Below are 72,089 nucleotides of genomic sequence, written 5' to 3'. Positions count from 1 at the left end.
TAGAACAAGGTTATGTAGGAAGGGCCGCCAAAACCATTATCGATCCAACGCCTTTAGCCCCTGAAACCCCTGAATCGTTAAATATTTTACGGAAAAAACACCCCATTGGTAATAAAAACCCGTTTAAAGCGCGTTCCCAACCTTCACCTGGTAATACAATTATAACGGAAAATACCATTAAAACCGCCATTTTATCGATTGGAAGGGAAAAGGCTCCAGGCCTTAGCGGGTGGACTAGACCTTTGTTAGATACAGTTATTAAAACCCCTGAAAAAAGTAACGCAAATAACAACATAAATAACAACAACGGAAACAACAACGAAAACAACGTCCTTTCAGCTTTACGACTTTTAGCGGATATAATTCGTCAAGGGTCAGCCCCGGGCCAGGACCTACTTTGTGCATCACGACTTATAAGCCTTAGTAAGCCAGACGGAGGTATCCGCCCGATTGCTGTTGGAGATTTAATATATAAAGTTGCTTTTAAAGCTATTTTATCAACTTTATATAAACCCGGCTGTTTATTACCTTTCCAACTAGGGGTAAACAGCCCAGGGGGCGTGGAACCGGCTATTTACACCCTCGAAGAAGCTATTATGGGACGTAATAGTAACGATATACAAACAGTTATTTCCCTGGATTTAGAAAACGCTTTTAATAGCGTATCCAGGGCTGCAATAGCCTCTTCAGTAGCCAGATTTGCACCCACTTTTTACCGGTCTACCTGTTGGGCCTACAACCAACCTTCGATTTTAATAACGGAAAACGGATCCATGTTAGCCTCTGCACAAAGTATACGACAGGGGGACCCTTTAGGACCGCTTTTATTTAGCCTCGCTTTCAGGCCGACTTTAGAAACGATCCAGAAAACCATCCCAGACGTATATATAGCGGCTTATTTGGACGACGTATATATTTTATCTAAAACGCCAAATATTTTAGATAAAATTTCCGGTATTATTAAAGATAGCCTTTTTACCCTCAACAACGCCAAATCTACAGAAAAAAGTATCGAAGATTTAAAAATTAACGGGTTGCAAACTTTGGGTTCATTTATTGGACCTACGCATTTACGAAAAGAATTTTTACAAAATAAAGTCGAAAAATTCGAAACGGCCGTCAATTCACTTTACAAATTACCTAAGCAATACGGACTTTTATTATTGCGTAAAAGTACCCAGTTATTGTTACGGCATTTGTTACGCACTTTAAATTCTGAAGATTTATGGGAATTGTGGGAAAAAGTCGATAAATTATTAACGGACTTCGTTATTAATTTAACTGATAAAAGTCGTATTAACGAGTATATTATACCGTTAATTACATTACCTATAAGAGATGGAGGATTTGGTTTACTTCGACACAACGGTATCGCTTCAGATATATACGATGCAGCAAAAATTTCAGCAACAAAAATATGCCGGCAAATTCAACGAATACCCAATTTTGTTCGCATAGACCACGGGCCAACAGCAACGGAAATTTTAGAGCTTTTACATAAAGGTGTATTAGCTGACTGCAAAAACGACCTTTCCACCACCCAACGCAACGCTTTAACGGAAAACGCCAGTTATTTAGGCCGTAAATGGTTAAATGTTTTACCCATTCAAAAATCAAATCGATTAACGGATATAGAAATCGCCGAAGCCGTTCGTATAAGGTTACTAGCACCGGTTAAATCGTTAAATTACCCCTGCGGTTATTGCGGTAATTTAACGAATATTGGCCACGAAGACGTCTGTAAAGGAGCTTTGCGTAAAGAAACAGCCCGCCACGAATATATAAAACACGCATTTATTCGAGCTTTATCCATTAAACCCGAGTTGCACGTCGAAAAGGAGCCAGATTTAAAACACCTCGACCCTAGTATTAACAACGGAATCAACAACGAAATCAACAACGAAATCAACAACGAAATTAACAACGAAATCAACAACGAAACCAATAACAATATTAACCCCGGAGTTAATATTAACGACAACGAAGTTAGCCCTACCCTCGACGGCCCTGTAGCCCCCGGAAGCCTTCCAACAACCCCTATTCGCTCCGGTACACGCAGGGACCCCAACGGGTCCAGGGCAGACTTTGCGGTTATTAACGGAATTTCTAAATATTACTACGACGTACAAATCGTAGCAATAAATAAAGATTCCGCTAATATAGACCCGTTTAAAACACTAACGGATGCAGCCAATAAAAAGCGGCGAAAGTACCATTTTCTGGATCCACATTTTCACCCACTAATTATTAGTGTAGGTGGACTTATGGAAAAACGCACCGCCCAGTCTTATAAACAGCTGCAGAAATTAGTGGGTCCCGTTGCAGCCCATTGGCTAGATACCTCGATTTCGTTAGCTTTACTACGGTTTAGAACAACGGCTGCAGCATCGATAGCCAAAGACCTACCTCGACGAATCTGATTTTTTTTTTTTTTTTTTTTTTTTTTTTTTTTCTTCGGTTTTATTCGCTAAGCAATCCACGTTTACCACCTTTGTTATACACCCTCGTTAAGCACTTTTCCTTTGTTCGTTATTTTTATTTTTATTTTTATTTTTATCTTTACTTTTATTTTCTTTTATATTTATTTTTATCTTTATTTTACTTTTACTTTTACTTTTCTTTTTATTTCCTTTTATATTTTTGCCTTTATTTTTCTCTCGTTTTTACCTTTGCTTTTATTTGGTATTTACCTGGTTTTTCTTACTTAAATGCTCGTTTATTTGTTTGCTTGTTTGGTTTTAATTTCTCGCTCGCTTTTATACCTTAGTTTATTTTTATGCCACCTCTAGATAAAACAACATAGCAAATAGCTTAGAAGTTAAATAAACGCGAATTAAAACCCTAGCCCTACCCTTGACGGCCCTGTAGCCCCCGGAAGCCTTCCAATAACCCCCATTCGCTCCGGTACACGCAGGGACCCCAACGGGTCCAGGGTAGACTTTGCGGTTATTAACGGAATTTTTAAATATTATTACGACGTACAAATCGTAGCAATAAATAAAAATTCCGCTAATATAGACCCGTTTAAAACACTAACGGATGCAGTTAATAAAAAGAGGCGAAAATACCATTTTCTGGATCCACATTTTCACCCACTAATTATTAGTGTAGGTGGATTTATGGAAAAACGCACAACCCAATCTTATAAACAGTTGCAGAAATTAGTGGGTCCCGTTGCAGCCCATTGGCTAGATACCTCGATTTCGTTGGCTTTACTACGGTTTAGAACAACGGCTGCAGCATCGATAGCCAAAGACCTACCTCGACGAATCTGATTTTTTTTTTTTTTTTTTTTTTTTTTTTTTCGGTTTTATTCGCTAAGCAATCCACGTTTACCACCTTTGTTATACACCCTCGTTAAGCACTTTTCCTTTGTTCGTTAATTTTATTTTTATTTTTATTCTTACTTTTACTTTCTCTCATATTTATTTTTATCTTTATTTTACTTTTACTTTTATTTCCTTTTATATTTTGTTTTCTACTTTTTCTTTCGTTTTGCTTCTGCTTTTACTTAGTATTTACCTGACTTTTCTTGCTTAGATGCTCGTTTACTTATTTGCTTGTTTGGTTATTATTTCTCGCTTGCTTTTATACCTTATTTTATTTTTATGCCACCTTTAGATAAAACAACATAGCAAATAGCTTAGAAGTTAAATAAACGCGAATTAAAACCCTAAGCACTTTAAACGCAGAAATAATATTATAATTACTATATGTAATTAAATATCCGAACAAACAGATAAACAAAAATCGTAAAAATATGGGGTAATTTGCGTTGTAGTATTTGATCTTTTTACACTTTTTTAACGCCGAAGCCGTTGATATATCTTCTTGGGTTTTATAAATTTATAAGTATTAAATATATTCTATATTTTTATATTTATTCTATTATATTTAATTTATGATTTAAATTAATAGTATCTGCTAGTGATAGAATATATTTTTATAAAAACGTCTCCGAAATTACCGTAGCGGTAGGAAGTGCATGCAATTATCGCTTAAAATTAACATTATATTCATATTTTTATTTGAATAACTAATGTTTTAAAAAACTTGATAATTAGCCCAATTATTCGTAAAATCGAAAGAAACGTTAATATCGCAAGTGTGTATTATACTGTTATATAGAATTATCATTTAACGTTTTTTTTTACCAAGTTTATTTTCTTAAGTAAAATAAGAAATATAAAAACAATACAATTTTATCATTTTCTTTAATAAAAATATTATTAAAACTAATATTAGCAAATACATCCGATATAGACGCTGATATATATACGCCATCCAATCCTTGAAACTTTGGTTTTATTATCGATAAAATCGGTAAAAATATAAAAGCGCTTCCATTATAATGTTACGACCAGACAAGATGGGTCGGTACCAATGAGGCCAGGCGGGGTCACACCCCTCCTAACGACACTCGCCCAAAGAAATTACCGACAACAGAACATCGATTACCTAAGGGAGAAGTCACGTGACGCCACGTGATCGCCAAAAAGGTGATTTCAATAATCTTTAAAAAATCACAACAAATCAGGCGAAATGATCTCTGCGATCTGTGACAAATTAAGGGAGATTACATTCGGAACATAGTCTATATAAGGCACGCTTATTACCATATAGATAGATTCGATTTTAGGATTGCTTAGCAGCAATTAAACTCTAGTTAACCTCAATATTTACTTGAGAACGATTATAACTTTACCCCAGTTATTGAGAACCCCAGTTACCCAGTCAAAACGCTCAGTTGTTTCAACCCACTGTATTTTACCCTAAGAACAGGTTACCCGATACCTTGATCGTAACATATAAATTATACATAACATTATATATACCTTATCTATCCGCTTATTTAACGGTTTAGGTAATTAGGTATAATTACCAAAACTCGGTATACTGTTATTTGTATATATACCACCCCCCACGTGGAAAAGGTATGAAATTTAGTCAAAAATAAAAAATATTAAAGAAAATCAAGAATCGAAATAAAATCGAAAAAATAGTACCGCCATAAGCGGATCAAGGGCAAGGCCTAACAAGTTCGCCCATTTGTAAATATAGAAATATACATTAAATCGTTGTTATTAGTGATACTAAATACTATTTTTAACGTGCAAACCGTTTAATTTCCTGATTTCTATTTATTGTTATATTCCGGAATATTAATCGCCAAATTGAAGAAAATACCGTCATAAGCGGCGAAAATCGACAAATTATCCTCAGACCTGAACTAGAGCGTTTTTCCGATATCCCCACAAATACATTGCAAAGCCGCAATTGAGCCACGAAGTGGAGCGAAGCGGAACGAAGTGTATTAATTCTGGATCTCTGGGGTTTAGGGATAAGCACTGAGACTAGCTATAAGCGGCGAAATTCGACAAGTTGTCCTCAGATTAGAACGAGCGCGTTCGTTGAGTGGACCTAACCCACATGTATAACCAACGCCGCAATTGAGCCACGAAGTGGAGCGGAGGGAGCGAAATGGATTAATTGCGGAGCCTTCGTTCTAGGATAAGCCCTGAGATTATAAGACAACGCATAAACGAGATAGGAACGAAATAATAAAAAGCGACAAACTTATATGGGTACCTATAAATAAAGCAAATCAAATTAGTTATTAAATTAACAAAAAAAATGCTAAGAATAGTATTTTGAAATTAATAATAAAATAATCATTATGCAACTTTTGCGCATAAATTACGTTTAATTACTTGTATTAACCCGTATAATCTTTTAAGTTTCTACTATATTACTTTGGTAATTTGTATTCATCTTTTCGTATAATAATAGACTTCATATTAATTTAGATTTGAAGTTATTGAAATGCAGGCCGTTCAAATGTGTGGTTAAAGCTTTCGCATAATATATTAATCTATTATGAAAAGGTTTAAAATCTATAAACTCTCTGCTTAATATTAGATTTGGGAAACTTGTCTCTAATTTACAATGCGTATTTAATTAACAGCATAAGAAGTTTAATTAAATATTATATAAGCTTCCTATAAAAAGAAACAGTTAATGCAGTATATAGGCATTATTCTTAGAAATGATCCTTTAATATATGCCGAAATAGTTTTCCGTTTATAATTGCAAATATATTAACATCTCTAACAGCTGCCCAGAAACGAACATCTGCACTTCTCCTTATTCCCTCCTAAGTTCCGAACCATTATATGAATTTATCTACACTTATTTTACTACATTTTCTTATTTTCGCATCCTAGCGACAACCCCTAAATTTGAAATGAAATACTCTACCATCATTTTTACTGCGGCTTTGTACGCTTGTGGCGCTATAGCCGCTCCAACCGCAACTACAGCCCTTGATCCTGGCCATATTGGCGGACTCGAAACACGAAGCACTTCCAAGGATAAAGAAAAGGAAAAGATAAGGAAGGAGCGGCAGGCCCTCGAAGATGAAATACACATTCTAAAAAAAAAAAAGGATAGAGCAAACCGAGCAGCCCAGGAAATTGAAGAAAGGCTTGGGGGACTTAGGATAGATGCTAACAATGCAGAAGATCCTTTGAAGCCTTATTATCCAAAAAAGGGAAAAGGCCAAAAAAAGCAATAAAGTTAGCGTGTAATTAGCCAAAGCTTTCATCTTTGTTGAGACAGGTTATTAAGGTGCTTAACCTTTTAGGTTATATAACTACAGATACTTTAGTCAATTAAAGAGGGGAGGAAAACATAGGTTGAAAATTAATTTAACACTTATTCCTCGATTTATTAAATACTAGTTCTAGTGACAGGATAATATATCCCTATATTTCTTATGCGAGGATTTATATATATAAACTAACGTGTCTTATGGTCACAGTGCTTAGACTAGACCCCCCTGCTCCGCAAAAGGGACCGAACGCTCCATATACCTTTTAGCCACATGGCTTTTCGACTAATTGGATTGGCCGAAAAGATCATGCTCGTTCTAATCTAAGAACAATTTGTCATATTTCGCCGTTTATGGCGGTATTATCTTATTTGCACTATAAACACATGGTATACGTAAAAAGTAATAGTATAGCCACTGTGCACAAGTGAATATTTAATTAAAAAATAATAAGGAGTTTGAAAAAATGGAATGTAACTTATGTTATAACGCTTGTACTTTTGAGCTGTTTAAATCGCAGAAAACTCTATTATATTTATTTTTGTATTTAATATTTAGATATCAAGTGCGATTTGCAATTTGTAACTATACTTAATCAACGTCGGGTACCCCCTACTCGGCTCCCTCCCCCCGTTCGGCACCATGAAAATCTAACAACGAAATACTTACTTTTATAAATTAATTTAAATATAAGACTATCAACGAACAAAAATACAATTGTTTTCAGGCCATTCCGGTTTAGTAACCTTTTCTTCATTGGCTAAAAGCTCCAAATTTTTTATATGGTTTTCCTGCAATCCAATCATATTCTATTTATTAACGAAAAGCTCGTTTAAATCCGAAATTACCCTCCTTTTTTTTACCGGCCGTATTAAATCCAATTGTCTTTCTAATAAATTAACTTTTTGCTGGGGGTTAGCCAAAAATATATTTTGGGTTTCGAAACCTTTTTGGACTTTTGCAAATACAAAATGTGAAAAAACGTTAATTTCATTGGATTGGGAAAATTTTTGCAGTTAAAGTCGAATATTTCGGGTCGTTTTAAAGGTTTTCCAAACAAATAAAAACGGGTCGTTAATTTTTTGGGTTGGGTTTTCCGGTATTTTATCCTTTTGAAAACTGTTATTTTTATTTTTTTTAACGTTGGCGTTACTACCTTTCAATAAAGAATGGTTTAAAAAAGGTTTAGCCAAATTCACCGGTTATAACCCCGTCGTACATTAATCAAATTGGATAATCTTTAATGTAAATATTTTAAGCCGAGTTATATTATAGCAACAGGGAAATCTCGGTTTCGAACAATTATTAAACAGTAGAATTGGCTTACAAATCCGAATTCACGTCGATAAGCCTTTTTAACGGCCCAAAAACTAGTTAATCCAATAATTGAAAAACGTAGGAGAAATAAAGGGGTAAATATAGGAGTTAAACGTTATTTGAAAAGTAAAAAAGCTTAAATTCGTCCGTAACGGGTAATTTATGGCCGTCGAAAACCAATAACCGCTTTTGAGGGGTATTGGATTAAATATACGAATAAACACCTTTTTTTAACCATTTTATAGCCGTTTCGTTATTCGTCGACTCGTTTTCAACTATTTAAAATTACCGACTATTAAGAAGGCCTAAATCCGTCGGAAACTACTATTATTATACGTGTATTTTTAAATATAACGAAGGGAGGTATAGTAACCCTTATAACCGATATATATTTCATTGTATTTATCTAACCCCGCGTTCCGGGTTTCTACCGCTATAATGGCCGGATCCTATTGAACTTTACTACCTGGCCGTTAAGTCTTTTACCCTAAATTATATTAATTTCGTCGATATTCCACCTATTCTCCGGTTTAATATCGTTAATAACGGGGCTAATAATATTAAACCGCTATAATTTAATTATTTCCGTAATTAGCCTATTAACCCGTAATTGTTTTATTGGACGAAGTTTTTTAGCTTTTAAAAATTAAATAACGAGCCGAAAGAACGGGCTATCCAACGTTTTCCAAAACCTTTTATCTTTCCGGCGGTTTACAAATTCATTCGGCAAAGAAACGTAATTTTTAATGCTTTAACGGAAACCTTGAAACTGTTTAAGTAAATACCCAATCAGTCAAATGCTTTTCCCGTTTAGTAAAAAGCTTTTAAAATGGGTTTTGTGCTTTTTAACTAGTTTAAGAGCCTTTAAATCGATTTTGAAGTGTAAAACTAGGTATACCCTATTTTCGGGAGGTTTTTGCATTTGGATCGCTATTATTAATGTCGTTAATTGCAGATATAAACTGGTTTCAATATATTGCTTTATTGGAGAATAGAGTATGGAAGTCAAAAAAGAATAAATCAAAAAGTGAAAAATTGGTCGAAATGTTTATAAAAGAACATGAAGCTAAATATAGCTGTACAGTAGTTTTTGGGTGCCGAACAGGGGGTACCCGACGTTACTGTTTTAAATAAGGGTAAATATTTATATAATGCCAATATATAATAGAATATTAATGTTAGCCCGTGTAACCGAGGAGATATAACGCCATTATCGCATAAAATAAATATTCTACTAATTCTTTTGTATTAATTAATAAACTATTTAAAAATCGAGTAATTCGCCCAATCATTACTCAAAAAATCAAAACTTGAGTATAACTATTTTTTTGAAATATTTTATTAAAGTACAACTTGATTTCTAGTTTATAAACTGTATTAAATTAAGTAAAGCAAAAAGTAGACAATTAATACAGATTTAGCATTCCTTTAAATGAGAGGATAATAAGAGCGGGTATTATAAATCGGATCTCACCTAGACGTTTGTTTATATACGTTTCCCAGTCCATGTAATTCTGGTTCCATTATCGTTCAAATTCATGAAAATATAAAGGCATTTAAATTGCAAACGATATATAAAATTAAATATAGCTTACTATTAATTATACGCGCTATTTCGCATGTAATGAGTCCACTTTTATTTGTATGCAAGCTATAATAAATAGTGCCGAAATGGGGCTGTCGGGGTTATTGGATTTTCCGCTATATTTTATATGTTGCAGGGGTTGCGATTTAACGATTAGCGAGTGGGATTTACCCTGTACCGAGTTTAACACCCACCCTGCACCTACGAATCAGCTACCTTGTCCCGGGTTGAAAATTTCACCAAATTAGCAAATTAATGCGAACCCAGCAATGGTTTATATGGAAACAAGGGTGTTTTTTCCAAAACCCATATAAAATAATTTTTCGGAAAATCGTAGGCGGTCCCGGAACGCTTTTTGGCGTGCGCACACCCATTTCGATGTCTGGAAATATATAAAGGAAATACGGCGAAATCTCCCCCACTAATAAAGCTAAGCTATAAATCGCAAAATTAGTAAACCATTTTAGTAAATAATTCAATATATTAATAATATGGGTTATTAACAGGGGTTTAGGCATGACCCTAGGTGCGGCGTGGTCCTAATTGCGCTATAAAAGCCTGCAATCACAGGGGTTTATAACCTATAATTATAGGCTTTAAATGCATTAAATACCCTAAAGTGGTTCACTAATTCTGGGATTAATAGCTTAAATCCAATGGTGGGGGAAACTTTGCTTTATTTCCCTTACATACTTTCCGACATCGAAATGGGGGTTCGCACTAGTCTCAGTGCTTGTATGAGGCCCCCCTACTTTGCAGTGGGGACCGAGCGCTCCATATACCTTTTAGCCACATAGTTTTTCGACCAATTACATTGGCCGAAAAAATCGCGCTCGTTTTAATTTAAAAACATTTTGTCGCATTTCGCCGTTTATGGCGGTATTACCAATAAGACACCCAATATTGCGATATCGCCAACCATTATTCCCCCCGATACACAAAAAAATAAAAATATTTTATTATTATACTAAATATTTACGCATATTAACTTTTATTCGATATTTTATTAATTTAAATAAAACCCGAATTTAATAATGGAAAATATATTTCCAATAATACCAATGGATATATTTGAAAAAGTATTCCCATCCGCGCAACTTGTAACCGAGTATTTTACGTCCGATTTAACTTAATTATATCCATCGATATCGCAATTATTTTCGTTTTTATCGCTATTGTGATTATTATCGCCCAATTTTATATTCGAAAATAAATGGGAATTAAAACCTTTTTTAATTAATTAAAAGCAATTATCGAGGGAATCCGAATCCGAAACGGAATTTAACCCCGAAACTATATTTATTCGCGATATTACCAAGTTTTAACGTAACCGTTACTAACGCACCAATTTTTTATAATTTATCCACGTTTGGATAATAGCGGCAAACTTTTATAATATTACCCGATTTACCCCATCGCGAATATCTTTTTTTAAAAAAATATTACGAAATTTTTAAATTCGAAAACGGTTACGCGTTAATGGGAGTTAAATACCATTTTAATAATAAGTTTCCTACGCCTATCGAGGACGACCTTTTGCGTAGGGAATTGCAACAATTAATACAATATTTACGTTTTTTTAACCGGTTCGAACCCACAAATTTCCAATTTTCGGGAATAAAAGATTGTTCCGCCAAAATCATAAACGATATAAATTGGTTTAAACAAATATTCGATATATATACCCAGGAAATCCCGTCCAAAACGCCAATATTATATAAATTTATATTTCTACTATTATTGCATTCCCGGGGCCACCGCACGTTTTATCTATCGTTACAAATTTCGAACGTAATATATTTGGAACCAAATATTATTTTAAAAATTATAAACTTTTTATCGTTAAAAAACTAACGCGTTATATTAGTATTAGCGATTTTTACCCACGGATATTGCCCCTTAAAAAGCAATGATTTAGTACGCGTATTCGCATTATAATCTATAAATAATGAAATTCCACGACTTATTGTAAATATGTTATCGGGGTTAAGAATATATTTATTTGATAAAATTATTAAACGGTAAACCCAGTAACTTGTCGCTGTTGCCCAAGTACGTTATTAGTAATATTTATATTTATACTTAGTTTCTAGTTTCTACCGCGAATGGTAATAATAATTTTTAACATATATATATATATATATATATTAATATATAAACAAATTTATAAAGGATCGTTCGTAACCCAATGTTATTTTTCGTATATAATAATCTCAATTTGCTGGATTAGATACGGGACTTTGGATGTGGAAAATATAACCGAATGCAAAATTTAACATCGTATTTCCTTATATTAATACTAGGATTTAAACGATATACGCAATCCCAATGGTACGCCACCGTATTTCTCCGCCAAAAATGGTTGCAAACGCCCGCCTTTTACAATATCCGGACACCTACTACGAAAGCGCCAAATATTATATAATGCACCAAGTTTGTGGTTTTTTATTCCCTAACCGCCCATATACGTTTAAAATAATCCCATAATACCTTATTTTTGCACCCATTACACCAATTTCTTACCTGACTTAAACCCCCGCGATGACCGGAAATAAAGGGAAATGCGCAGGAATTATCCAAATCCACGAAATTCTTCTTAAACGTTTTTTAAACCTGCTACCCGACCATTTTAAATATTTTTCCGTCCTGTTCCTCGTTTATGGGATTAAAAAATAACGTTATATATACGTGCTATTTAGGGAATTTATATTAAATTATCCCACCCTTTTAACAAAACACAATGGATATTACCCGTCCCAGCGTTTTTTATATCGAATTTATTTTTATTGATTAATTATCGTAATATTTCGTCTTTAGTATATTAATAAAGATAAGAGGGTTAAGGATATATAACCAGTTTCTAAAAAATAAAAAGAAGTTTCACCACGTTTTACGGTTTTTTATAAAATGTATTCCGGTCCCGTATTTTATATATTATAAGTGCCGTTTTAATCCAAAACGAATTGTTAGAAAAGGATTAAATCTCTAAAAACGTTTCGAAAAAAGCTTTTACCGATATATTATATATTATATATATCCCCGTTGTAAATCGTGTTTAAAATAATAGATTCGCTGGTTATACCAACATTTTAATGGGTATTGGGTTATGGGATATAAAATTTAAAATTAATATCGCCTTCCGTACGTAGCGCCGTTATTTGCAAATAATTAGTTTTTTATGGATAATAATAAACGCGGTCCATTAAAGAAACTACGGTGTATTGGAAAATTATATTACCGCAATTAATCCTTTTTTTTACGGTTATAAAACAAAAAGTCATAGCCTTAAAATATTATATTTGAATTGGTTATTATAATTAAAAACCATAAATTAACCGTTACGGACCGGGATTCTCAAATTAGCGTTCGTAAAATATACCATGGCCGGGAATGGATTTAAACCGGTAAATTGACCAATTAAATATATTAATAAGGGTTCCGTTATAACTATTAAAAATAACCGCAATTCCACGCATAATTTGCGAAAAATATTCCTAAACTGTGCAGCTATGGGGCCAATCGCAATTACGGTGCGCAAAATACTGGAAAATATCGCCCGTATACGCATTGATAGCAAATATTATATACTATAAACCAATTAAAATATAATCTATTATACGTGTTTATTATTCCAAAATAATTGGGGAAACGAAAAGACCGAAATATTACCCAGTTTAATTTCGACGGCCCCGATTTATTATACTTGGGCTTAAAAAAGCTAATGGGCGATAAATTGGAGGTATTTAATGAAACAATCGTACGCCCTAATAACGTGCTATTTTAAACGGATATTTAAAAAAAAGGGGCAGATTTAAAAAAAGGATATAACCGGATAAACGGAGTAAATGTTAATAGTATAATTAACACCGAAGGAAATTTGCTGGACGGAGTATACAAAAAAGTCCGACGAAAAAGGCGTATAAAATTTAAAATAACACAAGGTAAGTTACGTAAACTAAAACGGGTAAAAGCGAGGATTGTTTTGTTATAAAAAGAAGTTAATGGACGAATAACGATAACTTTACCCGCGAATAGCGGAGGTAAGACAACGTCCGTAAAACCAGTAAATATAAATAAATAAATACCAATTGTAAATTGAGTTTAAAATAAAAAACGAGGTATAATTTCCTCCAAAATCCTCCCTATATATAACCCTTTTTTAATCCATTTTCTTTACCCAAATAAATTATATTTTCCATCCACCGCCAATTATAAATCCAGCAAAACAAATTTTGGTAATAATAGTTATTATAATACTTTATTAACCACGAATAATAAATCCGTTCAACCGGATCCCAATAATAATTATTATTATAATATTATATATATAAAACCCCAAGTTTCCTAGCATTTAACCCCAGAGAAAAAGCAAAACAAAAAACCCAAACCGATTAAAAAAGACGAAAACGTTTAGCAGCGTTAAATTTTTTTAAAAATGGGTTTATCAACGCCACGCCTTTTTTTCCGAAGTGGGGTCGCGGTAAAGAATCCAGGGACCGAATCTCTTATTTTTTTATCTTTTTCCGAAGTGGGTTTGCAGGGTTTTTTTAACGAATCGAATGTAAATTTATCGTAATTAAAGCCAAAATCGATAAATAAAAAAAACGGAATAACGACCGCCAAAAGGTCGGCGTTATTATTGCCAGAGATACCTTTTTCAAACGGTTTATTAATTTCCCCGCGTTTAATAGCCCAGGAGCCAAAATCTTTTATTGGGGCCCCGATAACGCCCGCGGTCGCGGTTTCGTCGTAAAATCTATCGTTATTTTAAATCCATTTTATTAATTTAATGATAAACCCCGAGTTTATAGTACTAAAATCGAAATAAAATAAATTTGTGCAGTTGATATAATTAATAAGCGTACTGCTATTACCATTTTGCTCCTGGTATTGGTAATTAATATGAATTGGACCTAACGTTAAAATAAAAGTTAACGATTTTTCCACCAAATCCTGTTCGTTAAACTATTTAAGGATATTAAATTTTAATATTAAAGCCAGGCGAAAAAAGAATTCGCTTATGCGGCGCGTCCTGTAAGAATAAAAGATATTAAGATGCTGGGGGGGTTTACTATTTAAGCGAAGCAGTTTGAAAGCTAAAAAATATAATTACTATTATTTTATACGCCAGGAATTATTTAATAATTGGAAATCGGATAGTTTTGAGAAACAAATACGCGTAATACACTTTAATAATATTGGTTATACATTAATTACGGCCGGAACAGTAGAAAAAGGGGTATTAGCCTTCCGGAATTTACAATTTTTTACCCAGTCGAAAAAAGTACCTCGAATTTCGAAAATGCGCCAAATAATAGGTGTTTGGTAACTTAACCGAATTAAACGACTATAAATCTGCAATTATATATTAGCGTTCCAGATTTAGAGGGTAATAGTGCTAATATAATAATTGGGGTGCAAATTAAGGCCAACGTTGGAAATATTAATATTTAGGATATAAAGGTTAAAATTGGAGCTGGAATCGGTAAAATCGGAAACGCTTTTATCGCGTTCTGTTTAGGATAAACCTAATCGGATAATAATTATATCGAAACTGGCTTTTTCCAAAATATAGACAATAAAATTAAAAGAAACTAGCAGGTATATTGAGAATTGTAATAATTATTACAAAAATGGAAAAATAACAGCTACTGTAACATTTATTACAATTTAAACGTATTAAAAATTGTAACTGGTATTATAATAGCTATAAGGAAAAAAAGGGATTATAATAACTGCTATTATATAACCAATTCACGTTTAAATCCAAAAATTGGGCGTTATAACGAGGACGCGTTAACCTTTTTTCTCCTCCATATAAATTTCAACCACGCGGGTAATAAATAGCGATTGGTTTAATATAAATTGGACTATTTTAACCCTACCCGACGGAGGTACCGTTTTAAAATTAGTGCAAACTTTCGAGTAAAGCCAATTAAAAGGACCCTCATCGTTATATTAAGTTAAAACGTTTATAATTACCGATCCAAAACGGGTTTTTTTTCCTATAAGTTTTTTTTGAACTTTATCGGACGTTGCGGTGTTTGGTTTTAAAGTCCATTCCCTTTAACGCCAGCATTCTACCCAATTCCGCCGAATTCATATCCCCGGTGTTTTCCTCGGCGTGGATTATTAGTTGAAATAGGTAATTAATTACCAAAAATTGCAATAAACGGATAAAACCCATATTAAAAAAAACCGAGGTTTGGCAGTTACCAGTTGCGGTATCCGTATTAACATAAATTCCTAATGTAACGGGCCTAATATTATTGGTATTTTCGCCCACGAATGCGGTAATAATATTTTTAAAAATTGTTTCGGTGTTCGTTATAACGTTTTTAAAACGATGGCCAAATTGGAGTTTTTTCATAATAATAATATAGGGCGGAATGCGTTTACGGGGATAAATAATTATACAGTTGGGTAAAATAAGCCCGGCATTTATACCCCTCCATACCGTAAATACGCCCGTATATTTAAAGATTATTGACGATTTTTCGTTTGGTATAATAATAAAAATTATAAAGTTGAAAATTCGAAGGTAAAATAGCCATTATTTCCAATTTGTCGATTTGAATTTTTGCAGGGAAGTTTTCGTATTTTTATCGATATTATAAATAGCGAGATAACCATTATCTTCCTAAATATAATCGACCGTAAGCATATTTTCCTAGGATAAATTTTTAAATCGGGCGAAAAGAATCGCATTTTGTTTTAAATTAAGGTATAAAAACCAGTAATATTTTTAATTTTGGTAGTAATTGGCGTGGTAATGGTCATAACCCGATTAATAGAAAAAATAAGGCAAAATGCGTGGTATATTGTTATGGATTCGTGCCTAAGGCACGTATCACGTAATAAAATACAAAAGCGGGTTAGGGATTATATATAAAGGAAAGGACATTACCACGACCTGGACATACACCTTTTCCTCCCTTTTTCCCCCAACGTTAATAATAATACCAATAAAAATATTTAACGGTCGCAAAACCGTTGGTTTACCCTATAATATTTACTAACGTTCGAATTTAAACACGATAATAGCCAACCCAAAACCAAGCCCGGGAAGGGAAATTTACGATTTTTACTAAAACCTAATCGCGAATATCGCGATATTAAAAAAACGTATCGTTTAAATATAATTATATTTTTTAAACGCAGGCGCGATCGCGCAAAAACAACGCCCCAAAAAAAAACTTTTACGTAACCCCCCATTATATAACGGCGCACCGGTTGCGTTTACAATTTGGAAATAAATTATTTCGTATAAATTAATACGCGACGCGAAATTTGTCGGAAATTAGCGCGACCAATTCGAATACGTATAATTTAATTTTATTATAATAATATAGAATCTCGTCCGTTTTTTATATAAAGTAAAAGGTACGGGGAAAAGGTATAACCATAAAAGTTTTATCAAATATTTGGGACGTACGTACGACGATTTTTATAAAAAAACCCAAATTTTCGCCGAATTAAAAACATTCCGAATACGATACGGCGAATCGTTTATATATTTCTTTATTAAATTCGAACGTCTCCTTACTACGGCCGGAAATTTCGAATAATTAAACGAAATACGGGCCAATTATTTGCGTTTCCGGGTCGTTAACCGGATAAAAAAGGTGTCGGTAAAAAGGGGTATCGTTTCCAATTTTTACCACGGATTTATCGCTATATACCGTTATATCGCCTAGGATTTAGACGTTATTGATTTGGATAAACGTTTTCATTAAAAACGGAACGCCCTTTTTCCAAATTTTTTATAAATAAATTTAAAAAATATAATAATAATAGGCGTATTAACGATAAAAAGTAGCCGAAGCCGTTATAACGTTGGGAAAAAACGAAGAAAACGCCAATTGGATGGAAATAAAGGGAAAAATCGGGTTTTATAGGTATCCGTTTAAAAATTCCAACGACGCCGGGAAATAAAGGCCTGTTTCCGTTGCGGGTCCGCCTCCCATTACGCCCAAAATTACTAATTTGCACCGGTTACACGTCCAACGCCAAACGACCCCGAAAAAGGAGAAAGTTAATTTTGGGTTATGATTTTAACCCAAAAAGAACCGACGCGACGGGCCCGGATTACCCTATAATACGTTAATAAATATAAATCGGAAAAGGTAATTAAAAAAATATAAATTATAATATATAAACGACCATTTTGTATCCCGGTTTTAATTAATTTAACTAAGTTTATTATTGGATAAATGGATTTAAGGTACGAATATTACGCGGTTTAAATAAAAATTATACCGAAAAATTAAAAATAATAAAAGTTTTTTTACCATATATCCGCCGGTTAAACACGGTAACGGGACAAATACGAGCCGATAAACGGGAAATAAATAATTGCGACGTAAATATCGACGGCTAATCCGCGCCGATATCCTTTTATATAATCCCGGGATTCACGTAGGACCTATTCCTGGGACTTTTTTTGGATAATCCACCGAAATATAATATTTAACCCAAACCAGGGAAAATTAAAAAGAAAATCCATTAAAAAGTTATTTGTGCAAAAACTGTCCCTGCGTCCGAAAAACAGGAAAATTACGGTAATTTTAAACAACGTATTCCTAACCGCGGCCCGAAAAACAGAAAATAAATACGAACGAATAAATGGAGTTCGCCTTTATTTTATTACGAAATATAACCCGGGTCCTAACTTTATCGGCGGTGAATAAAAACGACGCAAAACCCCCGGCGACGTTACCCGTAAAATTAAAAAATTTTAAAAACCTATTTAACGACGGTAAAATTTCGGTTTTACCCCCGTATAGGGGCGAATTGGATTATTATATCCGGATCCAAAAAATAGCGACGGTAAATCCCCGCCGTTATTATAAGGCCGGTTATACCATATACCGTATAATTAATTATTGGAATTGCGGCGATAAATAATCGATATAATGGATAAAAAATAAATTCGAATAAACGCGTCGTTAACCGCAGCCCCGGTCCTAATAATCCGGAAAATCTTTGGAAAATGGCGTTTATACGTTGATTATAAAATATTAAACGCTATTATAATATAGGACCGGTATTTTTTACTATTAATTAAAAAAATATTCCGCTTTTTATCCGGAATGGAATATTTTATTAAAATAAACCTGCGCGCAATTTTCCATTAATTACGCGTAACCGAAGAGGATAAATATTTTACAGTTTTTCGCACAAAATTCGGATTATTCGAATAATTAATATATTTATTCGGATTAACGGGCGCCCCGGCCACGTTCCAGCGATATATTAACGGCGTTTTCGGGAATATATTAGACAATTATATATTAATATTGTTAAACGATATTTTAATTTATACGTCCGGCTCCAAAACGGATTATTGGCGGAAAATTACCCACATTTTGGGAAAATTCGAAAAAGCGGGTTTAAATTTAAATTTCGATAAAAACGCGTTGGCGATTATTTCCGTTAAATATTTGGGGTTTATTACATACGTTAATATAAACGTGGAAACTAATCCGGAAAAATTACGCGCGATCCGGGAATGGGAAAACCCGACGAAATTACGAGGATTGCGCGGTTTTTTAAAATTCGCAAATTTTTCCCGGGATTTTATAAACGGGTATTCGGGTTTAACGGCGCCCCTATTTCGATTTATTAAAAAAGGAATACCGTTTAAATGGACGTTAAAAAAGGACGTTTTTTTAAAATATTTAAATAAATATATTTATAAACGCCAATATTGGCTCAATAAAACGACGAAACGGAAACGAAAACAAAATCGGACTATTCCGGCGTAATTATCGGGGGGGTATTAATATAAAAAGGGAAAAACGGGTCATAAAAACCGGTAATATTCCATTCCGTTAAACTAACGACGGTTTAACGTAATTATATTATCCATAATAAGGAATTGCTCGCGGTCGTCCATTATTTACAAATATAAAAAACGGAATTACGCAATATCCGTTTTCCCTTTATTATTTTTACGGATTAAAAAACGTTCGAAGATTTTACGAAACCGAAAATGGTGTCGGAACGGCAAATACGGTAAATTAAAATCCTATCCAAATTTAATTATATTTTAAAATACCGATTAAGGAAATACGCGATAATTCCCGACGCGTTATTTAAACGGGAGCAGGATAAAACCAACGAAAAAAGGAAAACGATAATATTACGCCTAATACCCAGTATAATTATAATCGGTATTTTTTAGATATTATTACAAAATATATTACCGGCGGTCCCGGAAAAAAATACTTATTTTCCAACAATTTTATATAATAGGATTTTGGAACGAAATAATGGAAAAAAAACCCGGTATACGTTTATAAACGTGACGCGGTTTAACAAAATATAAAACGATTCCCACCCGAAACCGAAACGATAATATAAATAACGGACTATTTAATAAACGCCTCCGGTACGCTATTATATAAAAACCGTTTTTAATTACCCAATTGGGAACCCCTAACCACGGCAATTTTGCAACGAACCCACAAATCCCTAATAATTGGTTATTGCGGTAAAAATAATATATTTACAATTCTGGCCCGAAATTACCATTGGGACGGGATAACCGAATATATCCGACAATTCGTACGTAATTCTAATATATACCGCAAAATGAAATTATCGAAACGACGCAAATAAAAATTATTATAATTTTTACAAATACCGGATAGGTTTTGGAAACAAATTTCCATTAATTTTATAACGGATTTCCCAAGTAATAGTACGGACGCACCGCGTTATATAATAGTTATAATTAATAAATTTTCCAAATATATCTAATTAAAAACGATAAATTCGATAAAAACCGAAATTTGCGCCGCAAAATTCGTTTCCACCTGGTAACGGTTTAAAGGTTATTTTAACGCAATTACATTGGACCGGGGATCGGGTTAGGTAAAAGGTTTTTAGTCGGAGTTATACCGATAAACAGGAATTTTACGATTATTATCGACGTTTTACCACCCAAAAACGGACGGGGGTACGGAACGGATTAATTAGGAAATATAATATTGTTACAAATTTTTCGTTATATTTGACCAAATAAATTGGCCCGGATACTTACCCGCCGCTTAATTAACGCTAAATAACAGAAATTCGTTAATTACGGGAAATAATCCTAATAGGTTATTATTAAAATACGAGGTAAACGCGGTCCCGGTGATATAAATAAACGGACGACCGGGTTCCAGGCCCAAAAACCGCGCGAATTTGTTTTTATGATATTTTAAAAACGTTCTGAACGTGGCTTACGCCGTTATAATTTATGTAGAATAATGTTAAAAAAACGCGAATAAAATACGGAAACCAGCGGACCGGTTCAAAATAAAAAATAAAAATTTTTTAATGCACGAAACGTTGAAACTAACCGCACGAATAAAAAGCTTAATTTCGTGGCGAACAAATATACCGTTATAACGACTTTTACACTATTAACGGTTACGTTAAACGTTCCGAAAAAAGTTCACCCCATTTTTTACGTGGAATTAAGCGAAAAAACCGCGGACGACCCATTACCGTCCCAAATTCGTACCGATATTAAAGCCGGTCCGTTATTAATCCTATTAAATTTGGATAATGAAACCGCGGAAAAATAGGTAATAAAAAATCCTGGCCGCAAAAAACGCAATAATAAAAAAATATAAACGTAAAATTTTGGTAAAATGGAAAGAATACGACGAACCCACGTGGGAAAATTTGTTAACGGTGGAAAATATACGGGTATTGGACGAATTCGAAATAAAATAAGGGCCGGCCCAGATGAATAATAACCCAATATCGAAACGACGTTAATAATTAAATTTTTAACCGGACCAGGAATTTATTATAATTAATTAAAAAATCGATAATTCACCGGTCAAAAAACGATACGGTAAACCTAAAATAAATATTAAATTAAATAAACGTATGGTAAAAAAACACGCAAAATTAAACCTTTTACCGGGGCGAAAAATAATAAAAATAAACCGGCGACCATATAAACCGCGCCTATTTTTGGGGCGGCGTAACCGCATCCCACCCACCCAATTTTTAAATTAGATTAACGTATGTAATACGAAACGACAATTTTGCGCGGCGATAAAATATCAATCAAAAACCGAATTATACGCCTCCAATCTATTATTTAAATTTCCTTTTTTTTTTCCCTTATTTTAACGTCTTCCTTTTTTATTTTATTTTTTCCGCGTCGTCTTCAAGAGTCGGGAGCTCCTATTATTTAACGAATTAATTAACCTCCCGCAATAGGGCGTTATAACGATATATAACACCTTTAACCGAAAAAGATTTACAACGGGACCTTTTAAAAAACGGGTTTTTACCCATAATACGATCAAAAATACGAAGACGCGATAAAATGAAAGCACGGGGGTGCGAAGATCTAAATATATACCGAGTCGGGTTACGAGCAAAACGAAATACGACGGAGTAACGCGAAAAAGGAATTTCGAAACGACGACGGGGCGTGGTAATAATAAAAACGAAAAAACGTGGGAAATACGCGGGGCGAAATTAGCGTGAAAAAGCAGCGGGGGAAAGGGTAAAAACGGCAATTAAAGTAGCGAGAATATTATTATTTCGGCGCACCTCCTGCAAATTCTTTTCATAACGCGACGCATTACGTTTTTAAAAAATTTAAAAATTAATAACGTTATCGAAACAATTATATATCAAAGGAATTAAGCGCACCTCCAAATAAATAAAACAGCGTGCGAAAATTTATACCAATTAACGGTTATAATTACCGCCGCTACGAAAAAGAATATTAAATATAATAGTAAAAATAATAGTTTTGGTAACGATCGTCGCGGCCCCGGAATTAACCATTTGTTTTTATACGTCCTGGTAAACGCGGACCCAATTAATATACGCGGTAAAGAGATTTCGAAATAATACGGTGTTTTTCCCAAAAAAACTTTTACCATGGACGATGATACCTTTAATTAAAAATTAAATAATATAATAATTATTATAAATCGTGGTTTTTAATTTTCGCAAACGGCGGCGAAAAACAGGGTTAAAAACGTAAACGGCCTCGCTATAATAATAATACGATTTTTTAATATTGTAATATCGCTAGTAATCAATACCGTCGGGGGCAAGGCCATATTCCCAAAGCCTATTTATTTTAAACGCTTTTACGCAAAAAACGCAAAAAATAAACACATTTTCCGGAACGGTATATTCGTCGTTATTTAAATTACCCTGTAATTCCGCGGTACCGACAACGCGACGAAAACGTTACGAATATAAATTAGCGATATTACCCAGTTAACATTTAATCGATACGATCTACAAATAAAGGACCGTTATAGTTATACGACGAAAATAATTAACCACCACGGTGGGGAGGCCGGCTATTTCCACTACCGGTATTAATTTATCGAAACGCTATTTGCGACGCGATTAAAAAACTAAAAACCCGGAATTTAATAACGGCGAATTAATAACGATAAATAACGATACAAGCAACAAATAGGAATAAATAGGAAACGAGGATGGACGAAATAAAAACAATATAAATAAAAAATCAAGCGATGGGAAAACGGGGAAAAATCGATAAAATGGTAAAAAAGGAAGAAATAGGAGCAAAACAAATCTAAATATAAAAAAAATTGAATGGAGGAAAAATTGGAAAATAAAAAGGATTAGGACAATAACGCGGGAAAAACGCGAAAAATAAAAACCGCAATTATTACGGAAAATAAATTATATTTATAAATAAATTAACCTACACCGCCCAAAATAAAAGGAAAGTAAACCGCGATAACCACCCGCAAACGGTAAATACGATAAGAAAACCACGACACCATTATAACCAAAAACAGGAGGGTAAAACCCGACCACGGCCCTATACCGCTTGAAATAAAAAGAAAATAACCCGCGATAACCACCCGTAAACGGTAAATACGATAAAAAAACCACAATACCATTATAACCAGAAATAAAAAGGTAAAACCCGACCACGGTTTTACACCGCTTAAAGTGAAAAAATGGTAAACCGCGACAATTACCCGTGACCGGTAAATACGATTAATCAATTACAATATAATCGCAGCTAAAGGCGGGAGGACAAAATTCAACCACAGATTTATATTATTTAAAATAAGGAAAAAACGAACCACAATAACCGCCCGCAAACGGAAAAGGGATAGAAAGCCCGCAATATAACCGCGGCCGAATATAAACGAACAAAACCCGACCACGGGTTAATACCGCCCAGAATAATGGACGGGTAAATTATAATAAAATACGCGCCCGCTGGATTGCCTTAATACCTCCAAATGGGGATTATACCCGATAAGGAACGGGCGAATGCGGGTTATATTATAAACTCGTACCTAAAACACGTATTACGTAATAAAATATAAAAGCGGGTTAGGGATAATATATAAAAGGAAGGATATTACCACGACCCGGATATACACCTTTTCCTCCCTTTTTCCCCCAGCGTTAATAATAATACCGATAAGGATATTTAACGGGCCCAAGGCCGTTGGCTTACCCTATAACATATATTATCGATTCGGGGTAGCGGAAATATTAAATATCGTTTTCAATTATAGGTTAAGAAAAAATATTAAATAATAAATATATAACCAGACGCCGGATATTTTTGGTGTTTTTACCCGTGGAGAACTCGGCCTTCCAACCGCTTTTACGTCAATGGTTCATAATTAAACTATTTAATTTAAACAAATATATTAACATAACGAAATTATAATAATTATTATAAAAAGCATTTACTGGGAATTATTTTTAAGATCGGAATTATTTGTGAGGAGGTTACGAGATAGAATAAGCTTTATCTTAATCCCGGGGAAAGGTGGATCACGTATAAGGCTAATGGAACGTTAAAGTGGCAAATAACCGTCTGCTAGCGAGTAATAGAGATAATATATTGTTGCACAATTAATTCGTCGAATCGTTAAATCGTTAAATCGATAAAGGTATAAAGGTAATGAAGGTGATAGATCTAAGGCTAAGTTGTGAATTACGTGTTCGAATCCGTAGGTGCAGATCTTCGATCCGGATATCGGAAATACGGGGTCACGTCATATAATTTGGCCTTATTCATATAACTAACCTGACGACCTATTGAGCCTAGCGGCCCATTAAGCCTAACGGCCTATTGTGCTTATGCATGCACAGAAAATCTGCGACCACAACGGGATTCGAACCCACGCACTTTAACAATATATATATAATACAGATTATGGTACGTGCATTATACCGCTAAGCTAGATTATGTATGACGTATTTGTTTTGTTGTTAAACTATGAACAAAGACCTGATATATAAAGCTTTGTGTATATAATAAACGCGTATACGTTTTATTTGTTATTTATTTATTTATTCGATGCAGGGTGACTAATGAAATTAGCCCGTGGTAGCCGCTATAAAATAATGCAGGGTAGCTAATATAATTAGCCCTGCGCTAGCCATGTTCACATTATTGTCGAAATTGTCGACGTTGGGGGGGCGCTGGTAAAAATTGGAATCGACAATCTTATTCATATAATATAGGTTAAACACCTTTTCCGTGTTATAAATTTCGTCCAATTGTTTGATTTTTCGGATTAGGAATATCAAATAAAACGTTATAATAACCGTATTCGTAAATTTGGGATTAGGTTTGCGGGCGGCGAATTTGGTTAAAATATTGTAAAATTGCGTTTAGGTGAAAATAGCAACCGCTCGCGGGGTATCGGTAACGTAGTCTCAGTGCTTAGACTAGACCCCCCTGCTTCGCAGTGGGGACCGAGCGCTCCATGTACCTTTTAGCCACATGGCTTTTCGACCAATTACATTGGCCGAAAAGATCGCGCTCGTTCTAGTCTGAGGACATCTTGTGGCATTTCGCCGTTTATAACGGTATTATTAATAATATACCTAATATTGCGATATCGCTGAAAATTATTTTGTTAATATAAGGATAATTTGTAGTATTTTACCGTTTATAGCGGGTATACACAATATATTCGCATTATAATAGCAAAAGAAAATGGTGTAATTATAATATACAATTGAATATTTAAATAAAAAACAAGTAAAAATTATAAGAATATATAGTAATTTGCGTTAAATTAATTGGAGTTTGTTGATTAGGTGAATGCCGGCCGCGTTTCAATAGCTACTGTATATGGAAAGATATTAAAATATTAAGTAAAATCTGTAATTTTTCATTATATTTAATTTTTATTTTGAATAATGGTACATCATATTAACTTTAGCTGAAATGACAGCCTTTAAAGCTTGGTAGACCTAAAACTGCAAAGTGCATGCAATTATCGATTAAAACAAAAGTTTTATTAGTATATTTATATAAATTAACAATTTGTTAAAAAATTAAATAATTTACGCAAATATTGGAAGACTGAAAATATTTTTAATTGGTGCACTCCTTTATCAGCTTGTCAATACATTTTACATAAGCTTTTTTTTTATAGATTTTATTCAATTAAATAAAGCAAAAAATATAAAAATAACACAAATTTGGCATTTTTTATTATAAAAAAAAAGGGCCGGTATTGTAGATCGGGGTTCACGTTGACGTCTATTTATATACACAATCCACTCTTACAAACCTTGGTTTTATTAATGTTGAAATTGGTAAAAATTTAAAAACATTTCGATTGCAAAATATATATAAAATTGGATACACTTTACCTATCCGCATATTTAACGGTTAAAATAATTAAATATACGTACCAAAATGTAGTGTTATATTAAATATACATATGCCACCCCCCACGTGCAGAGACCGCAAGATTTGGCTGCAAAACAAAAATAATATAAAGTTAATTAAATAAAGAAAAAAGATTTATAAAATACACATTTAGCACTTTCTTTTATTAAACAGTTTTCAAAACAGCTAAAATAGGTAGGATTGAATCTGGACGTTTGCTTATATACGTAGTCGAATTTCTGAAGTCTTGGTTTTATTATCGTTAAAATTGGTAAAAATACAAACGAATTTCGATTGTAAATTATATATAAAAAAGTATATACTTTGCCTATCCGCTTATTTAACTGCTTATATAATGTGGTATATGCACCAAAATCTAATATAATAGTACATAAATATATACGACCTTCCACGTGCAAGAATTATAAAATTTGGTCAAAATTTCAAAATAATATTAAAAAAAATCGAAAATCGAAAAAAAAATCGAAAAAACAATACCGCCATAAACGGATTAAGGGCGGGCTATATCCAACTTTTAATTGGCGTACCGGGTGCAAAAAATTTTGGATTTATAAAAAAGGCCTACCAATTCCTATTTTCAACGATGTTTTCTTTTTTTAATATTTTGCGTGGTTGTGGAATAATAAGGGAATGTCGGTCGCAAAAAGGCCAAAAATACCGCCATAAACGGCGAAAATCGACAAATTGTCCTCAAACCTGAACCAAAGCGTTCTTTGGATGGACCCACAGGTACATTGCAAAGCCGCAATTGAGCCACGAAATGGATCAATTGTGGAGCTCTGGGCTTCAGGGATGAGCCCTGAGACTACCCTGAGACTAGGTTCGCACGCCAAAAAGCGTTCCGGTGCCGTACACAATTTTCCGAAAAATTATTTTATATAGCTTGTTGAAAAAACACCTTTATTGCTATATAAACCATTTCTAGGTTCGCATTAATTTGCTGATTTGGTAAGAACTTTAGCCCGATATAGGGTCGCTAATTTGCAGTTGCAGGGTGGGTATAAACCCGCTATAGGGTAACCCTATTCGCTAACCGTTTAAATCGCAATTCCTGCAACATAATATATAACGGAAAAATCCGATAACCCCGACAGCCCCATTTCGGCACTATGTATTATAGCTTATATGCAAATATAAGTGGACCTGCTATATGTTAAATAACGCATATAATTAACGCCCCCTTTCTTCGGCTATTATTTATATAAAGTTGGAAAAGAAAAGTATATGAAAATAAAACCCTTAAAAGAATCCCCCATATGTCCCAATCCGATTCGGACTCCCGATATAGAACTCCTGGATAACTAAGCCCTTTATACCGACCCATAACCCCCGAAATGGATAAACCCCCGAAATGGATAAACCCCCGAAATGGATAAACCCCCGAAATGGATAAACCCCCGAATTAGAAAAAACCACAGAGTTATAATAACCCCCGGATTCGAATCCCCGCTCTGTATAATATTAATCCAGAGAATTAATCATTAAACCAGGTTACTAATCTGGTTATTCGTTGGTAAAAGTCCAAATTAAGAACATTATATAGGGTGTTTCAAATGCGTAAGTCGCTCAAAACGAGAGATATTTTAATTCTAATTCAACTTTTGGATATAGGCTCGGTAGTTTTAAGTGTATAGTCGGTATAAACTGCTTATTAATTAACCTAGATAGGGTAACGTCGGGGAGTACGGCCCGTATTAGGCTAACAAAAATCCAATACTTGCAAATAAAGGAATTATAATGGGTTATACTTAGCTAACGAATTAATTAAATATACCCCAAAATTTAATAGGTAAGAACTAAATCTTTTTAAAGGGGCTTAAGCCCTATAATCTCTAAAAAGAACTTGTGAATTGGAAGCCTTAGGGGCTTTATTAGGCCATTGATAGGTACTTGTTTCGATTTAAGGTATATAAAAATCCGCCAATCCTTTTATAATTAATTCCCGTACGTAGTGAAATTTTAATACCGTGTATTTAGTACGTTAATGGTGCGTAGGATTATATGCTTAAACTTTAAAGCTTATATTATTATAAATATTACTATAGGGCCTTTTATAGGTAGTCTAATTTCTATAAATAGGTGTTAATAATATGGGTTGCTAACAGGGGTTTAGGCATTAACCTAGGTGCGGCGTTGTGCTAGTTGCGTTGTGAAAACTTGTAATTACAGGGCTTAAATGCACTAAGTTATTCATTAAAATGGTTCACTAATTTTAGGATTAATAAACTTAATTCGTTGGTGGGGGAGATTTTGCTTTGTCTCCCTTATATACTTTCCCACATCGAAATGGGGGTCCGCAGGCCAAAAAACGTTCCGGTGCCGCACACGATTTTCCGAAAAATTATTTTATATGCGTTGTTAAAAAAACACCCTCATTTCTATACAAACCATTTTTAGGTTCGCACTGATTTGTTAATTTAGTGAAAATTTTAACCCGGTATAGGGTAAAACCCCATTCGCTGACATTTAAAATCGCAATTCATGCTATATAAAATATAACGGAAAATCCGACAGCCTCAGTAACCCCATTTCGGCACTATTTATTATAATTTATATAAAATAAAAATGGATCCATTATATGCTTAATAACGTATATAATCTACACCCCCTTTTTTCCTATTATTTATTATAAAATCGGGAAAAGAAATATATGAGAAAAAAAAGCCCCTCCCAAAAAGAAATCCCCCTTATGTCCTAACCCGATTTGGATTTCCGATATAAACCCTTTAGACCATTAAACCCTTTATACCGACCTATAACCCCCGAAATGGACAAACCCCCAAATTGGAAAAAACCCCCCAAAGTCGTAATAACCCCCGGATTTAAACCCTCGATTTATATAATATTAACCCACGGAATTAATTATTAAACCAGGTAGTTAATTTGGCTATTCGTTGGTAATAGTCCAAATCAAATATACTATACAGGGTGTTTCGAATGCGTAAATCGCCCAAAATACGGGTTTTTTCAATCTTAATTCAAATTTTGGTATAAGGTCGGTATAAATTGTTTCTTAATTAACTTGTGCAGGGTAAATTCGGGTAATACGGAGGGTATTAGGCTAACAACATCCCATTTTACAAATAAAAAAAATGTGGTGGGTAATTAGCTAACGAATTAATTAAACGATACCCTAAAATCTACTAGGTAAAAATTAAGTTTTTAGGGGCTTAAACCTTATAAACTTTCAAAAAGTTTGGCAAATTGGAAGCGTTAGGGGTTTTATTAGGTTATTAGCGGGCATTTGTTTGGATTCCAGGTATTTTAAAGCTATTAATTCTTTTATAACTAATTGCCATACGTAATGAAAATCTAATAATTTATGTTTAATACGTTAGTAGTGCGTAAGGTTATATATACTAATTATAAAACCTATAATATTTGCAAATATTGCACTTGGCCTTTTATAGGTAATCCAATTTTTATAAATAGGATTTTAAACTATTGTATTTCACGCAGGGCTTCCGTTAAAGCATCGGTTTTGGTTTTTGGAATATTTAAAGCTATAATATTAGCTTTTTTGCATTTTTACGTTATAGGGCCCCCAAATAGGGTATTCAAAAATCCGTAAATGGATTTTAAGTTTTCCTTAGCCCCGGTAAAATCGCTATTATTAAAGCCTAATAATTTCAGGCTTTTAAAGCCCCCTATTTAAAAATTCAGTGCTAATTTGGCTTTAAATACATTATTTCCATAATAAATAAATAAGGATTTAATACCCGCTAAATAACGTAATAGACTTTTAACTGCCCTTAAATGGATTAAAGTAGCTCTTATTAAAAAACATAAAAACCATTAAACCGCAAAACCGATATGCGGGCGCGTTAATAGCATTAAGTATATAAGGATACTGATAATACGCTGTAATAATTTGATTTTTAACGCATTTAAGGGTTTACCCCCGCTATATTTTAGCATACCCGGTTATAAGGGAATAAATATAGGTTTGTAACTCATTAATATAAACGTCGCTAATATTTCCTTTTTATATTGATTTTAATGGAGCTAAAGTAGGCGTTTAGGCTTATTTTTTATGATTTAAACGTTAAAAAATAGGCTATAGGGCCTTTGTTTTCCAACGCGTATACCTTATCAAAACGGGTTCTTAAATCCTAAATATATTGCAATTTAGGACCTATTAGCAAATAGTCGCTTATAAAGGTAACGATGAAATGCTTGGATTTAACGCTGTAAAAAACAGCGGGATTAAAGATTAACGCCTAAAAACCTTTTTTAAAAAATAGGGTTTTAAACTTGTTTTGCCATTTTTTCAACTTTGTTTTAAACCGTATAACGCTGTTTCCAGCTGTAAAACCTGCAATTCTTTCGGATTATAACCTATTTCCACTGAAATCTTAGCGGTGGTAGGGCTATAGAACTTGGTTTATTCGTTAAAACCGTTTGGAGCTTGCAAATATTTATTTATATCGGTAAAGTTACTATTTTAAGACGCACCGATAAAATCGACTTGTATTATCTCCCAATTTTGTGCATTAATTATGCTTAAAAATATACGCCAGGTAGGTGGTATATTATTATTAGCAAAAGTTTCGATATAACTTAGGCGTTCGACCTGTACAAAACCTTTGTTAGTAAATTTAATCTTGTATGTTACAGGTTCATTATTTTAATTAATTTTTGATTTAATTACCGGCCTGGTAAAAATGAGTTTACGGCCTGCAGGTATGTGAGTTTTAGGGATATAACGCAAAGCTTTTACAATAACCATTTGGTCGAACTTAAGCGTTAAAATAGTTAACCATTTAGCATTTTCAGGGTTATTTAGGGCCTGTTGCTACCTATTTGGTTTACCGTCTTTAATGGGGTTTTTCTTTATATTGTTTTGGTTTAAAAACTAAGATAATGTACGGAACTTATATTTATTAGACTTGGGGTTTCGAACTGCGAATTTAACTCCATATTTTGTATTTTAACTGTTTAAAACACCGGAATTTCCGTTAGTTTAAATATTTGATTAGGTACCGCTACCGTTATAGGTTGTAGGGGGCGAACACTAGGTTATATAAGACTGGCGGGTATTATGTTTTCAGGGCTTAAATGCCCTGTAACGGGTGGTGATTTCCCTGTAATAGGTGGAAAATACCCCATATTTTTAAGGTTTTTTAAGGGATAATTATCCGCTGGAACGCTGTTAATTTCCTTTCCAGGTTTAAAATTCAAATCCCTTTTTAAATTTGTATTTTCCCCTTTTGAAACTTGTAGCGTTTCCCCTGGAATAACCAAACTTCCAGCGGTTATACCTTTTATGAGTTTTACGGTAAAGGTTTTATATACGGCCCGTTAAGCGGGTGCGTAAATTAACGATGTAGAATTTAATAAATGGGTTAAAAGTTTCACCGTTTCGGTGCGGGGAACCAATTTATTAGATTTTTGGCGTTTTTCCCAGCGGTATAATAGCCTGGTATATAGTACCAATAACCCTAAGATGCCCTAAATTGGGTTTATGCGGTAATCCAAATTAGAATTCGGAATAGAGTTTTTCGTAAAATGTCAAATCCCTATTAATCACCGTTATACGGTTAATTAAATTAATTGCAGTAAGTAGTAAATAATATTATAGATATAATCGTGAAGCCGCCGTTATAACGGTAAACCAAGGCTTATTTAAAATAATCTTAACGAACCGTTCCGTTGAACCGTTTTGGCCGTGGTTATAGGGATTCAAAATGCTAAAATTAACATTTTTATTTATAAACCAATTTTAAAGGCTTATATGAATTTCGTACCCCCCATTAAAACGAAAATTTAGGGGGTAATGCCCATACGTAGTTTTTGAAAACTTTAAAAAACCTTTTATAACCACTAAAACCGTAGGTCCGGTTTTATTTCGTAATGGGATTAACCACCGAAAACGTGATTTTCGGTCCACTAATAACAAAAATACGGGTTTTTTATTATAAGGATTAGGTTTAAGGGTTATTATATCACGGTTTATAAAATCGAGAATATCAGGGGGTGTAGGGAGTGCGACTTGATTTGTACGCTTAACAGAAATGGTTTTAACGCAAACAATATAGGTATTTACCCTAACTTTGTCGAAATTATGTAAACGTTTTGTGATTTTAGCGGTTTTTTTAGTAATAATAACCCTATATGCCCCAAACGCCTGTGCTATAACAGAGTTTTTTGGGCTTGGACTTCGTTATAATTATTTGTAATTCCGTTTCCTTCGGGGGTTAACCAACCGTCCGTAATTCATTTTAACCTTACAAGGAGGTAATACTTAGGGGCTTGTTCTAAATCCAATAACAAAAGAAGTTTTAACAACGGATTTCCTGTGTGGGAAACCCCCTTTTTTCGGAAATAGTCCCTTTTATATTAAATTGCATAAAAGGGTTACCTAATGGCGTGCCGGGCCTACGGGGCCCAATTTCACGTGGATTTTAAGGGCTTTTACCGTCAAGTTTTTGCGTTATTATAGGTGAATTTACGGTTATTTCCGTATTTTATTCGGGATTTAGTTTTTCCGTTACCGTATTTTCTTCCGGTTCCGAATCGGTGTAAGTTTTATAATCCTCGTAATTTTCGGGACTTATACTATTTAATTTTACTTCAAACGGGGTTGCGTAACCTTTTTTAACCCCATGAAAACTATGTTATAAACGGTGCTATACTCGTTTATTATATAGGCGTAATTCGAAATAACGTTATTTCGAGTAAAGATATCGCACCTTTTAACCTTTAAAAAAAACGAATATTTAACGGTATATAGGCGTCCCCACGCCTTGCAATCCTTATCGTACAGGGTATTTTTTAATAATACGCCCTTTATATTATAGTGTATAAAATTGTTAATGATATTTATTCTAAAGGAAAGGATACATAAAACGTTATTTAACGTAATCTTTCTAAATTCGTTAGCTTTTTGGCCGTAACGGACTTATATTTTTACAGTTCCGGTCCTTACAGGCCTAACAGGGCCACCCCCTGCACCGATTTCAATTGTAAAACCGGGGGTATAATGGGTAAAAAATTGCTTATTTGTAAAAATATAGTACGTGCTACTTATATCGTACAGGATACGGTAACTTAACTTCCAAGGTTTGGGGGTCCTTTTAACGCCGCGTCTAAGTCTCGTTTTAACATTAGAATTAGTTGTTAAAACCTGTGGTTTTAGCGTTTTACCAGTATTATTGGGTTCCGAATCCGATTCCGAACGTAGTTTTATAATTCCGCTAATAGCGGAATTAACCTCCTATTCCAGGGCGTTATACGCTGCGCCTTCCTTGACGTCACCTGGAATCGAACCCGTAAATAATTCGAAATTTATAAAAATTAGAAACGTTCCAGCGGTTAATTCGCTGGAGTTGGAGGATTTAATATCTTTTGCAAAAGCAGAATCCGAATTAGAGTTTTTATTACCCTTTTTTCGTGATTTAAAAGTGCTTTCCTGCCCATTATTTTCCTTTTTAGCGCCCTTTTTAGCGTTTTTTTCACCCGACTTTTTACCTTTAATGTAAACATGGCTAGCGCAGGGCTAATTATATTAGCTACCCTATATTATTTTATAGCGGCCAGCACCGGCTAATTTTATTAGATAATGCAGGGTAGCTAATATAACTAGCTCTGCGCTAGCCATGTTTATACGATGAAGGTGATAAATCTAAGGCTAAGTTGTGAATTACGTGTTTAAATCCGTAGGTGCAGATCTTCGATTTGGATATCTAGAGTGCGGGGTTACGTCACATGATTTAGCCTTATTCATGTGACTGGCCTGCCGACCTATTAAGCCTAACGGCCCATTGAGCTTGACGGCCTGTTATGCTTATGCATGCATAGAAAATCTGCGACCACAACGGGATTCGAACACACGCACTTTAATATCGTATATATAATATAAATTATGGTACATGCATTATACCACTAAGCGACACTATATATGACGTATTTATCTTGTTGTTAAAACTATAAACAAAGACGTGATATATAAAGCTATGTGTGTATAAACGCGTATACGTTTTATTTGTTATTTGTTATTTATTTATTTATTCGATGCAGGGTGACTAGTAAAATTAGCCCGTGCTAGCCGTTATAAGATAATGCAGGGTAGCTAATATAATTAGCCCTGCGCTAGCCATATTCACATTTAAACCTATAATTAACAGCTTTAGCCGTTATGGAATTTGAAATCGAATTTTCGATTTAAAGTCCGCTATAAGGTCTTGCAAATTTAATCTTTCCGAATTTTAATTTATAGCTTGCAAGGCCCGTTGGGTATTACGCTGGCGTTCGGTCCAAATACGGAATATCCCCTGCAGGGCCCATAAATATTAATTTCGTATATTTACGGGGTTAACTTGCACGTTAGTATTCGTTAATTTAGCTACCGGTAAGTTAAAATAACTGTTAAATTTAGGTATTAATCCTTTAAATTTCGAAAAATCTAAAGGCTAGAACTCCCGATATAGTGAATCTCGATTAATTTCCGGTGCAATGGGATAATGACTTTCTAAGGTTTTTTAAACGGTTACGGGGCTAAAATATTATGCAATGGATTTTAAGAATTCCCTGGTTAAACTGTTTTTTGTAAGCAATAACAGGATTAATTGTTCGTATTCCGGCAGGGTATAGCCAATTTCAGGGTCGGAAATAAATTCCGCTGCTTTTATAACCCTACATTATACTATTAACGCCTGTTTCCACAAACTGTAATTGCTAGCCCCTACTAATTTATAATTTTCGTGGAAGGAAAATACCCGTTTTAATAGTTTTTTACTTATCCCGTCACCTAAAACTAGGTTATTAGGTGGATGAGTGGGTGCGGTAGCGGATTTAATATCCGAATTTCCGCTTTTGGGGTATGAAAACCCGTAATACCATTAAAATTAGTGGAATAGCCATTCTTCAGGGTTAATAGGGTAATTAACTGTTAAAGTATTTTTTAAAATTAATCCATTTGCGTAGTTAACGTTTTTAATTGCAGGTTTTGGGCCTGTAGTTTAGCGGTTAAAACTTCGTTTGGGCTGGGTTTAAACCCCTTGTCTGTTAGAATTAAGCCTAAAAACCCGATATAAAATTATTTTCCATTATAGGGTAACCCAAATTATAATTACAATTCGCCAATTATAGCTATAATTAATTAAGCTAATCGCTTAAAGGTAAATACCGTATTAAATTTAGGATTTATTATATCGCTTGCCTTTTAGCGGGTATAGGTTTATAATTGCCAATTATAGGGTTTATTGCCATTATTAATGGTAGAAATCCACTGAAATACAGGGTTGGTATCCCTGAAACCCGCAATTAATAAACGCCCTGGTATTTATACCAATCCAGGTGCACGTAACGAATTCAATTCGTCAAATGGGTGCAAGGTAATCTGCAGGGTACCGTGCAGGGTAACGAGCCAATTAACGCAATTCCGCTAATGGGTTTATGGGCTATTATAAACCCTAGTAAACGCACTAGGAAAAATTTAATAGGTTATTAACGAACGATTATAGGGGTATTTGGCCCTGACTCGTTAGCGTAAACCCTATTAAAATTTTAGCCAATTACGGTGGCGTGCACGATCCACAAAAACCATACCAAAAATTTTGGATTTGCAATGTAAACGATCGCTGCAATACTTAACAACTAGGCCTAAGTCGAACGCTAATTGTTAGAGATCCCCATTGTAAATACAAGGGTTAGGTGCTAAATTAGCCTTTAAAACCAACAATTTCGCACAAGCACAGCAGTATTTACGTCAATATACGTGCTATAAAAATGCGACAATAACCAAAATAAAGCCTAAATTTCAAGTTTTCCAGCGATGCAAAATGCTTTTTGGTGCACAAGTTAAAACCTTTCCGGGCTTATAATTTGTTAATAATATGGTTGCTAATAGGGGCTTAAATATCAACGTAAGTGCGGCGTGGTGCTAATTGCGTTATAAAACCTGAAATTACAGGGTTTAAATGCATTAGATTGTTTACTAAATTTAGGGTTAATAAATTCAATTTATTGGTGGGGGAAATTTTGCTTTATTTCCCTTATATATTTTCCGATATCGAAATGGGGGTCCGTACGCCAGAAAGCGTTCCGGTGCCGCACACGGATTTCCGAAAAATTATCTTGTATGCGTTGTTGAAAAAACACCCTTATTTCCATATAAATTATTTTTCGGTTCGCACTAATTTGCTAATTTGGTGTAAATTACAATTCGTTATAGGGTAGTCAACTTGTAAGTGCAAGGAGCGTGTTAAACCCTACACAGGGTGAAACCCCATTCGCTAACACTTTAAATCGGAATTCCTGCAACATAAAATATAACGGAAAATCCGACAGCCCCAAAAGCCCCATTTCAGCACTATCTATTGTGGCTTATATGTGAATAAAAGTGGACCTATTACATGCTAAATAACGCATATAATTAATGTTAATAATATGGGTTGCTAACATGGGTTTGAGCATTAGCCTAGGTGCGGCGTGGTGCTAGTTGCGTTGTAAAAACTTGTAATTACAGGGTTTATATGCACTAAATTCACTAATTTTGGGATGGATAAATTTAATTCATTGGTGGGGGAAATTTTGCTTTATCTTCTTTACATATTTTTCGACATCGAAGTGGGGGTCCGCACCCCGTAAAGGGTTTAAGTACCGCATACGACTTTCCGAAAAATTTATTTTATATTCGTTGTTAAAAAAACACCCTCATTTCCATACAAACCATTTCTGGGTTCGCACTAATTTGCTAATTTGGTGAAAGTTTTAACCCGGTACAGGGTAATTAACTCGTAAATGCAGGGTGGGTATTAGACCCAGTATAGGGTGAAACCCCATTCCCTAACATTTTAAATTGCAATTCCTGCAACATATAAAATATAATAGAAAATCCGACAGCCCCAATAACCCCATTTCGGCACTATTAATTATAGTATATATATAAGTTAAAATGGACCTATTGTATGCTAAATAACGCATATAATTAACACCTACTCTCTTTTGCTATTATTTATATAAAGTCGGAAAAAAAGTACATAAAAATAAAATTTTAAAAAAAAAGATCCCCCTTATATCCCAACCCGATTCGAACTCCCGATATAAACCCCCTGGATAATTAAACTTTTTATACCGACTTATAACCCCCGAAATGGACGAACCCCCGAATTGGAAACAACCCCCGAATTGGAAAAAACCCCCGAATTGGAAAAAACCTAGTCTCAGTGCTCAGATTAGACCCCCCTGCTTCGCAATGGGGACCTAGCGCTCCATGTGCCTTTCAGCCACATGGCTTTTCGACCAATTACATTGGCCGAAAAAATAGCGCTCGTTCTAATCGGAGGACATCTTGTCCAATTTCGCCGTTCATGGCGGTACCACCAACGATAATTTGTCGCATTTCGCCATTTATAACGGTATTATTAATAATATATTTAATATTACGATACCGCTTATGATTATCTTATTAATATAAGGATAATTTGTGGTATTTTGCCGTTTGTAGCGGGTAAATACAATATATTCGCATTATAATGGTAAAAGAAAATAGTGTACCCATAGTATGCAATTAAATATTCGTATAAAAAAATAAATAGAAATTATAAAGATATATAGTAATTTGCGTTAAATTTATTGGAGTTTGCTAAGTACTTGAGTGCCGGCCGCGTTTTTATAACCACTGTATTTGAAAAGATATTAAAATATTGAGTAAAATTTGTAATTTTTGATTATATTTAATTCTTACTTTGAATAATAGTATGTAATATCAATTTTAATTTCAATTACAGTATTTATAGCCTAGCAGACCTAATACTGCAAAATGCATGCAATTATCGATTAAAACAAAAGTTTTACTAATATTTGTATAATAACTAACATTTTGTTAAAAACCTGGATAATTTACCCAAATGTTGGTAAAATCAAAAGAAGGTTTAATTCAGGCATGGTTTTATTAATTTATTGAAAAATCTTATTTTATTTTTTTTATAAATTTTATTCAATTAAATAAAGCAATAAATATTAAAATATTACAAATTTAGCATTTTTTTATATAAAAAAATAAGAAGGGCCGGTATTGTAGATCGAGTTTTACGTTGACGTTTGTTTATATACATTATCCACTTCTTCAAACTTTAGTTTTATTAAAATTAAAATTGGTAAAAATGTAAAAGCATTTCGATTGTGAAATATTATAAAATTGGATACACTTTACCTATCCGCATATTTAACGGCTTATATAATTAGATATACGTACCAAAATGTAGCATTATAATAGATATATATATGCCACCCCCCACGTGCAAAAACAAGAAAATTTGGCTGAAAAACAAAAATAATATAAAATTAATCAAATAAAGCAAAAGAATTTATAAAATACACATCTGGCATCTTTTTTTATTAAACAGTTCTTAAAGCCGATAATATAAATAGGATTTGACTTGGACGTTTATTTATATACGTAATCGAATCTCTGAAGTTTTGGTTTCATTATCGTTAAAACTGGTAAAAATATAAACGAGTTTCGATTGTAAATTGTATATAAAAAAATATATACTTGCGACCCTCCACGTGCAAAAAGTATAAAATTTGGTCAAAAATTAAAAATAATATTAAAAAAAATCGAAAATCGAAAAAAAAATCGAAAAAACAGTACCGCCATGAACGGATTAAGGGCAGGGGGTATCGAATTCGGCCATTATAAAAGATAAAAAAATAAATCGAATCGCTGCTAATAGCGGTATTAAACGCTATTTCCAACGTTTTTTTCAATATTATACGTGGTTGTGGAATACTAAAGGAGTTTCGGTTAAAAAAAGGCCAAAAATACCGCCATAAACGGCGAAAATCGACAAGTTGTCCTCAGACCTGAACCAGAGTGTTCTTTGGATGGACCCACAGGTACATTGCAAAGCCGCAATTGAGCCACGAAGTGGATTAACTGTGGAGCTCTGGGCTTCAGGGATGAGCCCTGAGACTAGAAAAAACCCCTAAAACTATAATAACCCCCGGATTCGAACCCCCGATTTGCATAATATTAACCCACGGAATTAACTACTAAACCAAATAACTAATTTGGCTGTTCGTTGGTAACAGTCCAAATTAAACATATTATATACGGTATTTCGAATACGTAAATCGCCCAAAACACGAGCTTTTACAATTTTAATTTAACTTTTGGTATAAAGTCGGTATAAATTGCTTATTAATTAACCTGTGCAGGGCAAATTCGGGTAATGCGGCCGGTATCGGGCCAACAAAAATCCAATATTTGCAAATAAAGGAAATGTAATAGGTAATTAACTAACGAACTAATTAAATAATGCCCTAAAATTCATTAGGTAAAAACTAAGCTTTTAGGGGTTTAAACCCTATAAACTCTAAAAAGACCTTGTAAATTGGAAACGTTGAGGGCTTTGTTAAACTATTAACGGGTACTTGCTTGGATTTCAGGTATTTTAAGGTTATTAATCCTTTTATAACTAACTCCCGTATGTAATAAAATTTTAATTACGTATATTTAATATATTAATGGTGCGTAGGGTTATATACGTTAGCTATAAAGCCTGTATTATTTCCAAATATTGCGATAAAGTCTTTTATAGGTAGTCCAATCTTTATAAATAAGCTTTTAAACCATTGTGCTTCACGCAGGGCTTCCGCTAAGGTATCGGTTTCGGCTTCTGGAATATTTGAAACTATAATATTAACCTGCTTACCTTTCCACGTTACAAAACCCCCAAATAGGGTATACAAATATCCGTAAATGGATTTCAAATTTTCCCTAGCCCCGCCAAAATCGCTATCACTAAAACCCAGTAATTTTAAACTTTTAAAACCCCTATTAATAAATTGGGTAATAATTCGGCTTTAAATAGTTTATTTCCGTAACAAATGAATAAGGATTTAATAACCGCTAAATAACGTAATAAGTTTTCAGCTGCCGTAAAATGGATTATAGTAATTTTTTTAAAAAACGTGAAAACCATTAAACCGCAAAACCGATATCTGGGCGCGTAAATAGTATTAAATATATAAAGGTGGCGATAATACGCTGTAATAATTTGATTTTTAGCGCATTTACGGGTTTACCCCCGCTATGTTTTAGTATACCCGGTTATTAAAAAACAAATATAGGTTTGCAATTAGCTAATCCGAACGTTGCTAATATTTCCTCTATATACTAATTTTAATGGAACTGAAAAAGGCGTTTAGGCCTATCCTTTAAAGTTTAAACGCCTAAAAAATAGGCTGCAGGGCCCCTGTGTTCCAACGCGTATACCTTATTAAAACGGGTTTTTAAATCCTGAATATATTGCAATTTAGGACCTTTTAGAAGGCAATCGTTTACAAAGGTAACGATACAATGTTTGGATTTCATATTATAAAAGATAGCGGGATTAGAGATTAACGGTTTAAAACCTTCTTTAAAAACCAAGGTTTTCAATATATTATACCATTTTTTTAAACCCTGTTTCAAACCGTATAACGCTTTTTCCAACTATATAACCTGCAATTTTTTCGGATTATAACCCATTTCCACTTAAGTCTTAGCGGTGGAAGGGGAACAAATGTTAGCCTATTCGTTAAAACCGTTTAAAATTTGCAAATATATATTTTCGTCGGTAAGGTCACTATTTAAAAACGCACCGATAAAATCGATTAATTTTATTTCCCAATTCTGTGCATTAGCTTTAGCTAATAATATACGCCAGGTAGGTGGTATACTAATGCTAGTAAAAGTTCCAATATAATCTAGGTTTTCGACCTGTTAAAAACCCCTAATAATAAACCTAACTTTGTATTTTATAAGCTTATTATTTTCATCCTTTTTTAATTGAAATACCGGCCTGGTAAAAACGAGTTTACGGCTTATAAGCATTTTAATTTTAGGGATAAAACGGAAGGTTTTTGCAATAATAACTGTTAATAATATAGGTTGCTAACAGGGGATTAGGCATTAGCTTAGGTGCGGCGTGGTGCTAATTGCGTTATAAAAACCTGTAATTATAGGGTTTATATGCACTAAATTCACTAATTCTGGGATTAATAGATTTAATTCATTGGTGGGGGAAATTTTGCTTTATCTCCCTTACATACTTTCCGACATCGAAATGGGGGTCCGCACCCCGCAAAGGGTTTAGGTACCGCACACGATTTTCCGAAAAATTATTTTATATGCGTTGTTGAAAAAACACCCTTATTTCCATATAAACCATTTCTGGGTTCGCATTAATTTGCTAATTTGGTGAAAGTTTTAACCCGGTATAGGGTAAAACCCCATTGGCTGATTTTAAATCGCAATTCCTGCAACATATAAAATATAATAGAAAATTTAACAGCTTTAACAACCCCATTTCGGCACTATCTATCATAGTTTATATATAAATAAAAATGGACCTATTATATTTTAAATAACGCATATAATTAACACCCCCTTTCTTTTGCTATTATTTATATAAAGTCGGAAAAGACAAGTATATAAAAAAATAAAACCCTAAAAAAAAATCCCCCTTATGTCCTAACCCGATTCGAATTCCCAATATAAGCCCACTGGATGATTAAACCTTTTATACCGACCTCTTACCCCCGAAATGGACGAACCCCCGAATTGGAAAAAACCCCCAAAATTGTAATAACCCCCGGATTCGAACCCCCGACTTGCATAATGATAACCCACGGAATTAATTATTAAACCAGGTAATTAATTTGGCTATTCGTTGGTGATAGTCCAAATTAGGTATACTATATAAGGTATTTCGAATACTTAAATCGCCTAAAACAAGAGTTTTTTAATTTTAATCTAACGTCCAGTATAAGGTCGGTATAAATTGTTTATTTATTAATTTATGCAGGGTAAATTCGGGTAATACGCCGGTATTAAGCTAATCAAAATCCAATATTTGCAAACTAAGGGATTATAATGGGTAATTAATTAACCAACTACTTAAATACCCTAAATTTAGTAGGTAAAAACTAAGTTTCTAAGGGTTTAAACCCTATAAATTTTAAAAAAACCTTATAAATTGGAAGCGTTAAAAGTTTTGTTAGGCTATCAGCGGGCATTTGTTTTGATTCCTGGTATTTTAAAGTTATTAATCCTTTTATAATTAACTCCCATACATAATAAAATTTGAATAACGTATATTTAATACGTTAATAGTGCATAAAACTATATACGTTAGTTATAAAACTTGTATTATTTCCAAATGTTGCAATAAGGCCTTTTATACGTAATCCAATGTTTATAAATAAGTTTTTAAACCACTGTATCTACGCAGGGCTTCCGCTAAAACATCGGTTTCGGTTTTTGGAATATTTAAAACTATAATATTAACCTTTTTGCATTTCCACGCTATAAAGCCCCCAGATAGGGTATATAAATATCCGTAAATGGATTTCAAATCTTCCCTAGCCCCGGTAAAATCGCTATTATTAAAGCCCAGTAATTTTAAGCCTTTAAAACCCTTTATTAATAAATCGGGTGGCAATTCGGTCTGAAATACTTTATTTCCGTAACAAATAAATAAGGATTTAATACCCGCTAAATAACGTAATAAGTTTTTAGCTGCCGTTAAATGGATTGTAATGGTTTTTGTTAGAAAACATGAGAGCCACTAAACCGTAAAACCGATATCCGGGCGCGTTAATAATATTAAATATATAAAAGTGCCGATAATACGTGATAATAGTTTAATTCCCAGCGAACTTACGGATTTACCCCCGCTATATTTAGCGCACCCGGTTATAAGGGAACAAATATAGGTTTGCAAAAAGTTAATCCGAACGTTGCTTATACTTCCTTTATATACTGATTCTAATGGAGCTAAAATAGGCGTTTAAACCTATCCTTTATAATTTGAAGCCTAGAAAACAGCTTGCAGGGCCCTTGTTTTCCAACGCGAATACTTTATTAAAACGGGCTTTTAAATCCTAAATTTATTGCAATCTAGGACCTATTAGCAGGCAATCGCCTACAAAGGTAACGATAAAATGTTTGGATTTAACGTTATAAAAAACAGCGGGATTAGAGATTACTGGCTTAAAACCTTTTTTAAAAAATAGGGTTTTAAGTTTGTTTTGCCATTTTTTTGGACCCTATTTTAAACCATATAACGCTTTTTCCAATTATATAACCTGCAATTTTTTTGGGTTATAACCCATTTCCACTTAAATTTTAGCGGTGGTAAAATTGCAAATTTCGGCCCATTCGCTCAAACCATTTCGAATTTGCCAATATATATTTAGGTCGGTAAAATTATTATCAAAAAACGCACCGATAAAATCGATTTGTTTTATTTCCCCAGTTTGTGCATTAATTATAACTAATAATATACGCTAGGTAAATGGTATACTAGTGCTAGCAAAAGCTTCAATATAATCTAGGTTTTCGACCTGTAAAGAGCCCCTAACAACAAACCTAATTTTGTATTTTATAAATTTATTATTTTCATCCTTTTTTAATTTAAAAACCGGCCGGTTTAAAACGAGTTTACGGCCTGTAGGTAGTTTAATTCTAGGATAAAACGGAAGGTTTTTGCAGTAACGATTTGGTCGGATTTAAACCTTAAAACAATTAACCATTTAGCATTTTCAGGGCTATTTAAGGCCTATTAGTAATTATTTGGTTTACCATTTTCAATGGGCTTTTTTTCATTTTTTTTGGTTTAAAAATAAAGATAATGCACGTAATTTATATCCATTAAATCTGGGTTTTCGAACTGCAAATTTAACTTCATATTCTGAATTTTAGGTGCTGAAAACACCGGAATTTCCGTTGTTTTAGGTATTGGATTAGGTACCGTTACCGTTATAGGTTTTGGGGGGCGAACGGTAAACTATATAAGCTTGGCGGACACTGTATTTTCAGGGTTTAAATGCCCTGTAACCGGTGGTAATTGCCCTGTAACCGGTGGTAAATAGCTTATATATTTAAGGTTTTTTAGGGGATAATTATCCGCTGGAATGCTGTTAATTTCGTTTTTAAATTTAAAATTAAAATTCCCTTTTAAATTTGTATTTCCCCCTTTTAAAATTTGTAATGTTTCCCTTAAAATAACCAAATTTTTAGCGGTTATACCTTTTACAGTATTTACGGAAAAGGTTTTATATACGGCCCGTTTAGCGGGTGCGTAAACCAACGTTGTAGAATTTAATAAATGGGTTAAAAATTTCACCGTTTCGGTGCGGGGGACCAATTTTTTAAATTTTTGCCGTTTTTCCAGCGGTATAATAATTTGGTATACAGTATTAATAACCCGAAGATGCTTTAAATTAGGTTTATACGGTACTCTAAATTGGAATTCGGAATAAAATTCCGTGTAAAATGTTAAATCCCTATTAATTACCGTTGTACAGTTAATTAAATTAACTACGGTAAATAATAAAAATAATTTAAATATAATAATAAACCCGCTGTTGTAATGGTAAACCGAAATTTATCCAAAATAACCCTAACGGACCGTTCCGTTAATCCGTTTTGGCCGTGGTTATAGGGATTTGAAATGCTAAAATTAACATTTTTATTTATAAACCAATTTTGAAAATCTGTATTAACCTCGTACCCCCCATCGAAATGAAAATTTTAAGGGTAACGCCCGTACGTAGTTTTTAAAACCTTAAAAAAACCTTTAATAACCATTAAAACCGTAAATCCGGCTTTATTTTTTAATGGGATAAACCACCGAAAACGTGATTTTCGGTCTATTAATAACAAAAACACGGGCTTTTTATTGTGAAAATTAGGTTTAAAAGTCACTGTATCACCCTTTATAAAATCGAAAATATTAGGGGGTGTAGGGAATGCGACTTTATTTGTACACCTAACAAAAATGGTTTTAATATAAACCATATGAGTAATTGCGCTAATTCTGTCGAAATTAGGTAAACCTTTTGTAATTTTAGCGGTTTTTTTTAGTAATAATAACCCTTTATACCCCAAAGGCCTGTGCTATAACAAGGGTTTTTGGGCCTGGATTTCGTTACAATTACCTGTAATTCCGTCTTGTTTAAAGGTTAATTAACTTTCTGTAATCCGTTTTAATCCTAAAAAGAGGTTATTTACAGGGGCCTGTTTTAAATCCGATAATAAAAAAGGTTTTAACAACGGATTTCTTATATAAGAAACCCCTTTTTTTCGGAAATAATCCCTTTTATATTAAATTGTATAAAAAGATTACCTAACGGTGTACCGGGCCTACGGGGCCCAATTTTACGTGGGATTTCAGGGTTTTTACCGCTAAACTTTTGCGCTATAGGTGAATTTACGGCTATTTCCGTATTGTATTCGGGATTTGATTTTTCCGGTACCGTATTTTTTTCCGGTTCTAAATCCGTGTAAATTTTATAATCCCTATTAGTGTTTATATTATTTAATTTTATTTCTAACGTGGTTGTGTAACCTTTTATAACCCCTTGTACAATTATGTTAAAAACGGTGCTATATCTACCTATTATACAGGCGTAATTCGAAATAACGATATTTTAAGCAAGGATATCGCACCTTTTAACCTTTAAATAAAACGAATATTTAACGGTATTTAAACGTCCCCACGTTTTGCGATTTTTGTCGTACAGGGTATTTTGTAATAATACGCCCCTTATATTATAATGTATCAAGCCATTAACGATGATTATTTCAAACGAGGGGATATATAAAACGTTATTTCACGTAACTTTTATAAATTCGTCAGTTTTCTGGCCGTAACGGACCTGTATTTTCACAATTCCGGTGTTTAAAGGCCTAATAGGGCCATTTCCTACACCGATTTTGACTGTAAAGCCGGGGGTATATTCGGTAAAAAATTGCTTATTTGCAAAAATATAGTGCGTATTACCTGTATTGTACAGGAAAGGGTAATTTGATTTCCATTGTTTAGGGGTCTTTTTTACGCCGCGTCCAGGTTTCGTTTTAACTTTAGAATTAGCTGTTAAAACCTGTAATTTTTAACCTTTTACCGGTATCGGTTTCCGAATCCGAATCCGAACGTAATTTTATAATTCCGCTAATAGCTGAATTAACCTCCTATTCCAGGGCGTTAGACGCCGCGCTTTCGTTAACATTAGCTGGAATCGAACCCGTAAATAATTCGAAATTTATAAAAATTATGGACGTTCCAACGGTTAATTCGCTGAAGGAGGATTTAATATCTTTTGCAAAGGCAGAATCCGAATTAGAGTTTTTATTACCCTTTTTTCGTGATTTAAGAGTGCTTTCCTACCCATTATTTTCCTTTTTAGCGCCTTTTTTAGCGTTCTTTTTACCCGTCTTTTTGCCTTTAGACCTATAATTAGCGGCTTTAACCGTTGTAAAACCTGAAATCAAATTTTCGGATATAAGGTCCGCTATAAGGTATTGCAAATTTAACTTTTCTAAATTTTGGTCTATTACCTGCAGGGCCCGTTGGGTACTGCGTTGGCGTTCAGTCCAAATGGGGAATATCCCCTCCAAAACCCGCTGGTACTGATTTTGTACGTTTACGGGGTTGATTTGCACGTTAGCATTCGTTAATTTAATTACCAATAAATTAAAACGGTTATTAAATTTAGGTATTAATCCTTTAAATTTCGAAAAATTTAAGTCGTGGAATTCCCGATAAAGTGAATTTCGACTAATATCGGGTGCAGCGGAGTAGCTATTTTCCAGGGTTTCATAAGCCGTTACGGGGTTGGAATACCATATAATGGATTTTAAAATTTTTTTGGTTAAATTGTTTTTTACAAATATTAATAGGATTTATTGCTCGTGTTCCGGTAGGGTATAACTAGTTATAAAATTGGAAATAAATTCCGCTGTTTATATAACTTTAAATTGTACTATTAACGCCTATTTCCACAAATTGTAATTGCTAGCCTTTATTAATTTACAATTTTCGGGGAAGGAAAATACCCGTTTTAATAGTTTTTTACTTATCCCGTCACCTAAATTTAGGATACCGGGTGGATCAGGGGGTGCGGTAGCGGGTTTGCTCTCCAAATTACCACTAAAACTAGTGGAATTACCGCTTTTTAGGGTTAATAGGGCAATTAACTGTTAAATTATCCTTTAAAATTAATCCATTTGCGTAATGAACGCTTTTAATTGCAGGTTTTGGGCATGTAATTTAGTGGTTAAAACTTCGTTTGGGCTGGGTTTAGGCCCTTATTTGCTGGATTTGGGTTTGGAAGGCCCGATATAGGGCTGTTTTCCATTATAAGGTGATTTAAATTATAATTGCAATTCGCTAATTTATACTTATAATTAATTAACCTAGTTGTTTAAGGGTAAATACCCTATTGAATTTAGGATTTGTTACACCGTTTACCTTTTAAAGGGTATAGGCTTGTAATTGCCAATTACAGGGTTTATTATTATTTTTGTTGGTTAAAATCCATTAAAATACAGGGTTGGAATCCCTAAAATCCCCAATTAATGGGTGCCCTGGTATTTGTACCAATCCAGGTGCACGTAACGAGTTTAATTCGTTAAGTGGGTGCAGGGTAAATTGCAGGGTATCGTGCACGGTAAATTGCAGGGTATCGTGCAGGGTAAACTAACTATTAACATAATTCCGCTAATGGGTTTATGGGTTATTGTAAACCTTATTAAACGCACTAGGACTTAATGGGCTATTAGCGAACGAATACAGGCGTCTTTAGCCCTAACTCGCTAACGTAAACCCTGTTAAAAATTTAAACCAATTACCGTAGCGTGCACGATCCACAAAAACCACACCAAAAATTTTGGATTTGTAATGCAAGCGATCGCTGCAGTATTTGAAAAGGCCTAAATCGAACGCTAATTTTTAGAGATCCCCATTGTAAATACAGGGGGGTAAATGCTGAATAAGCGCTTAAAACCAACAATTTCGCACAAAAACAGCAATATTTTCGTCAATATACGTGCTGTAAAAATGCGATAATAACCAAAATAAAACCTAAATTTCAAACTTTCCAACGATGCAAAATACATTTTAATATACAAGTTGAAACTTCTCCGGGCTTATAATTTATTAACAATATGGGTTGCTAATAGGGGATTAGGTATTAACCTAGGTGCGGCGTGGTGCTAATTACGTTATACAAACTTGTAACTATAGGGTTTATATGCATTAAGTTTATTAATTCTGGGATTAATAAATTTAATTTACTGGTGGGGGAAATTTTGTTTTGTTTCCGTTACATATTTTCCGATATCGAAATGGGGGTCCGCACTCCGTAAAAGGGTTCCGGTGCCGCACACGATTTTCCGAAAAATTATTTTATATGCGTTGTTAAAAAAATACCCTTATTTCCATATAAACCATTTTTAGGTTCACATTAATTTGCTAATTTGGTGAAACTCTCAATTTGGTACAGGGTAGCTGATTCGTAAGTGCAGGGTGGGTATAAAACCCAATACAGGGTGAAACCCCATTCGCTGACTTTAAATCGCAATTCCTGCAACATATAAAATATAATATTAAATCTAATAACCTCAACAGCCACACTTCAGCACTATCTATTGTGGCTTATATACAAACAAAAGTGGACCTATTATATGCTATATAACGCATATAATTAACAATAATCTAGTCGAATTTAAACGTTAAAACAGCTAACTATTTAGCATTTTCAGGGCTATCTAAAACCTGTTAGTAGTTATTTGGTTCGCCGTCTTTAATAGGCTTTTTCTTTATTGTTTTTTTAGCTTGAAAACAAAAATAATGCACGTAATTTATATCCATTAAATCTGGGTTCTTAAACTGCTAGATTAACTCCATGTTGTGTATTTTAAGTGCTAAAAACACAGGAACTTCCGTTATTTTAGGTACTGGATTAAATACCGTTACCGTTATAGGTTTTGGGGGGCGAACGGTAAACTATATAAATTTGGCGGGCACTGTATTTTCAGGGTTTAAATTCCCTGTAACCGGTGCTAATTACCCTGTACCCGGTGGTAAATACCTTATATGTTTAAGGTTTTTAGGGGATAATTATCCGCTGGAACGCTGTTAATGTCGTTTTTAAATTTAAAATTAAATTTCCCTTTTAAATTTGTATTTCCCCCTTTTAAAATTTGTATTTCCCCCTTTTAAAATTTGTAACGTTTCCCTCAAAATAACCAAATTTTTAGCGGTTATACCTTTTATAGTTTTTACGGAAAAGGTTTTATATACGGCCCGTTTAGCGGGTTTGTAAACCAACGCTGTAAAATTTAATAAATGGGTTAAAAATCTCACCGTTTCGGTGCGGGGAACCAATTTATTAAATTTTTAGCGTTTTTCCAGCGGTATAATAACTTGGTATACAATACCAATAACCCGAAAATGCCCTAAATTGGGTTTATGCGGTAATCCAGGTTAGAATTTGGAATAAAATTCTTCGTAAAGTATTAAATCCCTATTAATTACCGTTGTACGGTTAACTAAATTAACCACGGTAAATAGTAAATAATATTATAAATATAATAGTAAATTCGCCGTTATAATAATAAACCGAAGCCTATCCAAAATAACCCTAACGGATTGTTCCGTTAATCCGTTTTGGCCGTGGTTATAGGGATTTAAAATGCTAAAATTAATATTTTTGCTTGTAAACCAATTTTAAAAATTCGTAATAACCTCGTACCCCCTATCGAAATGAAAATTTCAAGGGTAACGCCCGTACGTAGTTTTTAAAACCTTAAAAAAACCTTTAATAACCATTAAAACCATAACTCCGGCTTTATTTTTTAATGGGATAAACCACCGAAAACGTGATTTTCGGTCTATTAATAGCAAAAACACGGGCTTTTTATTGTGAAAATTAGGTTTAAAAATCACTGTATCACCATTTATAAAATCGAAAATAATTTGGGGGTGTAGGGAATGCGACTTTATTTGTACACCTAACAAAAATAGCTTTAATACAAACCATATAGGTAATTGCCCTAATTTTGTCGGAATTAAGTTAACCCTTTATAATTTTAACGGTTTTTTTTAGCAATAATAACTTTATATACCCCAAACGCCTGTATTATAACAAGGTTTTTTGGGTTTGGATTTCGTCACAATTACCTGTAATTCCGTTTCCTTTAAAGGTTAACCCACCGTCCGTAATTCGTTTTAACCCTAAAAAAAGGTAATTTTTAAGGGCCTGCTTTAAATCCGATAATAAAGGAGGTTTAAACAACGGATTTCTTATATGGGAGACCCCCTTTTTTCGGAAATAGTCCCTTTTATATTAAATTGTATAAAAGGGTTACCTAACGGTGTGTCGGGCCTACGGGGCCCAACTTTACGTAAATTTTCAGGGTTTTTACCGTTAAACTTTTGCGTTACAGGTGAATTTACGGCTGTTTCCCTATTTTGTTCGGGATTTAACTTTTCCGTTACCGTATTTTCTTCCGGTTCCGAATCGGTGTAAATTTTATAATCCTCTTCAGGGTTTATGTTTTACAGTGGGTGACCCACAAGTGGACATGCACCTGAAGTGGACACCTGTTTTGTTAGCAATTTCTAGCATCCTCAACATAACCCACCTACTTTAACGCGACAACGCACCGCAAATAACGCGTTTTTGAAGCCGAAAAAAGCCGTGATACCAAGAGATTTGGAGTTTAGGCTTACCTAGGCGGTTAAAACCGTAAAATTAGGCACTTCGAAAAATAAAGCGGCCGCGCAGTGGGCCGTGCCAAAAACCACCCTTATGCGTCGCTTTAACGGCGTTTTCGATCGAAAATAAACCTATAAACCGTATTAGCTACTCTCTAACGAATAGGAAAAGTTCGTTAACCGTTGGATCGAAGTCGAAAAACTCGCTGGAAGGGCGCCCACGCACCAAATAATTAAAAATTTCGCTTTTTTTCTAATACCGCCGAAAAAACGCGTAAACGCCTTCGGTAGGCGTTGGCTGGCCGGTTTTTTACGCCGTAATAAGGATATTAAAACCAAATCCGGGATTTTTTTAAAGGGTGCGCAAATTAAAAAAACCACGGCCGAGTCGATCCGGGCGTTTTAAAATTAATATTAACGAATAATTACCGAATTCGAAATTAAACCCAAATATATCGTAAATATAAATAAACACGGTTTTTAATAAGGCGATATAACGGCCGGAAAAATATACGGTTTATCTTTCGTAAAACGCCGGAATTAGGTTGAAATTATACATACGTTAAATACCATTTGGGCGTCGATTATTAAGGCGGTAATTGCAAAGGGAAGAAAATTTACCCTAACCGTAATCCAGACGGGTAATATTTTACAAACGCAGTGGTTTCCACCTAATATTAAAGATTGGGCGTACGATTCGATTCCCACGGGTTGGTTTAATTTTAAAATCGCTTTTAAATGGTTAAAATAGGTTTTTTTGCCTAAAACAAAACCAGATATTAGTACAAAATGGCGGTTATTGGTATTGGATCAAGTTTTAACGTATTAATTAGCTGAATTTATATTTAAAACGTTTAAAAACAGGGTTTTCCTCGAATATTTTCCTGTTTACAGCTTATATTTTATTTAACCGTTAAATGTTTTTGTTTTTAGCCCTGTTAAAACTTATTACCGGTAATATATAAGATTTTTTACGTCGCTAAATACCATTGCGTTTAAACAACGAAAACGGTTTTTTACCGCCTATCGAAACGCTTTTACAACCAGTTTATCGGTTCGCAACGTAATTTCCGGCTTCCGTAAAACCGGCATTTGGCCGGTAATACCCCTTTAAACATTAACTCCGGATCGAATAGTAGATTCTAACCTAAAAGTTACCCAGGTAACGATTTTTAACCGTAATTCGGATTAGGATATGGCCAACGTTATTTTCGGGACCCCAAAAACCTCCCAAGATATTAAGAAGCAGGTTATGCAAATAACAGGCCGGTTAGGCGAATGTAAAAGAAATTTGGCTAGTTTTGTACAAAAGGTATCCAAAATTATGGATTATCAGGTTATTCAAATCGCGAATTTTACCTCCGAAAACAAGCGGTTAAACGAAAAAATTAAGATTTTCAAACCTATATTTAGAAAACGCGTGCGCCGCGAAGCCCAAAATTCCTTTTATAAGCAGGCCGGTATATAGGAAGCGGTTTACGGCCTGGATTAAAAAAGGGCGGCCATGGAGGTTAAAATCCAGTAACAACACCGAAATTAGGATTAGGACCAGGGATTTACGGTTTTATTTTTGGATTATAATATAGAGGAGCTTTTTGCGGATTAATAAATATAGGTTTTATTGCGATTTACTGCGGAAAAACGATCAATTGCATGTTCGTTGTTTTTATGGCAGTTCTTCGGGAGGGTGTACAGTTCAGGGGCATGTCCACTTCTGGGTCACCCACTGTAGTTCTACTTCCAACGGGGCTGCGTAGCCCTTTGTAACCCCCTGTAAAAGCATGTTAAAAGCGGTGCTATATTCACCTATTATACAGGCGTAATTCGAAATAACGTTATTTCGAACAAGGATATCGCACCTTTTAACTTTTAAACAAGACGAATATTTAACGGTATTTAAACGTCCCCACGCTTTGCGATCCTTATCGTACAGGGTATTTTGTAATAATACGCCCTCTACATTATAATATATAAGGCCATTAACGATATTTATTCCAAACGAAAGGGTATATAAAACGTTATTTAACGTAATTCTTTTAGATTTGTCAGTTTTCTGGCCGTAACGGACCTGTATTTTCACACTTCCGGTACCTATAAGCCTAACAGGGCCACCTCCTGTACCGGTTTTTATTGTAAAACCGGGGGTATAATCGGTAAAAAATTGCTTATTTGCAAAAATATAATGCCTACTACTTATATCTTACAATATAAGGTAACCTAGTTTCCAAAATTTAGGGGTCCCTTTTACGCCGCGTCCAAGCTTCGTTTTAACCCTAAAATTAGCTGCTAAAACCTGTGGTTTTAACATTTTACCGGTATAGGTTTCCGAATCCAAATCCGAACGTAATTTTATAATTCCGCTAATAGCGGAATTAACTTCCTATTTCAGGGCGCTATACGCTGCGCCTTCGTTAACGTCACCTGGAATCGAACCCGTAAATAATTCGAAATCCATCAAAATTATAAACCTTCCAACGGTTAATTCGTTGGAGGATGACTTAATATTTTTTTGCAAAAATAAAATCCAAATTAGGGTTTTTACGCTTTTTTCGTAATTTAAAGGTGTTTTCCTACTTATTATTTTCCTTTTTAGCGCCTTTTTTAGCGTTTTTTACACGCTTTTTTACCTTTAGACCTATAATTAGCTACTTTAACCGTTGTAAAACCTGAAATCGAATTTTCGGATATAAAATCCGTTATAAGGTATTGTAAATTTAACTTTTCCGAATTTTAGCCTATTACCTGCAAAGCCCGTTTGGTATTGCGTTGGCGTTCGGTCCAAATAGGGAGTATCCCTTCCAAGGCCCGTAAATATTAATTTCGTTCATTTACGGGGCTAATTTGGACGTTAATATTCGCTAATTTAGTTACCAGTAAATTAAAACGGTTATTGAATTTAGGTATCAATCCTTTAAATTTCGAAAAATTCAAAACGTGGAATTCCCGATATAATGAATTTCGACTAATTTCGGCTGTAACGGAATAGCTATTTTCGAGGGTTTTATAAACCGTGACGGGGTTGGAATACCATGCAATAAGTTGAAAGGTTTTTTAGTTAAACTGTTTTTTATAAATAATAATAGGATTAATTGCTCTTGTTCCGGTAGGGTATAACCGATTTTAAGGTTGGAAATAAACTCCGCTGTTTTTATAACCCTAAATTATACTATTAACGCCTATTTCCACAAATCGTAATTGCTAACCTTTACTAATTTAAAATTTTCGGGGAAAAGAAATACCCGTTTGGATGGTTTTTTACCTATCCCGTTACCTAAAATTAAATTACCGGGAGGATGAGGGGGTACAGTAGCGAGTTAACTTTCCGAATCATTATTAAAATTAATGGAATTACCGCTTTTCAGGGTAAATAGGGTAGTTAACTGTTAAATTATCCTTTAAAATTAATCCATTCGCGTAGTTAATGCTTTTAATTGCAGGTTTTGGGCCTGTAATTTAGCGGTTAAAACTTCGTTTGGGTTGGATTTAGGCCCTTTTTCAATTAAGATTAAGCTAGGAAAACCCGATGTAAAGCTGTTTTCTATTATAGGGTAATCTAAATTATAATTGCAATTCGCTAATTTATAATTGTAATTAATTAACCTAATTATTTAAGGGTAAATACCCTATTTAATTTAGGACTTGCTATACCGCTTACCTTTTAACGGGTATAGGCTTATAATTGCCAAATATAGGGTTTCTTGCTATTTTCAATGGTTAAAATCCATTAAAATACAGGCTTGGAATTCCTGAAATCCGCAATTAATAAACGCCCTGGTATTTATACCAATCCAGGTGCATATAACGAATTCAATTCGTTAAATGGGTGCAGCGTAGACTATAGGGTATCGTACAGGGTAAATTGCAGGCTATCGTATAGGGTAAACTGCAGGGTATCGTGTAGGGTAAACTAACCATTAACGTAATCCCGCTAATGGATTTATGGGTTATTATAAACCCTATTAAACGCACTAGGATGTAATAGGCTATTAGCGGACGAATACAGGGGTCTTTAGCCCTCACTCGCTAGCGTAAACCTTATTAAAAACTTAAACCAATTACAATAACGTGCACGATCCACAAAAACCACATTAAAAATTTTGGATTTGCAATGCAAGCGATCGCTGCAATATTTAAAAGGGCCTAAATCGAGCGCTAATTTGTAACGATCCCCATTGTAAATACAGGGGGGGTAAATGCTAAATTAGCGTTTAAAACCAACAATTCCGCATAAAAACAGCAATATTTTCGTCAATATACGTGCTGTAAAAATGCGACGATAACCAAAATAAAACTTAAACTTCAAACTTTCTAACAATATAAAATGCATTTTAATATACAAGTTAAAACTTTTCCGGGCTTATAACCTGTTAACAATATGGGTTGTTAATAGGGGTTTAAATATCAATTTAGGTGCGGCGTGGTACTAATTACGTTATAAAAACTTATAATTACACGGTTTATATGCACTAAATTCACTAATTTTGGGATTAATAAATTTAATTTATTGGTGGGGGAAATTTTGCTTTATCTCCCTTATATATTTTCCGCCATCGAAATGGGGGTCCGTACCCCGCAAAGGGTTCCGGTGCCGCACACGATTTTCCGAAAAATTATTTTATATACGTTGTTAAAAAAACACCCTTATTTCCATACAAACTATTTCTGGGTTCGCACTAATTTGCTAATTTGCTGAAAATTTTAACCCGGTACAGGCTAGCTGATTCGTAATTGCGGTGTGGGTATTAAACCCAGGATAGGGTGAAACCCCACTCGCTAACATTTTAAATCGCAATTCCTGCAACATATAAAATATAATAGAAAATCCGACAGCCCCAACAGCCCCACTTCGGCACTATCAATTGTAGCTTCTATACAAATAAAAGTGGACCCATTACATGCTAAATAACGCATATAATTAACAATTAACAATAGGCTTTATAGCTAATGCATATAACCCTACGCACCACCAACGTATTAAATATACATTATTAAAATTTCACTACGTACGGGAATTAGTTATAAAAGGATTAATAACCTTAAAGTACCTGGAATCCAAACAAATTCCCGCTAATGGCCCAATAAAGCCCCTAACGCTTCCAATTTACAAAGTCTTCTTAAGATTTATAAGGCTTAAACCCCTAAAAGCTTAATTTTTACTTATTAAATTTTAAGGTATTATTTACTTAATTCGTTAGCTAATTACCCATTACACTTCCTTTATATGCAATACTGGATTTTTTGTTAGCCCATTACCGTCCGTATTACCCGAAGTTACCCTGCACAGGTTAATTAATAAGCTAATTATACCGACCATATACCAAAGATTATAAAACCTATGCTCAAAGTTGAATTAGAATTGAAATAGCTCGCATTTTGGGCGATTTGCGCATTCGAAATACCCTATATAATATCTCTAATTTGGACTTTTGCCAACGAACAGCCAAATTGACTACCTGGTTTAATAATTAATTCCGTGGGTTAACATTATGCAAATCGGGGGTTCGAATCCGGGGATAATAATTTTGGGGGCTTTTTTCCATTTCGGGGGTTCGTCCATTTCGGGGATTACAGGTCGGTATAAAGGGCTTAGTCATCCAGGGGGTTTATATCGGGAGTTCAAATCGGGTCGGGACATAAAGGGGATCTTTTTTTTAGGGTTTTATTTTTTATATACTTTTCTTTTCCGACTTGATGTAAGTAATAGCAAAAAAGGGGGTCTTAATTATATACGTTATTTAGCATATAATGGGTACATTTTTATTTGTATATAAGCTATAATACATAGTGCCGAAATGGGGCTGTCGGGGTTGTCGGATTTTCCACTATATTTTATAGTCTTAGGGCTTATCCCTAAAGCCCAGAGCTCTACGATTAATCCACTTCGCTCCACTTCGTGGCTTATTTGCGGCTTTGCAATGTATTTGTGGGTTTATCCAAAGAACGCTCTGGTTTGGGTTTGAGGATAATTTGTCGATTTTCGCCGTTTATAGCGGTATCTTTGGTATTTTTGCGACCGACACTCCTTTATTATTCCATACCCACGCACAATATTAAGAAAATAAAATGTCTTTGAAAGTAGCGTTTAATATAGCTACTAGCAACGATTTAATATATTTTTATATCTGCTATAACGGCCGAATTGGATACCACCTGCCCTTAATCCGTTTATGGCGGTACTGTTTTCTTTGATAATTGGTAAATTTTCGACTTTTTTAAATATTATTTTTAAGTTTCAACCAAAAATTAGAATTTTTGGACGTGGAAGGTGGCATACGTATATATACCGTCATATTCAGTTCTGGTGCCTAGATCCAATTATATTAGCAGTTAAATAAGCGGATAGGCAAAGTATATACATTTTTATATATAATTTATTATCGAAACTTATTTCTATTTTTACTAATTTTAACAATATTAAAACCAAGGGTTCAGGTACTGGATAACATAAATAAGCTAGCGGTTACGCCAGATTCAATTTATAGTATTAGCTTTGAAAATTCTTTTATATAAAAAAATGCTTAATGTATATGTTTTATCTACTTTTTGCTTTATCCAATGAATTTTATATTATGTTTATTTCGCAGCCAAATTTTTTAGTTCCTGCACGTAAGGGGTGACATATATATATTTATATATATATATATATACTGTAGCGTTACAACTTGGTACATATATCCGATTACATAAGCCATTGAATAACCGGATAGATAAGGTGTATATAATTTTATATATAATTTATAACGGAAACGGTTTTATATTTTGACCAATCTTTAAAATAATAAAGACAAAAGTGCAGGGACTGGAGTAAATATATAAACTAACGTCAGCGTGAAATCCGATTTATAATACCTGCTTATATTATTTTTTTGTATAAAAAAATGCTAAATTTGTAATATTTTTCTTTTTCTTGCTTTATTTAAGCAAGTAAAATTTATGAAAAAAAAGTTCACTAATTTGTATATAATGATTTGGAAAAAGAATGGATATACTCAAGCCTTTTTTTCATTTTACTGATATTTGCGTGAATTATTTAAATTTTGAACAAATTATTAATTAATATAAAATCATTAATAAAACTGTACTTTATAAACGATAATTGCATTCACCTTGTAGTCTGAGGTCCGCTGAGCTATAGATACTGCCACTCACTTTTCAATCAATCTTATATACCACTATTCAAAATAATAATTAAATATAATGAAAAAATACAAATTTTACTAAACATTCAAATATCTTTTCACATACAATAGCTACAGGAACGCGGTTTTGTATATAAGAATCAGCAAGCTCCAATCAATCAAACGCAGATTATTGTAATGGATTCGTGCCCAAGGCACGTATCACGTAATAAGATACAAAAACGGGTCAGGGATAATATATAAAGGGAAGGACATTACCACGACCCGAACATACACCTTTTCCTTCCTTTTTCCCCCCAACGTTAATAATAATACCAATAAAAATATTTAACGGTCTTTAGGCCGTTAATTTACCTTATAATATTTACTAACGTTCAAATTTAAATACGATAATGGTTAACCCGAAACCAGGTCCGGGAGGGGAAATTCACGATTTTTACCAAAACCTGGTCGCGAATATCGCGATATGGGAAAAACGTATCATTTAAATGCAATTACATTTTTTAAACGCAAACATAATCGCGTAAAAATAAGGGCCTAAAAGGAAGTTTTTACGTAACCCCCCATTATACGACGGCGTACCGGTTACATTTATAATTTAAAAATAAATTATTTCGTATAAATTAATACGCGACTCGGAATTTAACGAAAACCAGCGCGACCAATGCGAATACGTATAATTTGATTTTACCACGGTAATATAAAATATAGTCCATTTTTTTACGAAATAAGGGGCACGGGAAGGGGGTATAATTACGAAAGCTTTATCGAATATTTGGGACGCACGTACGACGATTTTTATAAAAAAGCCCAAATTTTCGCCGAATTGAAAATATTCCGAATATAGAACGGCGAATTATTTGCATATTGTTTTGTTAAATTCAAACGCCTTTTTACTGTGGTTAAGGGTTTCGAATAATTAAACGAAATACGGGCTAATTATTTGCGTTTCCGGGTCGTTAACCGGACAAAAAAGGCGTCGGTAGGAAAAGGTATCGTTTCCAATTCCTACCACGGATTTATCGTTATATACCGCTATATCGCCCAAAATTTGGAAATTATCGATTTAAATAAACGTTTTAACTTAAAACGGAACGTCCTTTTTCCAAGCTCCTTATAAATAAATTAAAAAAAGATAATAATAATAGGCGTATTAACGATAAAAATTAACCGAAACCGTTACAACGTTAATTAAAAACGAAAAAAGCGCCGATTGGATGGAAACAAAGGGAAAAATCGGGTTTTATAAATATCCGTTTAAAAATTCCAACGACGCCGTCAAACAGGGGCCTATTTCCGTTACGGGTCCGTTTCCTATTACGCCTAAAATTACCAATTTATACCGGTTATACGTTTAACGCCAAACGACCCCGAAAAAGAAAAAAATTAATTTTAAACTATAATTTTAACCCAAAGGAAAACCGACGCGACGGGCCCCGATTATCCCATAATACGTTAATAGATTTAAATCGGAAAAAATAATTAAAAAAATATAAATTATAATAAATGGGCGACCCTTTTTATGCCGGTTTTAATTAACGTAACGAAAGTTATTATTGTATAAATATATTTAAAATGTAAATATTACGCGGTAATAAATAAAAATTATACCGAAAAATTAGGAATAAGAAAAATCTTTTTATTATAAATCCGCCGGTTGGGTAAAGTAACGGGACGAATTTAAACCGATATACGGGAAATAGGAAATTGCGACGTGGATATCAACGGTTAATCCGCGCCAATATTTTTTTATATAATCCCGGGATTAACGCAGGATTTGCTCCTGGGATTCCTTTGGATAACCCACCGAAAAATGGTATTTAACCCCAACCAGGGAAAATTAAAAATAAGGTCCGTTAAAGGGTTATTTATGCAGGAATTATCCCTACGTCCCAAAAACAGGAAATTTACGGTGGTTATAGGCAGCGTATTTTTAATAACGGTCCGAAAAACAAAAAAAAAATACGAACGAATAAATGGAATCCGTTTTTATTTCGTTACGAAATATAACCCGGGTTTTAACCCTATCGGCGGTAGATAAAAACGACCCAAGGCCCCCGGCGACGTTGCCCGGAAAATTAAAAAGTTTCGAAAATTTATTTAACGACGGTAAAACTTCGGTTTTACCCCCGTATAAAAGCGAATTGGATTATTATATCCGGACTTAAAAAAACAGCAACGGTAAATCCCCGTTATTATTATAAGGCCGGTAATACCATATACCGCGCGATTAATTGCTGGAATTACGGCGATAGATAATCGATATAATGGATAAAGGATGGATCCGAACAAACGCGTCGTTAACCGCGGCCCCGGTTTTAATAATTTGGAAAATTTTTGGAAAATAGCGTTTATACGTCGATTATAAAATATTAAACGTTATTATAATATAGGACCGGTATTTTCTACTATTAATTAAGAAGATATTCCGTTTTTTATCCGGAGTAAAGTGGCTTATTAAAGTAAACGTGCGCGAAACTTTCCATTAATTACACGTGGCCGAAAAAGATAAATATTCCACAGCTTTTCGCACAAAATTGGGATTATTCGAATAATTAATATACCCATTCGGATTAGCGGGCGGCCCGGCCACGTTCCAGCGATATATTAGCGGCGTTTTTGGGAATATATTGGACGATTATATATTAATATATTTGCACGATATCTCAATTTATACGTCCGGTTTAAAACGGATTATTAACGGAAAATTACCCATATTTTAGGAAAATTAAAAAAAGCGGGTTTAAGTTTGGATTTTAATAGAAACGCGTTCGCAATTATTTCCGTTAAATACTTGGGGCTTATTCTACACGCTAATATAGGCGTGGAAACCGATCCGGAAAAATTACGCGTGATACGGGAATAAAAAACCCCGACGAAATTACGAAAATTGCGCGGTTTCCTACAATTCGCAAATTTTTACCGGGATTTTATAAGCGGGTATTCGGGTTTAACGGCGCCCCTATTTCGGTTTATGAGAAAAGGAATACAATTTAAATAAATAATAAAGGAAAACGTAATTTTTAAAATATTGAAATAAATATTTCTGCAAGCGCCGGTACTGGCTTAATGGAGCGACGAAACGGAAACGAAAATAAAAACGGATTATTCCGGCGCAATTATCGGGGGGGTATTAATACCAAAAAGGAAAAACGGGTTATAAAAACCGGTAACATTTTATTCCGTTAAATTAACGACGGCTTAACGCAATTATATTATTTACGATAGGGAATTGCTCGCGGTTATCCATTATATAAAAATATAAAAAACGGAATTACGCAATATCCGTTTTCCTTTCACCATTTTTACGGATTATAAAACGTTCGAATATCTTATAAAACCAAAGGTGGTGTCGGAACGATAAAAAAGGTGGGCCGAAATTTTATCCAATTTTAATTATATTTTAAAATACCGACCAGGGAAATACGCGACAATCCCCGACGCGTTATCGAAACGGAAATAGGACGAAATTAACAAAAAAAACGATAATACTACGCCCAGTACCCGGTATAGTTATAATCGGTTTTTTTTAGATATTATTACAAAATATATTACCGGCGGTCCCGGAAAAAAATACTTATTTTCCAACAATTTTATATAATAGGATTTTGGAACGAAATAATGGAAAAAAACCCGGTATACGTTTATAAACGTGACGCGGTTTAACAAAATCTAAAACGATTCCCACCCGAAACCGAAACGATAATATAAATAACGGACTATTTAATAAACGCCTCCGGTACGCTATTATATAAAAACCGTTTTTAATTACCCAATTGGGAACCCCTAACCACGGCAATTTTGCAACGAACCCACAAATCCCTAATAATCAATTATTGCGGTAAAAATAATATATTTACGATTTTGGCCCGAAATTACCATTAGGATAAGATAACCGAATATATCCGACGATTTATACGCAATGGCGATATTCACCGCAGGATAAAACTATCGAAATAACGCAAACAAAAATTATTATAACCCCAACTAATACCGGATAGGTTGTGGAAGCAAATTTCCATCGATTTTATAATAGATTTCCCAGATAATAATACGGACGCGCCGCGTTATATAATAATAATAATTAATAAATTCTCCAAATACGTCCAATTAAAAGCGATAAATTCGATAAAACCCGAAATTTGCGCCGCAAAATTCGTTTTTACCTGGTAACGGTTTAGGGGTTTTTTTAACGCGATTATATCGGACCGGGGGTCGGATTAGGTAAAGGGTTTTTGGTCGGAATTGTACCGATAAATAGGAATTTTACAATTATTATCGACGTCCTATTACCTAAAAACGGACGGGGGTACGGAACGGATTAATTAAAAAATGCAATATTATTTAAAAGTTTTCGTGGTATTCGACCAAATAAATTGGCCGGGATATTTACCCGCCATTTAATTAACGTTAAATAATAAAGATTCGTTCATTACGGGCATTAATTTTAATAAATTATTATTAGGATATAAAATAAACGCGGTCCCGGTAATACAAACAAACGGAAAACCGGGTTTTACGTTTAAAAACCGCGCGAACTTATTTTTACAGCATTTTAAAAACGGTATAAACGTGGTTTACGCCGTTATAATTTATATATAATAATGTTAAAAAAGAAACGTAAATAAAATACGGAAACCAACGGACCGTTTTTAAATAGGGGATAAAATTTCTTTTAACCTATAAAATGTTAAAATTAACCGCCCGAATAAAAAGTTTAATTTCGTGGCGAATAAATATATAATTGTAACGATTTTTACATTATTGACGGATACGTTAAACGTCCCGAAAAAAATCCACCCCATTTTTTACGTGGAATTAATCGAAAAGGCCGCGGACGATTTATTACCGTCCCAAATTCATACCGATATTAAACCCGGCCCGTTATTAATTTTATTAAATTTGGATAACGAAACCGCGGAAAAATGGGTAATGGAGTAGTCTCAGGGCTCATCCCTGAAGCCCAGAGCTCCGCAATTGATCCACTTCGTTCGCCTCGCTCCACTTCGTGGCTCAATTGCGGCTTTGCAATGTACCTATGGGTCCATCCAAAGAACGTTCTAGTTCAGATTTGAGGACAATTTGTCGATTTTCGCCGTTTATAGCGGTATTTTCGTCAATTTGCCGACAAATACTCCCACATTACTCGGCAACCACATAAAATTTTCAAAAAAGAATACATCGTTGAAAATAGGAATTAGTAAATCTTTTATACAAAATTGAAATTTTTTCAATATATCCTTTTAATTAGAAAGTTGATATAAGCCGCCCTTGATCCGCTTATGGCGGTATCCCATACCCAGCCCTTTAACCCCATCGATATTTACTTTTTATTTCCTTAATACCAGGTATTAGTTTTTAAAATTTATATGTGGAAAACTGCCTTATTAAAAGGAATTTTAATATATAAATTTTATTACAAAAAGCGCAATATTGATATTTTAGCAATTCGTATAACGTTAACATTATATTATACGCCATTTATCCGATTATAATTATAATCCCCGCAAATTTACGTATATATCTTACCAAATCGTATATTTATAATGCCTGGAAATACGCCTATATATTCCTCGCTTTCCCAGCAAATCGACGCATTTTTCCTCGGTTGCGATCCCGCAAACGCGGTAATAAATACTTCCCCCTACGTGCATTTCCTCCCGGAATTATACGCTAAAACTAAAACTTTTAATAATATAAATTTACAATATAAATTCGTTTCCTCAATTGCCATATAGCTGTTAAATATCTACAAACCCCTTTATACTTTTGCACGAATCCTATATTATAACCAGATACAATATATATACCGGGTTTTATATAATATAAAAAATATTATTTTGCTGGTAAAAGCCGGGTACGGGAGAAATATAATATCGCAAACCACATCAATTATTCGCAGTAATACTATTATTATCCAAATACTCCCATTAAACAAATTAAAGTAAAAACAATTGCGTAATATATAACGCTATCCCGCCGCGAACACTAAATTAATCGACCAATCCATTTTAAACGTAAATATAAATATACGATTTTAATTACCAAAACTAATTTTATATAATATAACCCTTTTTGGAACCCGCAAACCGTTTGTAAACACACGTATATTTTACTAAGCCCGGAACAAATTACCGGTTACCGATTCTTTAAATTCTTTCGAAACCTTATATTCCACTAACGTATCGCATTATTTACTATTAATAAGTTTTATATAATTTTACAGTGGAAAGATTTTAAGGAATCGCTTTTTATATTGCGTTAAATCCGGGCAATTATACCAGTAAACGTATTTATATTCGGGTGAACCGCAATTTTTACAACAAAAATTGAAATTTACGTTTTTAACCAATTATATTATAAAAGGACAATGCGTTTCGTTAAAACGCCTTTCGAACGACCCGAAACTACTATTATAATATAATATTTGGAACGCAAAACCTTAATTAACGATTACCGTCGTTTCCTATTCCTAATAGGAAATATTATACCATTATCCGTTTCCCGTATTCCCAAAACCATTATATATATGGACGCGAAAAACCGCATTATCCAAATACGCCAATTCCTAATAAAAAACCTCGTATCCAGGAAATTTACCGAACGAAACGTTACCGATATAATTATCCGGTAAAATGCATTTACATTTAAAATCTATAAAATTAAAATATACGTAAAATTTTTCAAACCGGATTTTAAAATTCGTATTATATTTTCCATTTTATTTTTAAATATGGGTATAAATATACCTAATATGAAACGCGTAATGCAATACGGCGCGTTAATATTAAACGACCCCGCAAACCTGTAATAAAAACTCGGACGAACCGCACGCGGGCTAAACCGCAAAAAAACCGTATATTTCTTTGCGCCTTACTGGTATTTCGATACGTAGGGGTCCATCGTTAAATATAAACTAACCAGGCCAAAGTTATAAGCCAGATTAACCAAATAACCCGCGGTATTACGAGGAAACGCTAAAAATTTACAAACTATTTATTTGAATCTTTTAACGTATTTATAAACGCGGTTATTCCCCATTAACCTTCCACGGGTTTTTAAATTTAATTTAAACGACAATAACCCGGTAAAAGCGTCGGAATTTTAATAAACTGGTTTTCTGGGTATATTCGAACCACGCGTTCCGCCATATTCAATATAATACGAAATAATTAATAGGAAAAAATTAAAAAAAAGCGCCAAATATACCAATTTTCGCTAACGTTAAATGTGTTCGACGAATTATTTTGGATTTTATAAAGGAAACGAGTCCATTTTTTACAATAAATTAATTTGAAAACTGTTATAACGCTTACGTCCACTAGATTGGAGTTTTTCCACCATTACCCCCCAAAAAACCGCCAATTAAAATACCCAGGAAAAATTCCAAAAAAGGTTATATATTTAAACAATTGGACAAATGGGGTACCTATTTTGCAATAACTATCTTTTTCCCAAACCCGCGGCGGTTATACGACGTATTATCCCAATTAATATTACCTAAATTAATAATTTTTAATATCGTTAAAATAATCGTCCATTCCTATAACCGGGAATGGACGAAAAACGATTTGCTGGAAAATATTCCGGATTTATAATTAATTAAATAGTTTAAATAAGAAAGCGATTATTTTATCGTTTAATTCCCAATAATATACGAAAATGGGATACGAAACTACGTTTTATATTTGCACCAAAAACAAAAAAAAAGGCGGCGGAATTAAAATACGGTAATATTTTAGGAAATAATTGATATAATTAACAATTATACGGGAAAATAAATTAATAAACGCCGACGAACGAATTAAACGGTATTAGAATTATAGGTTAAAATGCTGGTTAACGTTAACGGTTGCATAAATATCCAATATAATAACGCCTATAATTTTTTAACCAAAAGTTTTAAGGGCGACTAAAGCCAAATCCTAATTAAATTAAATAACGTATTTTGGATTATAAACGGGTCGACCGACGAAAAAAGCGACGCCGAATCGGAATAACCAGGGCCAAAGGATTATTAAACAGCTTAAAGCATACAATTATCAAATATTAAAATCCCCAATTAATAGTTTAAATAAAAAGACCAAATACTGGATTATAACAATTGTTACGCATATTAAAAGTTTGGATTATATATAGGCTGGTACGGCGTAACGGCGCCCCGATTAAAAACAAAAGGGTTCGATATTACGAATTGTAACAACTATTACGGTTAAATTCCGGAAATTTTGGCGTTTCCATTTTAATTTAATTTTATTAGCAAATAAACCCATATATAAATCCAGCTATAAATACCTCCTTTTTTTTATTAGCTTTTTTTTATAACAAAAAACTCTTTCCCGGCCGCCAAATTCTTTTTGTAACGATTATTACGAAATTGTAACGATCAAGCCAGCGTTAAATTTTATACCAATAGGCGTAACAATTGTTACAATCGCAAAATTGCCCCAGCAAATATTGTAAGCATATTTGTTAAAAAATTTAATTAAAACATTTTTAATTGGATAAACCTATTTATATTTTATCCACCCAAATAGGGATTAATCCCAATCGTAACGAAGGTAAATTATAATTAACGCCCCTATATCGCAAAAATATCCCCCACCCGGTTAGGTCCGGGGCAGTTTAATTAACTTTATTGTAATAATAATTATAATAATTGTTTTAATTCGCCAAAAAACGTGACAATTGTTATAATTACGGGCGCTGGTTACCATGGCTCCCAAAAATCGCTAAAAAGGCAAAACCATTACCCAAACCACCGCCAAATTTGCATTGGGATATATATTTATTAATATTAAATTACCTGCCAATTTAATAATTACACCGCAAAAAGCAGCCCGGATAAAAAATATTAACCAATATTTTAAAAATTTGCAGAATTACAATACGGATATTGCAATCGTTTTAAAATTAAATTTTGTACGCCTGGACCGTTTTATATTACAGGGTTATTTAAATGCAACTGGAATCCCCCTAAATTTTCCCTCTACTTTTAATAATAATAATAATAAATAAAATAATACCGACATAAACTCCGGCGATAACGAATTTACCCCCGCCCCCGTCGATAAAAATGGAAATAATGCCGATATGGACGCCGGCGATAACGAACCTGCCCCCGCCCCCGTCGACGATAACGGCGATAATATTTATATAAACAAAACCGATAACCAATTTACCCCCGCGTCCGTTAACGAAGGCGATAATAATATTAATATGGACGACAATTATAACAAACCTACCCAGGATTTCGATAACCGTTAATTGCGGATTCCCCTGGTATTTTTTAAACCATTTGCTAACGCATTGTTTCCACCACCAAAAAACCCCAAAAACCGGCCCTTTGCATTATAATCGGAAATTATTATTAACCCGGCACCCGCGCCATTAAATAAGCCGCCGGTAACCCGTGCATTTAAAGCTACCACCGTTCGTCCAATTAAAACCAACCTTATTTCGGTATCGCGGACGCAATTTAAACCCGATTCGACGCCAAATAATGGATTAATAAATTTCGTATAACCCGAATATTATTTCCTATTATATAAAAACACGGATTTTTTGGATCGTTTACCCGTCCCGTTATAAAAGGATTTTTAATTGGGTAAAAACTAATCCGTATCGGCGATAATTATTATAATTTGGTATAAAATAAGGAATATTAATATTGCCAAAATGGCTCCTATTATACCCTATTTAAGTTATATTAACTATTTTAAAATTAATAATAATACCAACCCGCCCGCTTGGTTCGGTGGCGGAAATAATATTTTCCGTAATACGAACGAAATTTTAATCGCCCAAACCCTTAAACGTTTTGAATCCCCTATTGGCGTCGCCGTAATAAAAACACGCGTTAATAGCCAGATTTTGGCATATTATTTTAATAGTAGTTCGTCGAATATAAACGAGGTAATAGCTGTATTTAACTACGAAACGATAAATATATTAGTATAATATATTAATATAACAGGTTAATGTTTTTTTTAATGGATTGCGACAATTGTTACAATTTTTACATTAATATTTCCTGCTATCTATTATATTATAATAGCTGTTACAATTTTTTGCGGTAATGCTAAATAATTATTATTATAATGTAATAACTGTTACAATTCGGTTTTTACCCTTTTTTATATTTTATAATAACGGGCCCAATTTTAATTGTTAATTAATTTTTTTCAATCGCCGACGTATTCGGGCTTTTGATTTATTTTAAAACAGGTAACCCCGGCAAATAAATTAAAAGTAATAAAATACGCGTTTAGTAAAAAACCTTGGCCTCCGTACCGGATATATTTAACGATAAAGGTATTAAACCTATTTTCGATAATTTGGCAAATCGCCGTCGCCTACCCCCTATACCCCCTTTTATTCGCCAAAAGGATATTAACTTCCCCGGGTTAAAAATATTTGCAAATAAATTTAAACCGGTTATAATTCCCACAATTTTCGCCACGATATTAATTTAATTGCGGATAATAACCACCGGATTTAATTTTAAAAACGGCGATTTAAAATTTAAAACCGTTAACCCTGGATTATATATATATAGCGGCTATTATATTAACGATTGGTTTAGGGTTTACTACCATTTTATTATTTTGTTTTTCGCCGGTAAGGAAAAATCGTTATTGGAAATAAAAAAGGTTTTAACGATTTTGGTGGAAATTACCGTAATTTTTTTAAATTTAATATCGAACAAGTTTCCACCCTGTTTATTATCGCCGATTATATAATTATCGCCGATAACGTTATCGTTCTAAATAATTTGCATTTAATGCAATTTTAACTTTATTTAATTACCCGTTCGCGAACGGATTAAACCATCGACGTCGCCAATTTGCTTGGTTTTAACCGCGCCTATTATAATAGGACGATAATAATATTTATTATTAATACCTGGTCCCGTTTTAAACCCATTAAGGTCGGACGGTTTAAAAAGAAAAAAAACGTGCAAATTAAATTTAAATGCATTTATTGGATTTGTTAATATTTGAAGGTATTTTTAACAATTTGTACGACGAGGGGCGGTTCCATCGTCCCATCCTAACCAAACCAAAAACCAAACTTACCGAATTTCATCCCAAGTTTTTTAACGACGACCAATAAAACGATTTCCTTAATTTTATATAAACCCAATTTATTATCGCCGACCGATTTGCTAATATGGACCGCGCAGAAAAGGAAATTTTCGAGGACGCCCGCGAAAGGATTTTAGCGGTTTTTTTAGTATACTATGCGCAATTCTCTATTTTAATTAAGGGTTATCCCTGGACTGGTTATTTTTTTAACGCAAACGCGATTTAGGCTAGTATAAAAAATTTGCGCCTTTTCTAAAACATTTTGCCTGTTAACGGTTTAAATACCGATAATAAAATGGGTTTTAAATATAAGAAAATTAAAGGTAAATATTCTTGGTTTAACTGGGATATATTTAATGCTCCTTTTGGTCGTTATTAGTTACCCTATTAACTGGTTAGTGAACTATATATATATTATTTTTATTTTTGTAACTATTGTTACAATTTTACCCCTATTATTGTGACTATTATTACAGTCCTATCCCTATTTTCGTAATTATTATTACAATTTTGCCCTTATTTTCGTGATTATTGTTACAATCCTGCCCCTATTTTTGTAATTACTGTTACAATTTTTGTTTTTTACTAAATTAATTTTTGTTTCGGTTTAAATGCCCACACTTTACTAAACTTGGAGCAGTTAGCTTTTAAAAATTGGTTATTAACCAATAAAATAGATATAGGAAAAACGATTATTTATTTTACGGCGACTTATTTATGGTATATCCGTTGCTAATACGACCAATTTATCCAAAATACCGACGGATGTTTTCCCATTTTAATTTTCGTTCCAGCCAATTTTATTTGGCAAATATTGAAAAAAATAGTAACCAATTTCCCAACCTTCGACGTTAAATGCTATTATAATTTAACCGAAATATGCGTTACCGATACCCCGCGAGCGGTTGCTATTTTTATTTAAACGTAATTTTACGATATTTTAACCAAATTCGCCGCCCGCAAATCTAATCCTAAATCTGCGGGTACGGTTATTAATATTTTTTATTTGATATTCCTAATCCGAGAAATTGAGTAATTGGATAAAATTTATAACGCGGAAAAGGCGTTTAACTTATAATGTATAAATAAAATTGTCGATTCCAATCCTTAGCAGCGCCCCCCGACGTCGATAATCTTGACGATAATTCCGATATTAAAAATAATTTTTAGTAAATGTTTTTTGTAATAATTGTTATTATTTCGTTATATTAATATACTTATTTAAATTAAATTAATTTGTTAGGAACCGTTAACGTAGAAACGGTCGGAAAACCGATTTTTTTACGGGTGAAAATACCAAGAATATCCGGCGTTTGGTTATATATTTACTATTTGGTACTTTTTCTAACGTATAATTGGAAACGAAGTTTAATACCTCCGTTACCGCGAATCGATAATATACCGCGCATTTTACCTTATTTTTTATATTAATCGGGGTATAGCCACTATTACGCCGATTATTAATAAAATTAGGGATATTACTGGTTTTAACGCCCTAGTTTCGGATAAAATTGCGATCCTTTTCGCCCGATTTAAAAGTTTATTTTAGGAAACATATTTAGGGTCGATTATATTTGGGAAAATAATGGTTATTTTGTCGTTTCTAATATCGATAAAAATATTAAAACCTCCCTGCAAAATTTCGAATCGATGGCCTGGAAATGGTGCCTGTTTTACCTTCGAATTTTAAATTTTATAATTCCCACCATTACATTAAACGAAGAATTGTTAATAATTTTCAAATATATAAGCGTATTTACGGTACGCAAGGGTATGGATACCGGGTTTATTTTGCCCAACGGTATAATTATTTATCCCCGTAAACGCATTCCATTTTATAATATTATTATTCAAAAGCTCCAATTTGGCCACCATTTCGAAAACGTTATAACGAATACCGAAATAATTTTCAAAAATATTATTACCGTTTTCGTGGGCGAAAATACCGACGACATTGGTCCCGTTTTATTAGGAATTCCTATTAATACGGATACCGCAGCTGGTAACCGCAAAACCTCGGTTTTTTTAAATATAAATTTTATCCGCCTACTGCAATTTTTGGTAATTAATTACCTTTTTTAAATTAGTAATCCACACTGATAACGGTACCCGGGATATTAATTCGTCGGAATTGGGTAAAATGCTGGCGTTAAAAGGAATGGGTTTTAAAACCAAACACCGCAACGTCCGACAAAGTTTTAAAAACAATTTATAGGAAGGAAAAACCCGTTTTGGATCGGTAATTGTGGACGTTTTAATTTAATATAGCGGCGACGGTTTTTTTAACTGGGTTTATTCGAAAACCTGCATCAATTTTGAAACGTTATCTCCGTCGGGTAAGGTTATAATAATCCATTTTATATTAAACGAATCGCTATTTATTGCCCGCGTGATCGAAATTTATATAAAAAAAAAGAAAAAGGTTAACGCGTCCTAATTATAACGCCCAATTTTTGGATTTAAACGTAAATTGGTTATATGATAGCAGTTATTATAATCGTTTTCCTTCCCTGTAATTATTGTAACAATTGTTACAATTTTTAATATTTTTGGATTATAACAAATATTATAATAGCTGTTTGTTTTTCCATTTTTATGATAATTGTTACAATTTTTAATATACCTGCTAACTTTTTTTTAATTTTATTGCTTTTATTTCGGAAAAAGCTAATTTCGGTGTAATTACTATTTAATTAGGCCTGTCCTAAGCCGAACGCGATAAAACCGTTTCCGATTTCGCCGATTTCAGCTCCAATTTTAACGTTTATATCCTAAATATTAATATTTCCAGCGTTGGTTTTAATTTGCACCCCAATTGTTATATTGGCATTATTATCCCCTTAATGTGGAGCGTTAGTATATAGTTGCAAATTTGTGGGCGTTTAATTCGGTTCAATTAAAATAAACCTGTTATATAGCGCATTTTTGAAATGCGAAATACTTTTTTCGATTAGGTAAAAAATCGGATATTCCGGAAGGTTAATGCCCCTTTTTTTACTGTTCCGACCGTTGCTAATATATAGTTAATATTATTTAAATACATTATACGTATACGTTTCCCCAAAACTATCCAATTTCCAATTATTAAAAATTTTTGGTGTATGTAATAATAGCAATTATATTTACCTGGCTATTTAATTATTTCGTTTGGATAGCAAAACCCCCTA

The sequence above is a fragment of the Pyricularia pennisetigena genome, chromosome 1, assembly GCF_004337985.1.
Source record: "Pyricularia pennisetigena strain Br36 chromosome 1, whole genome shotgun sequence".
Lineage (NCBI taxonomy): Eukaryota > Fungi > Ascomycota > Sordariomycetes > Magnaporthales > Pyriculariaceae > Pyricularia > Pyricularia pennisetigena.
This window is presented reverse-complemented; position numbering follows the sequence as displayed.